The sequence below is a fragment of the Bos grunniens genome, chromosome 25 (genome assembly GCF_055505025.1).
Source record: "Bos grunniens cultivar Pamir isolate PY7600 chromosome 25, Bosgru_T2T1.0, whole genome shotgun sequence".
Taxonomy (NCBI): Eukaryota; Metazoa; Chordata; class Mammalia; order Artiodactyla; family Bovidae; genus Bos; species Bos grunniens.
The window spans coordinates 35,162,469-35,222,423 of record NC_141189.1 but is presented as its reverse complement, the minus strand read 5'-3'; the positions used below and the strand labels follow the sequence as shown (position 1 = coordinate 35,222,423).

Sequence of the window (59,955 nt, the reverse complement as noted above, 5' to 3'; positions counted from 1 at the left end):
CCTCCGCTACGGAGCCTGTGCTCTGAAGTCTGGGGGCCACAACTACTGAGCTGCAACTACTGAAGCTCGTCACCCTGGAGCCCATGCTCTGCAACAAGAGAAGCTGTCGCAACTAGAAGCCCACACATCCCAGCTGGAGAGTAGCCCTCTGCTCGCTGCAACTAGAGAAAAGCCCATGCAGCAATGAAGACGCAGTGCAGCCAAAAAAAAAAAAAAAAAGTGTGTGTGTGTGTGTATATATATAAAGATGAAGATGAAACATCTGACACAAACTAGGCATCTAGCCCTGAGAACCAACTCATTCATAATACATCAGGATGGGGGGCACCAAGTGGACCAGCTGTGTGTACTGACCACCAGGGAGGCCAGGCGGGCTCACGGGCCACCACGACCCCGAGGAAGGGGTGTGGAGCTAGGACGTGGTCAATCTGTGGTTTGGAGGCCCACAGCCCCACAGAGGCACCCAGGCCAGGCAGCCCAGAGTCACTGGGCCTGCCTGGCTCTGCCAGAACCGGGCCTGGACCCAGACCCATCTGCAGAGCTCCAGCCGGCGGTCTGATTCTGCACCCATCAGGCAACCTGCTGGGTTTTGCTCGGACCTCCAGAGAGGTCCATGGGCAGAAGCGTTCAGTCCCATGGCCATCACAGTGCCGGCTGTGGGTGGTGTCCCGGACCCTCCTTGATCGGCCTGCTTCAGTCCCCATGGTCCACCCACGAGGCCCTGCCTAGCTCCCCAGCAGTGTTCCATGAGCCCAGGGAGCCACTCCAGGCCTCTCTGACTCAGACTGCCCAGTGTCAACTTAAAAAAAAAAAATCCAGACTTTTCAGCTTCAAAATCTGTGCACAGGTGGGTTCAGTGGGTTTCAGGCTGTCCCCTTGGCCCAGCCCCTGAAGTCCCCATCATCCCAGAGCCTCCTCACTCACTGCGTTGAATGACTTGACCTAGACCACCCTTCCCACTTCTTAGTTTATTTATTTTGCTGCTTTTTAATATTTATTTGGCTGCATTGGGTCTTAGTTGTGGTGTGTGGGCTTAGCTGCTCCAAGGCATGCGGGATCTTAGTCCCCGAAACAGGGATCGAACCTGCATCCTCGGCACTGCCAGGTGGATTCCTAACCACTGGACCACCAGGGAAGTCCCACCCCTTGATGTCCCACGCCTTGGTTCTGGGTCCCCAGACCTCACTGTAGACCCAGGCTGGGGCGCATGGGACCCCATTCTCTCCCTGAGGCTTTCCCAAGCTCCTTCTTCATCTGAACCGACCTCCGGGGCCGGCCAGGAGGGGCCGGGGCTCAGGCTGGGGGAGGCAGAGGAGGTTGGCCCAGCCCCTTTCTCCCAAAGCTCTCATCTTAAAGTGGGGTTCCCCTCCTTCTAGCAGGGAGGCGGCACTCAGAAAGGGGTGGCAGAGAGTGTGGGTCTCAGGGCCGGCTCTGCACTCAGCAGGCCGAGTGCCCAGCCAGGGGGCTTCACTCACTCCCTGTCCTGGTCACTCGCCTCCTTGCTGGCATGTGGTGTGCTCAGTGGTGACAGCCGGTATCAGGACCCTTGCTCAGGTCTTCCCAACCACATGGCCCCCCAGAGACGAGACAAAGAACACCCCCACCCCAACACAGGGCCACAGTGTGGCGGGCACTGGGGATGCCTCCCACAGCTTCCTGCCAGAGGTACCGTAGGGTCAGGAGAGCCAAGCGCGGCCTCGCTGCCACCCCGTGTATCCACCGCCTGCCCAGCACGGGGTGGGGTAGAACGAACCAGCCCAACAGCAGCCCCAACCCTCGCAGCGCCGGGTCTGAACGGATGAAGGGCCGCCTCTCTGCTGTGGGGAAGGGACCGGGCGAGGCTCCACGGGGCTCTGAGTGCAGGTTCTCTCCCACAGCATCTCATGAACTCTGCATGCGAGCTGACTCACTTCAGTCGTGTCTGACTCTTCGCGATCCTATGGAGCCCGCTAGGCTCCTCTGTCCACAGGATTCTCCAGGCGAGGATACTGCAGTCGGCACATGTATCAAACTGGCTCTATCTTGCTGTGAATGGGACTTCCCAGGTGGCGCTAGTGCTGAAGAATCTCCCTGTCAATGCAGGAGACCTGAGACGCGGGTTCAATCCCTGGGTCGGAAAGATCTAGAGCAGGGCATGGCAACCCACTCCAGTATTTTGCCTGGAGAACCCCATGGACAGAGGAGCCTGGAGGGCTACAGTCCATAGCGTCAGACACGACTGAGAGACTTTGCACACACACCACCCGGGATCCCTCCACTGATGATGCCTGCCAGCCCCCCTCCAACGCTAGCAGGTCAGCGACCTCTCAGATCTCTGCTGAAAAGGGACCCTGCCTCTGAACGTGCAGACACCACTCTGATCACCCTGCTCCCCAAGGTGCCCGGGACCCTGCTTCCAGGTCTCATTAGAAGTTAACAGAGGGCACGAGGTGCTGAAGGAGGACCTTGGGGAACTGGGCCCTTATTTCATTTGGTTCCCACCCTGCCCCTGGACGCCCCCACGGCTTCCTCTAATGAGGAGGTCAAGAAAACTCTCACGCACTAATGACGGCTTTATATACTCACTCAAGACGGCTCCAAGGAGCTCATCTTACCGTCACCACACAAAGCGAGGAAAATGTGGTCAGGACGCCTCAGTCACATGTGGCGATTTACAACTAAACCAGGGACTTCCCTTGTGGTCCAGCGGTCAAGAAACCGCCTTGCAGTACCAGGGACTCTGGCCTGATTGTTCCCTGGTGGCTCAGTGGGTAACATATCTACCTGCAATGCAGAAGACCAAGGTTCAATCTCTGGGTTGGGAAGATCCCCTGGAGAAGGGAATGGCAACCCACTCCCGTATTCTTGCCTGGGAAATCCCATGGACAGAGGAGCCTGGCAGGCTACAGTCCATGGGGTAGGAAGAGTTGGACATGACTTACCGACTAAATCACCACCACCACCACCAGGAACATAAGCCCATGCCATGTTGGAAGATCCTACATGGCACAGGTAAGACCTGACTCAGCCAAATAAACTTAAAAAAATTAAATCAGTGATCAAAATTCACCTTCTGCTACTTCAGCCACATTTTAGATACTCAGTGGACACTGGGGGCATGTGGCTCTCTCCCTGGGCAGGGGCACAGAGCATCCCCCAACCCGCCATGACTTAGGTCATTCTACCGGGCAGTGAGTGGTCAGGACGCCAAGGCCTAGACTGGCAGAGATGCCAGCACACGCTCAGTCGCTCAAGTCCTGTCCAACTCTGAGACCCCATGGGCTGTAGCCTGCCAGGCTCCTCTGTCCACGGAATTTTGCAGGCAAGAATCCTAAAGTTGGTTGCCATTTCCTATTTGAGGAAATGCCAGTATCGCCCATCTCGCAAGAGGGATCTGTGGTTTGACCTTGACATTTGAAATGGATGTTTGCAAACAGTTTGCTCCTCTAATCAAGGAGACTGTCCCACTGTACTGCTTCTGGTAGTAACAGGAACCTCAAGCCCCTCGAGAACGATACACTGTGGTTCTGGGGTCCCCAAACGAGGAGTTATTTTCAGGTTCAGCCCCACCCTGCCCCCGCTACCCCCATCGGTTTTATGAACTTGGACTCAAGGCTATGGCTGGGAGGGAATGGAAAAGAATCGCATGCAATGTGTGCTGACCACCCACACTGTGAAATGGCCTTTGAGAAAAGCCTTCTAATAACTTGGGAGTAAGTTTCAGTGACCCAAGACCATCATCTACCATCGGCCAAAACCTAAAAACCAGAAAATCCCGAATACGTTAATAAATGTTCAAAGTTGCGCACCCAGAGAGTGACTTTCTGCAGAAGACAGCGCCATCTATGGTCACTGCGGGGCCCCGGGCAGGAAGGCCCTCCCCCAGGTGGAGAGCAGCCAGCGGACACCCTGTGTCAGGTGGGGGTCGCGAGGCCACCTCCCCCTGGACCACACCTTCGGCCATTCCCGTATTTACGGTCATCTTAGTGCACTAGACTCCTGCCTGGAAAACCTCAATCTCTTAAGCTTCCACAGGAGGAGGAAGAGGAGGCAAGAACGCCCAAAACCTTGCCATGAAGTGATTAAATGTTCCCCGGGCCTACCTGCAAGGAGAGCTGATGGCTCCCTCAACTTCCACGTCAACTCACTGAATTATCATTTTTATAGAAAATTTTATTCAACATACAACATTTTCCAGCAAAAAGGCAATATACAGGAAGAGTTGGTGTACACTGCTGCTACAGAAACAAACAAACAAAAAAGTACTGGAAAAGGATGAAAACTAAGTGTGATCTGCTGATTCTATTTTTACTGCACTCAAAACTAGACACGCGGCTGGCGTCAGCTCCAAAGGAAACGGCCGGACTGAAAGAAAGCCACACACGATGAATGTCAACATCAGTGGGGGCCACTCAGAGTCACCCGACAGAAGCCACCACCTCCTCCCCATGGTCAATTGTACATGTTCATTCATTAAATATACAATCTCATTTTTCCTTTTTTTTTTTGCCTTTTTTTATTTAACTTTTTTTTTTTTTTTAACTTTTTTTTATACAAAGTCAACAGCTTGCGAACACCAGTGGGCATACCCTCTTAGCTAAAAGGCCCTCCTTTCCTGGTTCCGTCTGTCCCATTTGAAGCAGACGAGTCTATTTATAATTTTTTCACCTGCTTGAATGAACTCTTGAGATCATTAGGTTTGCCCAGAGGCAGCATAGTACACCTTAATTGGATTTGAACAGTGTTTTTTTTTTCAGTTGAATAAAAAGACCCCAAAGTGTCTGGTCAAGCCTGTATTCAGTGCATCCGCTCTGCAAACGGGCTGTGGGACGCGGGGGCTGACGGAAGGGAGACGAGTTTATTAAAAAGACCCAGGCAGCCGGGGAGACCCAGGAAGGGGCGACAGGACACCAGTGAAGGAAAGAGCGCTATTTATTAGGTTGTGAGTTTCTCTGCTTCGCCTTTACAGATGCACAAAAGGTCATTGAAAGTATAACTGAGGGAAAGACGTCAGACGAGCCTAAACAGAAGACTTCCTAGCTGCGGGCTGGCGGCCGGGCCCCGGGGAGGGGGTCAGCCGCGCCCGCCCAGCGCCGCGCCCGCCGGCCGCTCCCCGACACGCTGACAGCGCCTGGCATCGTGGTCACCGTAAAATAACTCTCATTGGCATCCAAGCTTTATAAAAACACCTTCATTTTTCTCAAAAAGGGCAATCAATAGATACAGAGAAGCCAAACTGAACAGCCTCAACAAAATAAAATTAACACCAGCAGCAAATCCTCTTGCTGAAGACGTGGGGTGGTGCTCACGCACCAGAGTTCCCGGCTGTTGGTAAGGGGCACACCCACCGCGGTCCGCCTCGCCCGCCCCCGGGGAGGAAGTCAGTTATGGATTTTGATGGCCTTTTCAAGGTATGTGTAGCGACTCCTCTTCGGGGCTTTGTTGAAGTGGTCGAGCCCGAGCCACGGCCGAGGGTGAGACATGTTACCTGGTGGGGAGAGGAGACAGTCAGACCACTGAGCCAGCACTCGGGCCCTGGGGTCAGGAGAGGTCAAGGGGCCTCCTGGGCAGCATGGGTCCCACAGCCGGGACCCTGCACCCCACCAAGGTCACTGGCTCCCCGCGTGGCACTGTCAGGTGCTACCCCATTTGCCATCGTGTGACACCCACCAAAGTCACCGGAGGCAGGCTGCTGTCCCTCCCTGCTCCGCAGAGGACGAGAACGAGGCTCACTCCCCAGCCGGGAAAGGGAGGCCTGGCCCTCGAACCCAGGGCCACCTGCCCCCTGGGCCCCGATGGCCTGCGTCTCCGCGGGAGGGCTCTTACCAGGCTGAGGTTCAAAGTCTTTCAAGTTCACTTCATACTCATCTTCATTTATGTACTGATGTCGGCCCATCATCACAATTGCAAATTTAAACTGACAGACAAAACCAGAAAACTGCGTTAATTCCAAAGAGCAGCGAAACTCACACCGCGGGCAAAAAAAAAGTCAAGACTTTAGCATCCCACCCGACAAACGACTTGCCGGTTTCCAAGAAGCGTGTACCTTTTCAAACTCCTTTTCCTGGATGTCCAGCAGACTCTGAATCCGCTTCATCACTTCTCTGAAATGCTCGCCCTGCGGACCACAAAGGGCACGTATGCTCACACGGCTCACCAGGCGGGCGGACCCGGAGCGGCCAGCAGCCGGCAGAAGGGCACCTCACCTGGTGTATCCTCAGCAAGAACGGGATCCCGAACGTCCCGAACACCTCCTTGTGGAAATGAGCCACCGTGATGAGCATCTCGTTCTCCTTGTCGATGTCTACCTGGTCCAAAGGTATTTCCTGGGGACACACACAGTGGACAGACGTTCGGTTGAGGCCAACACAGCGCTGCACGTTTTAATCCCGAGCTCTTGACTCGTTCCTCCAGCAAGGAAGCGAGGGCAGATTTTTGCCACAAGGTCACGTTAGGGGCTCATGAGAATGATGAGGGTTTAAAGTCAGAAGAAAGATCTAAACCTCAAAGAAAACACCGAGTTTTAAGAAACTAAATGGTGAATCATTGCAGCTACTGGGGCAATCTCAGCCGCTTTACAATTAACAGGGCTCGATAATTTCTGACTAGACGTAGTGACCCACCACTAAAATAAATTTCTAAGCACGAACAAGCGAGGCATTGGGAGTGGGGGAGTGGGGCGGGGGCCTTGGGGGCAGATGGACAGCGGTGACAACTGTCCAACAATATGGACGTACTCATGTCACCAAATGAAGCGGACACTTGAAACAGCAGCTTTTAGGTCAGGTCTACTCTATCAACATTTAAATTTTCAAAACCTGGGAGAATTAACCCCAGGGATGGCAGCATGTTCTGGGAGTCGCTGGTTACCTGAACAAGCCATGGCCCCCACCTCCCACCAGGTCATAGCAACCCCCTCCCAACTCCCCAACCCCCGCCCTCCACTGCAGTCAGAGAACACGCACCTCTATTCGAAACGTTCGACTCGTCGCAGGAGATAAACATTCTAATAGTTCATCTTCTTGATGCACACCAATAATTTTGTAGCTTACAATTTCTAGCAGCCTGTGCAAAGCAAGGAAGAAAATACAAACTCATGGGGAAAAACCAACAAATGCTTTTCTACAAGGGTTTTATTACAAAGTTATGGAGATCTGCTTGTCCTTATGAAGATCTGAAGTGTCAAAAGCAGGTATCCGTGGGGAGCAGACAGAACACTGGCCACGGGTCCCCTAGGAAAGCATGGGAAGGCCAGTCTGAAGGGGACCCTCAGGCCAGGGCCCGGGGAGGGACCTGTGCAGGCCTTTCCCACAATGGTTCCAGAGTAAGCAGGGTTGGTGATATTCTTCTCACTCGTTAGATAATAAAGGCCTCATTCTTCTGTTAATTTTGCAAAGAAAACATTCCGGGGACCAACAGCCCGAAAGACTGTTTCATCCTCTGTGCTGCCCAAAAGACAAGTGGTAAGAACCGCACCCAACTCTCGGAAATAAAAACTGATCATCAAATCTGGTGCTTCTTCCCTCGGCCCGAACATGAGAGAAATGGAGGAGAAGCGACCCGATCTCCCCAACACAAGCGAGCCCCAAGTTTTCCAGTTTCAGCTGATCATTCTGCTTGAGTTCACTCTTCTCTGCTTGGCTTTTTCTGCCTGAATTTCCCTTTGCACTGCTGCTAATTAGTGTCAAGAATTAGGGAGGGAAAAACCATGAAATATTTAAATAAACTGCTGCCAAGGACAGAAAAGCTGAGTACAGTGATGATGCGTCGGGGGCAATGGTGGGGTCGGGCTGGGGCCACCCCAACCTCTCCACCTTAGGGAAATACTCGCCTAAGTTTCCCTGATGCCTTCTCGCCGAGCTCCACAGCCTTTTTACATTCCTCTAACAGGTCCCGGACGCACCCGTGCTTGTCTGGATATAGTGTTATTTCCTAAGAAATGACAAGATCAAGGCTTTAGGGGAACCACGACACATGCGGGGCCTGTGCACTCAGCTCCAACACCTCCCCACCGACCTTCACGCAGACCACCCGCCCAGCCTGGGACCCACCCCACAGCGCTGTGCATCTATCAAAGGCCATGTTGAGGCAAAAAGCTCACGGTTCCCAGGACAGCTCCTCAGAATTTCTCCCCCGAACAGTCACTAAGAGCCTGTCCAGTTGTCAACGCTGAGACAGAGGACAAGGCCCAGGGTGGACCTTGTGTCCTCACTGGGACAGGGCACGCAGCGGGCAACACTGATGCCGTGTGCTCCAGGTCCCTCTCTACCCAGTGGGGCCAGAGAGGCGAACGGCTAGGGGTCTGACTTGCCAGAAGAGCCACCTAACACGGGGCAGGGTGCCTGCAAGGTGCCAGGAGAGGCTGCCGGCCCCAGGGCCGAGCATCCAGGTCCCCGTCGGTGACAGCAGTCCCCGATACCGTCACACCGTCACTCCGCTGCAGCCTCGGGGGCCGGGGGAGGACAGAGCTCACCCCACCTCCCATCTAGTTCTCAGACTCTGGGGCAGGGTCTCTAACACACGCAGCGGCTTATGAGCTTTCTTTGGCTGTTTCAGTTATCAAGGTCTTGTTGTTTAGTCGCTTCAGTCGTGTCCAACTCTTTGTGACCCTATGGACTGTAGCCCACCAGGCGCCTCTGTCCACGGGGTTCTCCAGGCAAGAATACTGGAGTGGGGTTGCCATTCCCTTCTCCAGGGCATCTTTCCGACACAGGGATAAAACCCATGTCTCCTGCATTGCAGGCAGATTCTTTTCCTGCTGAGCCACCAGGGGAGCCCTTTGACCCTGTTACCAGGAGTTTTTCAAGGCCTAAGTAGAGAGAAACAATAAACAAGCCACAATAAGAATAAAATTTCATATCACGAAAATACTTACCTCTTCCCTAAATTGGCTGTTTAACCATATACACTTAAAACTTCGCCTGTTCTCAAAGTCTGTGATTTTCATCTTAAGCTGTTAAGAAAAGAGAAAGGCATTGTAGGCCCGCCCCAACAGAAACCCGGGGCTTCCGTGGCCACGGTCTGCTGCTCGGGCGCGTACCTGCTGGTAGTACAGTTTCTTGGGCTGCCTGGGCTTGAAGAACTGTAGCAGGTCTCTCAGAGTCCCTTCGTAATTATGTCTCAGAGGGTTGCCCGGGCCATCCCTGTAACTACACGAGAAAACAGTGCGTCAGTACAGGCTCGTTCATTTCCTGAAACACACACCTGGGAGTGAGCATCAACGCAAACTCCGCCCTGCCCCCTCGCCCTGCTCGTGGCCCCCATCCCTGGTCCCCAGTCCTGCGTCTGTCACACGTGAACGTTCTCTGAACGGTACACGGAGTCCCGGCTGGGACGGGCCCAGCCAGAACACGGGAGGGGAGGCGTGCGGTCTTTAGAGTAAGGCTGGCGTTAGACAAGGCTGCCAGCTATTCTGACGCCTTGGAACAGTGGGCTCAAGATGTGAGTGGTGACAATTCTATGCTGAAACTAGGCAAGGCGAGGTGGCCGGCTGTGAGCTGTGTCCATCGAGGGCTCTAACTAACGGATGGGCTACGGGAAGCATGCAGGCAGGACCCGACGGCGGGCATCTGCGCATGTGGCTCACCCTTGAGACTTGAAGAACTGGAGCAGCATCGGGTCGGTGTTGAGCCTCTGGGCGACCGTCTTTGCCACCTGGGGGGGAGCAGAGAGTGAGGCTTCCATCCGCAGAGCAGACTGAGCCAGGCCCATGCACTTAGCACTGACTGACTGCTTAATGTTCTTAAAAAATGGGGCATAAGCTGCCAGAATTTAAATGCCCCAGAAATTTACTATTTAACAGGAATAAACTATATTTCTTAGTATGTATCCACGGGAACAGCATATCTGAGGAAGAACTTTAGAAGCACTTTTCACTTTAAATGGGGACGTCTATATTTTCTTTAGACGATTTTAATAGCTCACACCGCATATTAAAACAGAAGCAAAGCTGCTGTTAAAATTATGATCTCTGAAACCACCTTATGCCAGGTGTAGGGAGGATCTTGAAGAGAACATGGCTGGGGGCGGGGGAGTCAGGGGACAACTGCTTCTGGTCCTCTGGCACCGACAACACCAACCAGCCTGGAGCAGGAACTTCCTCAGACAGTGGATAGTAACCCCTCCCCCAGAACCAAATCCACTGCACAGCCTCATGGGCAAGACAGTTTTAACGTAAGAAGGCAGTCTTCCTGGTGTGGAATCTGAAGGGAAGAGTGTTTGATCCAATACCTGGAAATAATTCATCCTGTTTGACAGCGTCACCACGAATCCGGGATCGTTGGGGATCGTTTTATCACAGAAAATCACATCGACACGGTGGTAGAGGTCTCGGAAGTATTCCTTTGCAGTGGGTAATTCACTGTTATCGTTTTCGGGGTCATCCCTGGGGAAGCGGGAGAAACACAGACGATCGAAGTCCAGGCCAAGGTTCACTGTTCGCTTGTTTTAAAAAGGCGCCGTCTCCCAAGCAACAGGGGCACGAGCGCTGCAGATGTGAACTCAGGCCAGCGCTTCCCGAAGCCGGGAGCCTGCCCGGCCACCAGGAAAAGGGCACCGCGGACAGAGGTGTGCCCTGAGCGGCATAGGGCAGCTGCTCTCCACGCCTGATCTCACTCCCGAAACACAACGGTGCCCTCTGGACAAGGGGGAGGCCTCAGGACGCACGGCGGGGCCCACCCTGCCAGCTGTGCAGGGTCCCCTCCCTGACCGGGGCTCGGTGGGCTGGCACTTTCCTTCAAAGGAAGCCCATCACCACTAAACCTACAGTCCTCACTGCCTGGCCCTTAAGGAGAAGTCTGCTGCCCCACTCTTGGCCCCGTGTGCGGTGGCCTCCCCGTGGCCAGGGTCCAGGACTGTCCTGCCCAGCCAGAAGGCCGCAGGAGCCCGGCTGTGTCACCAGGCTGCCTTCAGACCACACACCTGTTGGCTCTCAAGCAGACAGACTTAAGCGATTACCCGACTAGGTGCAGGCTAAGGAATTTCATGTTTTCAGGAAAACACAACACTTTCGCTATTCCATAAAGACCTCTGTCCCCCTGCAAATAGTTATCACGCTCACTGTCGCCATTTTTAGGAACTAAAACCATTCAGTGAAGAAAAAGCTCACCACCCCTAACTCCCAAACTCAAGAGGCTCAACACGCTGCCAACATCAAACAAAACGTGTCTCAGGGTCTAGAGGTGATCTGTTTTCTGGTTCCAGGACTTTGGATCTTCGTGCAAAGAGAGAAAAGCCCTTCAAAGGGTACGTACTTCTGAAACACTATAATGTCACCATCCATTAGCTCATCGAGGGCTTTGTCAAGAGACACATCGTAGTCCTGAATTCTCTCTGTTAAATTCGGTTTAACTTCCTGCAGTGAAAGAAACGGTATGGTTATAACGCAACACCTGTCCAGTGTTTAATACCACCACACACTGAATGTCCTTCCTCTACACCCAATTCCATCAGCTCTACGTTTTTAATAATAATCATGGACACCCAGAGGGGACAGTCAGAAGTGGACAGAGAGAATCCTGACACCACCCCACTTGGCTGTGGTCTTCACACTGCAAATTCAGGGGAGCCACACAGACAGGACCTGTCCTTCCCAAACCACCACCGACAAGAGGATTACAGAAAAATAAGGATCCAAACCTCATAGAGGATAAGGCTAGTATCCTGGATAAATCCTGCTCTGTCACACATAACCGGGAGCAAGTCACCTAGGTTCAAGAAAAATAAGGAATCCAAGGCTGCGACATGTGGCGACTTGAGCAAAACCCGCTCGGAAGGCGACTGCAGTCAGACTTACGTATTTTACAGGATATTGGTGTGTAGATATGCCCACAGTAATTCAAGCTCCGTGTTTTGGGATCGTACATCTTCAAAAATAACATCACATCATCTGCAGGGTTAACAGACAGGCTGTGTTGGGATCTTCCAGTCAGTGCAATGCTAATACATATCCACAGTAAGCTTCAGGAACAACTGAACCGACAGCATGGAGCACTGGTGGTTACTGCGTGCCACAAGGGTTCTTAGAGGCTGCGCCCAGGACTGGAGCGTCATTTCAAACATGAACCCCAAGGAGGCGCTGCATTTGAAGCAGCGAAGATGAGAGAAAGTGCAGAGAACGTAGGAAACCTAGTTTCGAGACCCTAAACTCACTAGCTACCAGGGGGTACCTGTTCAGGGTTGTGTCTGCGTTTTTGCCAGAGAAGTGACCACTTGAAGGAATACAAAAGAGCACACTCAGACCCACCTGTTTTGTAAATAAAGTTGTGCTGCAGCAGGGCCACTTGGTTGCTTCAATGGCAGGCAGAGGGTCATGGCCCACAAAGTGCCAAGTATTTATTGCCAGCCCTTGAGAGTGACCCTGCTCCGTCCCCTGTCACGTGCAGAGCAGCAGAGCAGGGGACATGACCAGTGGCCGCCACCTTCTCTTCACCCGCCAGATACTACAGCCCATAGTCGGTCTGACTTGACCTGACCATAGAGATGTTAACGAGTATTCTGGGGACTAGTGAGATTTCTTTGTGAGAAAATGCTTAGCCCTGTGTTTAGAACGATGGTCCAGGACTTAACTCTGCCCTCTGGGGGTGCCAGGCTGGGCGAGGGGGGCACTTACGATCTTTATCAAACTTGGGTAGCGTGGCTCCACTAGCAGCTAGCTCCGGATCAACTGTTTCCAGGAATATCGTCCAGGGGTTTTCATTATCACTGAGCTCAATCATCTATTTCCGAGAGAGGCCGGGTTTAGGAGACTTAAATGGCTGAGAGAGACTTGAGTAACTGACAAGTCCAATCCCGCGCCCCTGGGCCACAGGCCGCACAGCAGGGCCCGCAGCGTGCACCGCGCAAGCCCAGCCCAGCCGCTGGCCGCGCTCACCGTCTTGCTGCCGTCGGCCTCGTTGTCCAGCATGGCTGGCCGCTTGGTGCCGTTGCTCCTCGCCTGCATGGGCCACAACCGAATCTGATCTTGCGGGAATCCCTGGAAATATTCAGAGTTCAATTAATTGAAGCACAATCAGTTTGTAATCTCATTTGACATCAAGGTGATGGTTCTATGATTAGAAGGGGGATAAGTGATGCTGACACCTCTCCCCACGGGTGTGGGCGGCGGTGCGCTGGCAGCAGGGGGAGCCGATGAGGGCACAACTGGAAGGGAAGGAGCCCAGCAGGGCCGGCCCCGGGGGTGACTACCCACACGCGGGGGTGGAGGAGGGAGAGGACCACCCGCAGGGGGACACGCGCTCACCATGGTCTGAGAGAGGTTCTGGACAAACTCCGAAAGCGAGGAGTTTTTCAGCACTTTGAACACAGTGTATCTCACTTTTTCTTCATCGTACATATCGTTCCCTTGATGGCCACAAAACTGGTCCTCTGCGACAATCTGCCAAGAGGCGTGGAAACACAGGCCAGGGTTTACACCCAAAAGGCAGAACAGAACCAGGCCACACAGACGGAAGCCAAGGTTCTAACGCTAAGAGCAAGAGCGACTCGTCTTTTGCCTTCTTCAGAAGCCCCACGCAGAGAAACCCCAAATGACCAAGCATGAAGTCAGATATTCATTTATTTAGAAAAGACCAAACCGAACATTTCTATGCAGCCAGTCTAAACTTATCTGCAAGCTTTAACTGCAAGTTCACCTGGGTAAGAATCCCCAATTATAAAGCCAGGATGCACACGTACCTTTTACCCAGATGGTCAGTCAACTTGTTACAGTTGCCTGTTTTCTAACTGCAACTAAATCATGAACCAACAGGAGCCCTCGCCTACCCCGACAGCACTCTCCCGGGCCCTGCTCACCCGCTGTTCTCCAGGCCCCTGCCCGTTTCATGAACGCTCGCACACCGCTGCCTTCTCTGGCAGCTTGAGAACCTCTCCCATCCATCTAAGCCGCCCCCTGAATTGGTAAGAATACTCCAAACGGTCAGGGGACTAGCCTGAGCGTCCCCTAGGCTGTGTGCTCACGGGGCTCGCCTGCCCTGGCACCGTACTCGGGAGGAAGCCCAGGTCTGCGGAGCTGCCGTGCCAGCTGGAGGCTGACCTGCACTTGCATGTAGAGATGGGCCTCCTGCCGCTCCTTCCGCTTCTGCGCCTCGATCCTCTTCTCCTCCTGCAATCGTTCCACCAACTGCTGAGGGATGTCCTGGTCGGTGACAGCTTGTAAAACCTCACCTGGGGGACAAAGGCACCTGCCTTCACCTCTGTGCGTTACGCCAGCACAAACAAAGCCATTCTTTAGGGCAGCGCCGCTCTCCACCCTCAGTCCACATCCAAACCCACGGGCCCATGCCGGCTGCTCCCAGGCGGCCAGGAGGCAGGGCAAGCTGCACGCGTCCGCCCGCCGTCCGGAGGGGAGCTGGCCCGGCAAGGGCAGGCGCCCGGCGCACTCACTGAGCTTGGACTCGCGGATGTAGACCAGCATGTAGGCGTTGGTGCAGTGCCGCACGGACAGGTCGTCGTCGTGGCCCCCGTAGTTGTGCTCGATGGCTTCCTCCTTCGTGCACCTGGACACCACGTCGTCGTCAAACTTACACCACTGTGACGGGAACAACAGGGGTGAGGCACACAGAGGAGGAGGTGGCGTTTCCCTGAAACACATCCTCTGCCACGGGCGACCTGCAGAAACTCGCCAGCGCTCTCGCCTTCCTCGTCCCAAACTCCGGGGAAATTGCTGACATCCACCCACGGACAGTTTTTATAAGGTGCTCAGGTATCAGCCCAGCTTCAGCTCAGGCTCCATCTCAGTCCACCGGGCACTAACGCCTTCGGCTGCAGGCTCTGCACCTGGCCGTGGGGGTCCCCGCCTAAACTAGCAGGGCTCAGCCTGCTCTGTTCCTCGCTGGGCGTGGACACAGACCCCCAGACCCGCATCTGCTCCGCCTGGTGAAGGTTACGTGATGGGATCCACGTGAACCAGGCAAAGCCAGAGCATTCATTATACATGGCACACGCGGGAACAAGCATCAGTCGCTGCCCCACCCTCGAGGGCCACAGATGATAAGCATCAGACGTAAAGGGATCCTGTCAGATCCAATGTCTGATACTAAGATTGTATATATAAAGGACTATCACAACTTAAATCCACTTTGAAAGTATCAGCAGTTAACACAGATCAGAATGTGTAGGCACGTCAGAGGCCAAGAAGGAATCCTTCGCCGCTAACGCCAAATCTAAAGCCATCGTCACTGAATTCCCACACAGCCTCCTGACCACCCCACCCCCGGACCCAGACTTACTTTGCCATCCCCTTTGGGGTTGAGATAAACCACATAATGTCCACCATGATTATCTCCACTATGAACTAGGACCGCATGAAGAATGTAATTTGCAGGGTCTTTAGGATCAGTTTTTTGCAAAAATTCATCAAGTGGTAACTGTTCAGGGAATTCAAACCTATTTAAAAACAAAAAAAGCATTTAAAGAGAAATCCAGGTTTCACTTCCGGTAAGATACTTCACTGTAAGGTTTTATTTGCTACCAGGCTCTCTAATTCATTGGCTCCTTGTTATGTGGAGAGGGCAGGGAATTTGACATGCAAGGTCCCCAGAACTCCTTCAGAGGACTCGCACATTGACAAAAATCTGAGGCTTGATTTGAGAAAAATGCCTGCAGAGTACTGACCGGAATCCCCTAATTCCAGGATATTGCGACAAAACACACTGCCTTTTCTAGGGAGTGGGTATCTCCTGGAGGACTGTGGTGGGAGGCAGAGCCCACCTCACACCGCCCTCAGGGACTCGGGGCCGGCATCATGCAATGTACCAAGTACTCTGCAGGCACTTTTCTCCAATCAAGCCTCAGATGCCAGAAATCAGGACTTCCATGTGACAGCTCATGACGTGAAAAAATGTCGGCAACTGATTCTAACAGGAAGAAAACCAAGGTGAGGGCCCCACAAAGCTCCGCGGCAGGGTGGACCAGCCTGCGGGCCGCTGGTCTGGAGCTCCGCCATCTCAGGGCCCGCGGTGAGGGGCAAGGGCGGACTAGCAGGCCCGGCTGCTGCGGGCCACGTGGTCGAGCCTCGCCCTCCCCGACAGTGACCGGCCAACGTCCAGGAGGCCGGTTACTATCAGGCAGTACCCTCTGACCAAGGGGTACAGAGTCACCGGTCCGAGTTCTGTCTGCTGAACCAGATGAAGCTGTGTGGGGTACCAAACTTTTACAGGTGCTTTAAGGGCCTAGAAAACACATGGGGCGGCGGGGGGAGCACACCCACCAACACCAGCAGCCCTGATAATTCCAGCACATTCTGCAAGTCGATAGGAACCCAGAGACAACAAGCCATTGGAGAATCCTGGGTAAAGTAATACAGGGATATCGAGCCCCACTTCTAGGGCAAGCAGAGCCTGAGCAGCAGAAAGCACCCGCCCCGGGGCATCATCTGCCTAAGGATAGACAGAGGTGCTCCCTGCGCAGCAAACATGGGTTCACAGCCCCTGAAGCCATCCCTTCAAAAGTGAGATCAGACTTCCCCAGTGGCCCAGTGGTTGGGACTCCACGCTCCTCGTGCAGGGCGCACGGGTTCGCTCCTTAGTCGGGGAAGATGCCACGTGCCGTGAGGCTCGGCCTCCCAGTGCACTGCCCCCCTCCACCCCCAGAAAAGTTTGTCCTGAGGTGTCTGTCTCGGGACACCTAGGCAGAGGGGAAACCTAAACAAATGAGAGATGACAGCGAGAATACAAAGACTTTAACAAGCCACCGAGCCTACTCCCGAGCCAGGATGCTGGGCCAATCTTAAGTCTCACGAGCCCACTCCAGATTACCTGTCATTGATCTTGATGTTTTGGTCCGTCTGAGGATCGTACATGAACCGCATCAGTTGCAGATGTAACACTGGGGGCAACGTCAGGAATTTCACTCCTTTTTCTGCCTCCTGAACATTGAAAAAGAAACGCAGGTTTAGTTCGCCTCTGGTTACTTCTCCCAGCCACCAAAGCATTTCACAGCAGGATGGGAACACGCAGGGGACGTCTGCTGGGGAGACAGGTACGGGGGCCTGTAAATGCTCTACGTGTGAGATCTCCTCTCAGTCTGCATCACACTATCTTATTGCCCAGTGACAAGGACGGGGAAGGAAACCAAGTCGCAGTCTCGCTTGCTGCCCTAGAAACACAGTCATTAGACTCTGAAATTCTGGAGTGTGAGAAAACCAAAAGGAAGAGAGGAAAGCTGCCTGTGGGCACTATTGGTTCCCGGGGCCGTCAGTGCTGGCCGTCCACTCCCACTTCTGAACACACTCCCTCTTGCTAACAGCAAGGTCCCCTGCCCGCTGGCACGGCCCCTGCCCAGCCCCCATCTCACTCCCCCACCTCCGCTCCGCCTCGGCCAGCTCTTTCCTCACTAAAAGCAGCCTTGGCCGAATCCAGCCGCCACCAGGCCATCAGCCCTTCCTTCTGAGCTGTGAACCTTAGGTCCAACACCCGTGAGGAAACGCCCACCTGGAGGAACGGGTGTCCACAAGCAGCCACACCTATGTGGCAAGGTTCTCTGATGTACATTCTCGTATTTAGAGAACAGGGCAGTTCTGGGAAGAAAACCAAAAACCCAGGAACCCACTGCCACGCAAAGGAAGGGCATGGTTTGGGGCCACTCGGGAGAATAACAGAAGGCTCCTGTTTCTTGGCCACTGTCTCCAGAGACTCTGATTCTAATACACATACTGCTCACCCAGACTCTAAAACATTCAGTGTGGGTAAGGGCGCTTCTTGTGACTTGTGTTTCCTAAGTATACAGCAGCATGTTCCCTAAGAGACTTCCTGATCTACACCCTAGCACCCCGAGTGGCCTGACCCGGTAGGAGGACAGCAGGTCTGTGGCTCACTGCAACACGGGTTCACTCGCACACACACTGCTTTAGCAAGCTTGGTAAACACGGGGCAGTCTGAAACACTCATGAATTAGCTGAGCCAGTCGGTTGAGATTTACGGGGCCGGGTGGTTGGACCCATGTGGACGCTGCTGATCCACCAAGCAGCCTGACCGGCAGCCTGCACAGGCCGCAGGCCACACCCTGTGACCGCAGACTGTGGCTGGGTCACACCCTCAGGGCCCCTCGGAGTTCCTGCAAGGCCGAGTGGCAGAGAGGCGGGGACACCGAGCGCTTGTGCAACAACAGAAACGCGCTCCTCACGCTGGAAGTCAGGACTCTCAGAAAACTAGCAAGAAAGGCAGGCCAAGCACCATTGCCACCAGCCACCAAAAGTGGAGTCCAGTGACTGAGCAGCTCTCCCTGTGCCCCAGAGAGACAGGAGAGTGCCGAGGACGCGCTGAGTCAGGGGCAGCATAGGATGGAGTGGGAGGGGCAGGGGAGTCGGGTGACAGTCACGCCTCCAATCCACAGGAGGCTCAGCCACCTCCTGCCCACGGCCTCCCCAGCCGGGCACCAGCGACAAGACCAGCTCTCTGCTGTCACGTCCAGACTGAGAAACACGATTCTTCTGCGCGCTCCACACCAGCAGCGCGTGGACAGACTCTAGGAGGTCTCCAGCTCGTGGTTAAGCGCGGGGTCTGAACACAGAGCACCAGGACCGGAGGGGACAGCGGCCCACAGTCTCAGTTACCTGCAGGCCGTGCTCCCCGGCGTCGTATTTATTGTCCCCGTCCAGCTGTTCTACCGCCACGTAGTCCACAAACGATTCAAATACTTTCAGGAGAGAGAGGGAGGAAAGTCAGCCAAAGTTATCACTTAAGCTTCGATTATAACACAGCCAACCGCTCAATTCAGGTGCCAGAGAGGAACGAACATACCAACAACCGCAGCCGTGAACACGAACTCCCAGGTCTGCGCCTTCACTGACCCAGGGAAATGTGTACACTCTTAAGCAAACAGGGTGCTGCTGAGTTGGCCAGAAAATTTGTTTGGCTTTTTCGTAATATCTTACAACATTATCTTGTCTTATGATAACATGGAGTGGATGTTTTATTAATAACAACATCAGCAACATTAGAAACAGCCGAGAATGCGGCCACGTGTAACTCTGAACACTAGAACCTAAGTGTTCTCACCCCCTAAATTTAAAACATAAATGGTAGTGAAATAATGGATGGGTCCACTGACTAGACAGGGGAGTAACTCCCTCACAATATCCATGCACATCAAATCATGATGAATACTTGTTAACCCTTTATGATTGCATCAGTTATACCACCAGAAAGCTGAAAAGGAAGAACCCAGAATTCATCCAAGGATGGTAGCCAATGGACCAGCACAAGAGTCTAGAAACAGGCCTACACAGATACACAGGGCTCACTGCTGACAGGGGCAGGCAGAACACCTCAGGGCCACATTGGCCCCAAGTAGAAAGGAACTGCTCTGGGTGGATTGGAGATCAACAGAAAAGATAAAAGAATTGTCTGATGACTTCAGGGAAGGCATTCTTAGGCACAAAAAGCAGAGTGAAACACTGGATTTCACAATTATGAAATTCTGTTAAACAAATGGCTAGATGGCAAGAGCAAAAAAAGTGAGCCCCAGATGCGGGAAGAGCCCCAAAACCCAGCCCAGCGTCCAGAGGCCATGAGGAAGCAGCAGCACGGTGGTCGTGATGTGGAGCAAGCAGCGCGCCCCCCGCACTGGACCTTATTACAAGGGCAACAACCTCTTTCATACGCCGAGTGAAGGCAGTGCAGGACCCCCGTGAGCCTCCAAGGCCCCAGCTCACTTTCTGGACCTTCCAGGTGGCAGCGCTGAGGAGGGAAACCCCAGAATTGCAGAGAGTGTGGGGATTATAGAGGCCCCAGGCAGCTGGCCTCTGCAGGATAGAGGGCCCAGGAGAGCGCAGGCAATGTGCTGAGGCTTCTCCGAGAGCCTTGCTGAGCACTGACCAGGGAGGGTCAGTCCCCACAGCTCACCCCAGCCTGGAACAGCCCTGCCCTCTGCAGCCACAGTGAGAAAGCCCCACAGGGACGGGACCTCGGGCAGAAAACCTGCCAGATACTGCCTCAGTTGTGGGGACAACTGAACCCCACAGTTGCAGCAAGAGACCACGCTTAAATAGGCCTCGAAAGCATCAACTATCTCCATATAACTGAAATGTGCCCCAGAACAGAGGTGAAGAACAGCCAACACAAACAAGATAAAAATCACGACAGCTGGCATCTGATGAAAGACAACTGGACAGGCAACAGGGCTGGAACTCACAGCCCGTGATGAAAAACGAGTCGACGGAGATAGATCCAGAAATCATAGGATTAGCAGACACGGACATCAAGTTACCGTGAACGACATTCCACACGTTCCAGGAGATATCCAAATCACCAATGAGCTTTTGAAGAGGTGAACTCTCCCTGACTTCTAGGCAAATGCAAATCAAACCCAAGACAGCACCATCTTCCACCATCCTGATGACTAACTGGATGTGGAACAAGTGTTCACACCTTGCTAAGGGGTGGCAGGGATAAATGGCTGCTTCTGTTAAGCTCAAAAAGAATGGCTTGCAAAGTCCTGTGTTATATCCCCAAAGCGGAATACTACACAGCAAGGAAAACGATCAGGTAACTGCTGTCACAAGTGCACGGAGGCAACGCTGAGAGAAAGCAAACCGACAATTACAAGACTATGTCCTATGTGCTCTGTCCTTGTAAACTAACCCAGCAAAGGATGTTAGAAGACGAGTTCCCCGGGAGGAGAGGCAGGCAGTGGCAGCAAAGGGCCAACGTCTTCCTTAATTAGCAAACGTTTTAGTTTCTTGGCCTGAGTGGGGTTATCTGTCTGTGTTCATGAGATACATTCGTCATTTGGGCCATTCTCTATAGTGTATTTCAATAAAAACCACTAGCATCAATGAAGCATTACAATGAATTATGAAAAGGTTGTGCTATATGTACACAGAACTTACTATTTTTCTTCCCTTTTATACTTAGCTGGATATCATAATAATCTTCTCTTCTATCAGACCGGTAGTCTACTTCTTTACACTGGATATAAGACTACAAATAAGGAAAATAAGGTGGCTTAAGCATTAAGCGTCAAAATACGGACAATGAAACATTTTTACACAAATCATTGTTTAAAACTGGTCATCACATACCACCATCTTGCCTCTGAATAATTTAGGTATGGTGCCTTCTACACATGTGCCTTTCATCTTGTTTTCCACATTATCAAGCAACTGGAAGAGAAAGTTTTGGCTTTCAGAAAATGTTACGCTTAAGCATTATGCAGTAATTTGAAACGTGACTAGGAAATTTCAATGGTCAAAGAAATTCTAGACTATAAATATTATGACCTTTAGCATGCAATTATCAAAAACATACAAAATCTTCTTTCTTGGTTGGATATTTACAAAAATAACTACATGCAACAGTTGGGATTAACCCCCTATACAGCCTTCGGAATGAATTAGTAACTTGTAGCGCCTTCAGAAGCGTCTTTATATCATTTTACCTCTGGGGAAAGCATGTAAATTGAGCACTAAACTTAACTCGTATTGGTCCACACCAAGAGATTAATGAGGTTGAGCCTGTCAACAGGATTGACTGGTTTGTCCATGGATATTTAATGAACTGGATTCAATCCAGCTAGTGCTGCAAAAAAGAAAACACACCTTGCCCAGCCAATCACCTTGAATTGCCATTTCGCGTGTGTGTGCGTGTGCCTTGCATCACGACTGGAAGAGTGGGTGCCTGCTAGGGACCAGAGGCGGTTTGGGGGGGAATCACCCACACAAAGGTCTGCCTCCACCAGGACTCGTGTCTCGGGTTACTAACTGGTAGATTACGCCAATTTAACAAATTAACAGTCCACTACCTGTATGGTTTCCCCTCACACTTTCCTACCAAATCATTTTCTGTCTTTCTGGCCTTTAAATGAGATATGCGCCATCTTTTCTTTCTAGCCTAGTCCTGGTCCTGAACAAAGACGGGCATAACTGGAATAACAGTGACTAAAGTAGGTCTGAGGTTCTGTTTGGTAACAACTTCTGACAGTGCTTCGAAATATGAAATGTAAGAGGGAAAAAATTACGGCAGGAAACTCACCACTCGACAGAGCTCTTGAACATCGTGTTGCATGAAGCTATCTAACGTTTCCCACCTTAGAAAGATAAAATGAATGTACGTTGAAACTTCTAAATTTCACACAAGATTAAGTTAACAAACTACACCGTATCACCAGTCATCATTCTTAAACTAATTTAGAGGATTATTTGGGGGGTTATAATTCAAAGCCAAGTTGAATTGTATCCGGACACCAAAACGCTCCCAACTTTCTCTTGTTCTGAACGTCTTACTGCGCGAGGAGGTCGAGTTTGCAAGTACACGCACAGAAAGCTTGAAGACCATTACGTATCCTTTTCCTGACAGGCAAACCTAAGTGGTGCATTAGTTCTCAAGCAAAATTCTAAGAGCCCCCATTTACAAAGAGGTCAAACCAAGAACACTGGTAAAATGCCCCGACACCACTGCGCGCCTGTGCTCTGCTCTCAACCCCTCTGCGCCCACTAGCTGGAAAGGTCTCCCCACACGCACCCGAATGACTTGGTCAGCTTCTTTGTTCCTACGGGCTTATCGCTGTGCTGTAACTCGTAGAACACTCTTTGCAATGCTAAAGGGACACTTTTGGATGAATCGTCGCCCTCTGTTGGCATCATGTACACAGCCTAAAAGAAGCAATTCAGAAGTAAAAATGGAATCTTATGTGAAAGTATCATTTCTACCACAACAACTCAGGTAGATGGGCAGAGCTTCTCACTATCCCCCCAGAGCCAGAATAGTCTTCCAACAATCATGGACGTCTTTAGAGATAATCTAGAAGTTACAAGAAAATGCAAAAACAATTTTAAACATTAGTCATTGCGTACCATCCAACGAGAATCACTTCTATTTCATACTTCTTAGAGCAACATTTTAACATAACTTGACATGTGAACAAAAAGAACTGATGAAATCTTCAACGCTACTGAAATTACCCACACAGCCTCTGATCTAATCCTATCGAGGTAATTACTGCTCCCTGGAAGACCAGTGCGATGCAAATAGGAGTGCCAGCGGACCCGCCAATGTGTGTGTGCTTCTCATGGCCTTCCTAAAGTACAAGGAACTATCCTGCTAGACTTTACATTTTATCTATAAAAACTGAAAAATCAGACTACTGGTCAGCAGTCTTTCAACTCATCACCCTCCATATAAAACTTTTCATATCTTGCTACTACTGACTCATATTAAAAAAAAAAAGCTTGATTATTTCTAGCCTAATAAAGTTAGGTTTGCTGGCTGTACTAAGCTTTTCATAACACCACTTGGCTTCACAAGTGTCTGAACACGGAGGAATGAAGCTACGTGTAAGCATGAGGCAGGGCCCTCCCTGGAGACAAGCCTGGGGCTGGGCTGTTCTTGCCCCAGAATCCTGCACAGAGAAGGCAGGCTGGGGAAGGTTGAGCGAGAGAAACACCATCCATTTACCTTGCGTAGCTGGTTTGTGAAAAATAAAGTCTGCAGCAGGCTGTTCATGTAGCAAGTCGCTCCCTGATTCTTTAAGCCGACGTAGCCCGTGTGCTTCTTTGAGTCCCACCTACAAAACCAGTTTGAGGTTCAGGCAAGGCTGCGCCCCCACGCTTCTGCCACATGGCTGGGGCCGGCTGCTCTGTGCAACCACCTCCGCCCCTCTCCTGACACGGGGTGACGTCTGAGCACCCACCTCCAAGGGAGTTAACTGGTCGCAAAGCCAGGAGTCCTGCTCACCCGGCTCCCTCCAACGTCACCCATGTGGTCCACCCAAGTGCGGGGACTAGGGGGAACTCAGTCTGACTGGAGCAGCTGCGTGACCGTCATGTACCCAGGGCACTGCTCCCACATACAAGCTATACTGCGATCAGACTGGCTCCCTCGCACACGCATCACACACACGTTGGTCGTACAAGGCAGAAACCGCTGAAACCCTCTTTTCTGTAGTATCACATACACGAGCGAGGACAGGTATGGTGACAGGATCAGACCTCAACTCCTAGAGCCTTTTCTCGAGTCCGTTGTATCTCTGGCTGCTTAGGACAGCGAACCGTCTGCAGCACCCCCACAAGCCCCCGCAGTAACAGGAAGCAGAGGAGCCCTCGCTCTCTGCACAATGCGAACACGTGGCCGATGCTAGACGTTTCCTGTGAGGTCAGCGTCAGCAAAGACTCTAACACTGCGGGTATTAGGTTTTCTTAAGACAGTTTTGACTGCTAAGTCTGAAAAACCCAATCTGCTATTTTTGTTGGTTAAAAGACATATCGTAAGTATAGGGGAACACGTTTTTAAAACGAGGGCAAAAAACCCCCACAAAAAACTAGAAATACCACCTCGTTGCCCACCCTTGACCCCGGATATCTGAACAGGATTCAAGTGTACAATTCAAGTGTGTGTTTCAAAAAGGAGAGTCTGATTTCTCTGAAAGTAGCCCAATTAATATGAAAACCAACAAATCTCATTTGTTTTTTAAAATTCCCAGTGCCACCAAGCCACCCAGGTCAGTCTACGCACTCTTGCCAGAGGAGGGCCACGTGGGAAGAGAACACACGTGAGCAGGCAGGGCACCTGAGCTCGCCTCGTTCCTAGACGGCACTGTGCTGCTGTAGTGCTTGGCCTCGGACACCCGTTCAGCTCCAACCTGATCCCAACGCACCAGCTCAGCCTCCGGTGGCCCCTGCAGACTCCCCTGACACCCTGCCCATTCCTCTCCCTTCTTACCGATCAAGGACCCAAAGCTCCATATTCTTCAAGGCCAAAACCCTGCTGTTGTACACAGCCCTCCCAGACCTGGGAAAGGAGCGCATCCTCCCAGCCGCCCACCCTCTCCCCACCATCACATCATAGCGCTGCCCAACCCGCCAACAAAATAGCAAGCGCATATGCTGCCGTAGTTACTGTTATTAACTCCTCTGCCCGACGGGTCCCCGAGTTCTTTGAGGCTGTAAAACCGTAGCTGCCTTGTTCACCACAGTTACAGTCACCAGAGCCCAGCAGTGTGTTTGGCTCACGGAACTGTGTTACTTGCTCAGTCGTGTCCGACTCTGTGACCCCATGGACCGTAGGCCACCAGATTCTTCTGTCCGTGGGATTCTCCAGAAAAGAATACTGGAGTGGGTTGCCATGCCCTCCTCCAGGGGAGCTTCCTGACCCAGGGATGGAACCCAGATCTCCTGCATTACAGTTGGATTCTTTACCATCTGAGGCACTAGGGAAGCCCAGGCTCATACAAACTGCTTGATAAATGTGCCACACAAAGGCACCGACGTGAAGCTGGCACACACGTGTGTGTGCCACAGGGTAAGCACAGAAAGGGTGCGTCTCTCCTGACAGAGGCACCTCTGCTCACTCCTTTCACTACAGCACCCAATCAAAGGAAAACTTACGCAACTCCATGGGGGGCGTCCGCCTGTACAAAGACTTCAAAAGTAACTTTGTCATCATCAATAAATCCTTTCTCAGGATCAGTCACTTCCTATAAAAAAAAAAAGAATGTCCAACTTGCATGAGAACACGTGAATGCTCGCTTCATTTCAAACAATCACCCTGGTGCCTGGTACTTAACAGATTAAAATACTGCTTTTTCAAAACACTGAAGTTGTGCTTTCTAGTTCTGCAGTGCTCTGGCCTATTTTCAATAATGTTGTCCTCTGAATGAAATCAGCCAAAGTCTGGATGCCTCCTGGAGGAGTTGGGGGAGACCACATCTCAGACCCAAGGCCTCCATGTCTGCTTAGCAGGCAGGGTCCCGGGAGGCCACCAAGAACACTCTAGAGAGCTGAGCAGGGTGTTCCTACGTCCTACTGGCTTCTGCTCCTGCAAAAGCAGCCCCAAAGCGCTGACGTGAGAATTCACTGGTTACTGGAATCTCCCCGCACCGTGCCAGCCTCAGTATTATTTTTCTTAAAGGAAATCTAGCCTATCCAAAAAGCTCTAGACTACTTTATCTTACAATGTCTGATTAGAACACTGGCTGCTGAAAACCTCAGCAAGGAATTGGGAGGAAACCCGTTTTCAGTTACCTATCCAACTCGAAGAGCAAATGTTTCTGATTCCGAAACGAATGGACAGAGGAGCTGAAGAATCAAGGATCAGGGAGCGAGGATCAGGGCTCGGATGATTCAGTCTGAGTAACTGCTACTTACGCTCCAGGCCATGAAATTGGAAAATCCCCAGTCGTTCTCTTTATGGAAGAACAAGTGACTGATGCGCCGGCTGAACGACTTCTCGTCATCTCTGTAGTTGATGATCTTCAGCACCGCCTGCGCGTGACAGGACCAAGACCTGTGCGAGGAGGGCGACCTGAGCCTCAGTCCACAGGCTGACCCACACCGACCCCGTTTTTAAGAGCACACAAAATCGCCCGTATCATTTCCTTCTATTTTTTTTTAGATGGAATAAAGGGCACACATGTCGATCTTTAATGAAGAAAGAAGTGAAGAGGGTCCCGGGGTGCCCCTGTGTAGTCTGGAGGGATTTCAGTCTACGTTTTATGTCTTTTTGATTTCTAAAAGGTTTCAAGTTTTTTCTTGATATCTATAAAACACAAGCGTTTGAACTTCAAATAGCGTCCTGAGATTTGACAAGAGACGATAGCTTTTTGGTCAGATAGCAGTTCTAGTATCACATACGCTTGGGCTGCTTGAAAAGCACTGAAGAATGATGAACCTTTGGTTGTCAGATGGACAGACCTAAAGCCCCAGGTTCTAAAGTGTCACTCCTGCCCCTCCCCCGGGGCTGCGAGGCTCCCGGGTTGGGCTGTGCAGGGGGCCCCGAGAAGGACCCCGCCGCTGGGGAGCGACTGCAGGTGCAGACGTCCGGGGCAGACTGCACGTTAAATGCTTGAGACCCAACTCAGAGCTCACAGGATGGCTTCAACGACCTCTGACATGCCGCACACCTGAGAGCACAGGGGCAGCAACTGCTGTCCGCTCGGGCCCCCTGTGCGGGCTGCGCCTGAACCAGCTGTTGCTCAGGCTCAGGCTGTCTGCTGGACTAAACAAATCCAGCCCAAAGGCTTGTCCGATCAGGTCAGATTGTAATGTGAACTGAACACAGAAGTAAAAACACAGCCGAGGCCCTGACTGCTCCTTAAAACTGGCTTCTGAAATACTCAGGTAAAGAGGAAAAATGAAAGGAGCTGGGTCCCCCCAGGGCCGCAGCAGACTGCTGGAGCCAGTTCGGGAGGATCTGCATTGAGGTGCCAAGGGCCACGATCTGGGGGCGGCAGGCAGATGTGGGCCAGGGAGGCGGCCTTCTCCTGGGCTGGTCAATGGAGAATGAGGCAAGGAGACGAAGTGAGCTGGGATCCCCTCAAACAATCACTCAACTCCGCTGCTGAGAAGCACTGGGCAGCAAGAGCTTGGTCTTTAAGTTTCCAAATAACCCACAGAGTCAGTTAACATACAGTGCGGAGGTCTGCCTGGAGAGTTTTCCTTAACTATCGTCTTCCCCTCTGGCAGTTATTGGTAGGATAAGAATTACGGTAGTCCAGAGAGGCCCTAATTCCATGTTACATGGGCAGGTAGATTCTCACATACACAAAGTTTAGTGTTTTATTTGCAGGAAAAATATACACCTTTTCTAGTTTGGAGATAATACCTACCAGTGAGTTTTTAAAGAGGGAAATGTATTGAATCTAATTGAAAATCAAATTGCTATGTAGAGGCAGCAAGGAAATTCACAGAGAAATCCAAAATTCAAAGAGGCCAATCTGGCTTATAACTAATTGTGGATTTGTAATTGCATCATTTAAACTGTCTTACGTGGAATCAGATTCAGCATTGCACTGGAGAAAGAATCCTACGCTTTTTTGGTGTGGTCTGTCTGGATAAAAGCGTGGCATCACCATAATCTTCCATGGCAGATTTCGCACAAAACACGGAGGGCTAAGGACCGACTCACTCAGTCTGCTGAAGCGCTCGACAGTGAACTGAAAGGTTGCCTCGGAGCGCCAACTCGTGTCTGCAAGAGAACGCTTTGTCAATCACAGGGCCCGGGGACCGCCGGACAACACTGAAAGCAGGACAAACCTGGGATAAACAATTCTCTACGATGGCGATTCAACTGCTGAAGCCTACCCCTCTGGGGCAAGGAGAGCATCATCTCCAATTCAGTATCAGTCTAAACTGTGAGATGACATACAGTTTGTGTGAATAAAACCCCAGATTCAGAGGGCCAGCAACACACACCTGCCTTCCCACCAGACCGGCTCAGTGTGATTAAGAACGTCTACTCTACTCTGTCTTAATTCCCAAGTAATCCGCAGCGAGTGGAGAGACCGGAGGAAAGGAATAAACTTCTGTCACATCTGTTCAAGGACAGGGCTTCGGGAGGAAAAGAAAAGGGCTTGAGACCTGGGCTGAGTGTAGAGAAGAGACATGGATGTGCAGGCAAACAGGGCCTTCCGAGGAGTGGGGACACCCATTCCTGGGAAGTGCAGCACTGCTTAGAGATAAGACCATTCCTAAGAAGTTAGCTAAAAATAAACACTAACTTCACCAGTTCACCATTTCGGTGAAATAGCACACTAGATTCTCTAAGGGGAAATATTTGGGGGGAAAAAAAAGAATGAAGAAACTGGTATTCCTTTGGACATGAACAGAATGAACGGTTAAATTTACTCAGCAAGACCAAAGGCCAACTTAAGAAATCAAGGTTTCCTCCAATAAAAAGCAAAGCATTGTTAAGAATTAAACTAAAAAGTCACATTTTGAATTCTAGCCTTTTCTGCTGGTGACTACTCATTTCAAGTGACCCCAGGCAGTGATAATAAGCGCTGATAACCCATTAGCCTTCTGCAGCTGTCCAACCACCCCCCCGACCCCGCCAAAAAAAAAAAAAACCTGTTACTGGCCAGCACATTCAAAAACTGCAGCGGGGAGGACAAATTGCTACACAACTTTCCAAGCAGTTCCCTGCTCTTTATAAGCCTGTCTCATGGCAGGAGGGACAGTTCACAGGCGCAGGGGCCAAGGGCCACACGTGACCTACAGAGTAACAGGAGGGCCTTTTCTGGCTGAGCAGCAGGGGCTACTTTGTCACCTCCGAGCCCAGGCACAAGTGGGGTTCTCAGGCCTAGGGAAAGGGTGCCGAGAACACGCCCAGGCCCTTCACACTTCACTTCTCCGCACACAGAAACTGCCTCCACTGTGGCTGAGTTTGTTCTTAAGAAAACATGTCCATCAATCCTCATGAGAGGGTAATATTCTTCACCAAAGAAAGAAAACCCCACAGGATGTGCTAACAGCGCTTTTCCCTCCATTTAAAGGCTCTGTCCCCACTTGTTTTACTACCCATAACCCGGCTCTTTGCAGAGGCCCTCAAAGCAAGAGCAGCTGCATGGCGTGCGATGCATTCAGGCCTCTGCAGGGGTCACCCTCATCCGTTCCCGACATAAGAGTCCACGGAAAAGGCAAAACGCCTGTTGCAGAGAATGTGGTCCAGAACGCTGGGGAGAGAAGTGGGCCACTCCTCCACAGCCACACACATCGTATTTGAGCAGTGTCCAAACCCCGCAGCCAGGCAAGGCAGGTGCGACTCAGCTCCCACATTACAGGTGGGGACACCGAGGCTTGCTGAGGTTAAGCAGCTTGTCTTATCCAAGGTATCACAGGGGGTCTCAGGACCCAAGAGCTGTGGACACTAAACACAGTGACCAAAGCCATCTTAAGAGTTTAGGGGACCAAACCCAGAGCCCGATTAAACCAGCCACTATCTGGTGATGACAGGACATGTTCCGGGGACCCAAAGACATGACGTCACAAGCCCCCACCTACGTGACTTTCAGTTACCATTTAGGTTTTTGTAGGACGAGTTTTATACAAAAAAATGCCTTTTTGCTCTTCCTCCCCACACTTTAGTCAAACAGGACCACAGGAACCTGGCGTGGGTCCGGAAGCAGGCCAGCCCCCCAGGGCTCCTGGTGCCGCCCTAGCCTGCCTCCTCCCCTCTCCTCCCCTCCCCCACACAGTTCACACTCACTGAATCACACACCAGATGTGAGATGCTGCCTCACACCCAAGGCACAGGATTATCTTCCAAAATATGCTAATCAGGAGGTTTGATGTGAGATTTCATGTGAATAAAAATGTCACCACCCCGTCTTCAAGCCCTTTGTACCCATGGCATTGGTGGCCGAGACCAGAGCACAGCTGCCCTCCAAGCTCTTCCCGCTAATGGAGCAGCTGAGAACCTGTACTAAGTACCAGCAGGTCCAGACAGGCGGGGGTACAGCAGAGCGGCAGACAGGCAGACAGGAAGCCCCTCTCACTCTGGCGGACAGGGCTGGCCTGGTGACCGTCCTCTGAGGAGGTAGGAGAGAAAACGGGTGGAAGGTACCCAGGACTCCATGGACTATTTATGCAGCTTTCTCTATCTGCAATGGCTTCAAAGTGAAACCCTTGTGGGTAAAAGTGGTACACTTGGGATTATAAAGACTACCTCCTACCCTGCCGGATTAGTGCCTCATCCAAATAGACTCTGACCTGCCTGAGCACCACGGGGCACTGACTGGCCCTTGCCAGCGTCTGTCGGCGAGCTTGTGCCGCCTGTTGCCCTCACATATCCTGGCAGAAAACCTGGTCCCCCAAAAGGTGGGCCTGAGGTTCCCCCAAAGGGCACTCTGGCAGAAGCTGTATCAAACCTCAATTATTCGTTCTAATACCAATCTCTGCACATCCCAGTTAATCACCCCCCCCCATGAAAACAAAAACAAAAACAACTATCCTCCACGGGCACCAACCACCTGTATCTACAATCCCTCTACCTCAACTGGATATTTCTCCCACCACTGCTGTCAGCCACTCAACTGCCGTGTAAGAGCCTCCCTGCCACGAAGGCGTCTCTGTGCGGACTGAGGCTCCTACCCTGCGGTTTGCCACACCGTGTGCCCTCCCTACATTATGCCGCCAAAGGAGACTCGGGAAAAAAGGGTGCTAGCGTGTCAGAGGCTTGGGGAATCATCAACAACAAAAAGGGCTTTCAGAGAAACATGTTAGGAGGCTAACGGCTCACAAATACTCAGTAAAGACACGTGCTTAACCCAGCACTCCTCTCACTTTCTGCAGATTTCTGAACAATTTCACACACACATTTCTGCCATTAAATGGTTCAAAATAACTATCACCGCGGCCCCCCACCCCACAGATACCATCTTTTCACTCTCCTGCCCCTGGGCCTTTGAGAAGACCAGGAACAAAGGGTATTGAAGACCACTGCTACTTTGTCCTGTAAAGTGCTTTTTCCAGCTGATAATTCACAGTAGGAGCATTCTGCTTTTAGGTTCCGTAACGCCATCATTGACTACTAACAATTTAGTACAACTGGCCTAAAAGGAAGGGGTGTTGTGTACACTGTGCTCTCCTTACACTGGTTCTCAGGTGAGGCAATCTGGGGCCCCCGGGAAACTTCTAGCCACTATGAGAGACATATGGAGCTGTCACGACTCGGGGGGAGGAGGGGATAACACAGCAACCTAAAAAGTACAGGACGGCCCTTTCTGAGCAAGAAGGACCCACCAAAAGGCCATGGAGGCCTCGGAAGCCTGTGCCTGGATCCACACCTGCGCCTCCTCCCGAGCCCTCCCTCCCCAAGGACACCTGGGGCGACGCCAGGACGAGCCTGCACTGTGGAACCAGCTGAGGGCAGGGCTCTGGCTGGCTGGGGCGGCTCCCTGCTCTGGGAGAGGCTACCATCGACCCCTGCCTCGGGCCTTCCCCATGGCGCTCTCTGAACCACTGCTGGCCTCTCCAGGGTCTGCGATGGAACCAAAGGGCCCCCGCAGCCGGGGGGCCACCCCACACCGTCGCCCTCTCGTCTGCGGTGGAAAGCGCACTCCACAGGTAACAAAGCAGCGGGTCAGACCACGCCTCTTTACCTTCCTCAGATATGGCCTCAGCCCGCTGCCAGGGGTAAAGCGCACTGTGAGAGAACTCTCAACTACGGCTGCAGTTTCTCATGGAGGCTGAACTTTTGGCAGGAGGTCTGAACAGCAGTCCTTCTGGTGGTGCAGCCCGTGACTGACGGTTTCTTTCAACTGCCCCGTTACACCCCTGGGAAGGACACAACCCTCATGAGGATTGATGGACACGCTTTTGACAGAACACGGTTTCATATTACACTGCAAGACTCCGGGGGGCCGCATAAAGTGACTATTGGCTGCTACCTTCTCGTGGGGTTGACCTGGCAAACGCACAGGTCACACCCGTCTGATAAGGCATAACGAAGAAATAGCCTCGAGAGAAAGTGCTTCCCTAGGCCCAAAATGCCCATGCATGTACAAATGTGTATACTTTGCGCAGAGAAGATAAAAGACCAAAAGTCAGTCTGGGGGATGAAGCCCAAAGCTCGATTCTGGTTTTCGAACCTAACCGGAGGGGGGAGGGGTCATCAGCTACAACTGATACACTTGCTACAGTAGGAGTGCAATGGGAAGCCACGTTCCCGTGTCTAGAAGTAGCGTGCTGCAGACGGAAAGGAAAGGACAGTAAGGTACTTGTTCTGAGTACTAGGAGTGGCTGGAAAATTAACTGCAGGCCTGAGCAAATACCCGTCAATTACAGACTTCTGTATTTCCACCTTCTCGCCTAGGCTGGGGAGAATCAACTTACCTTGACATTTGCGGGCAATCGTGAAATTCAAAACCAAACCAGGCTCCTAAATTTTGCTCAGATACAACTTCCTGAAAACTAGCTACTCTTAAAGAGACTCAACAGTCCTCACGGAAGAGGTGTCTGCTTCCGACCGCTTTTTGCCCGACACGAGGAGACGAAGCCCGGGTACTCACCGTCCTCCATGTCCTCCTCCGTGTTGCTGTGCCCGTCACTCATGGCCACATTCCCGTTGATTACAGGGTTTTGGGTAATTCTCGGTGGGTCATCTGTATCTCCAGCTTTGAAAGAAACAAAGAAATTCCACGATTTTTACCTTCCTGGCTTGCATCAAGTAAACAGAAACATATGTGTACTCTGGACGACTTCCAGTCACTAGTAAGCTCCAACCACGCCAAATAATTGTGCTCTAACCCAAAAGATACTTACTGGTATGTTTGCGAAACAAACTTTTGTTCCGTTCAAAATGCTAAGTGGGTTCTGAACACACAATACTCTGCTGAATTTGCAATGAAATTTATTTTGAAAAAGGTTTCTACTCATTCAAACTCAATCCTAGAGAAAATATTGTTTGGGGGTGGGGGGTTTAAAACAGCATACGTTAGAATCTTCCATCATGGATACATGTGCCTTAAAATAGCAAGCTCATTCTAAACTGTTACTGGACACTTCAATCATATAAAGTATGTATCCATACCAGAGAACAGGAATGGCATTTTGGGGTGTGGGGAATTTGAAAAGGGGATCCCTGGGAGGATGGGAATGGACAAAGATCCTACAAAGGATCTTGAGACTAGCAGAATGCTTGCTGAAGGCTGGCCTGGAAAACATTTATATAAAATCAGAAGCGAGGATTTAAAACTTTTAACTAATAACTGGCAAATATGAAGTGTAAACTCCAACTGTAACACTCCCATCCCTCTTCATTCATTAAGTACAATCTTCTTTGAGACACAGGGCCATGGTTTAAAAGAAAAAAAATTTTTTTAAACTTCTGGCAGGAATTAGAATTTAAATAGCCTCTAAGAACCCACGGAGGATGAAAGGAGTGAGGAAAAGGGGGACACGGAGGTTCTGGAAGGTTGTAAAGGCTCTAGTAATAGAGCCCAGGACCACGAGGCTCCTGAGCCCTTCAGCAGCCCAGTGTCTGAAAAAGGGAACCATCTCCAAGGAGTGGCTGGACGTTACTTATTCAAGTGTCTGATAAACGTTAAGGAGGTGGTAGATGACACCTTAGTTGAAATGCACTGGGTTGAGGGCCACTTTCACTTTTCACTTTCATGCACTGGAGAAGGAAATGGCAACCCACTCCAGTATTCTTGCCTGGAAAATCTGATGGACAGAGGAATCTTGCAGGCTGCAGTCCATGGAGTCGGACACGACTGAGTGACTCTGACTACTTTGACTTGATTGACTGGTCAAAATGGCCATACTTTTAATTTAATCCTGTCCTTCTGGCATATAGAACAGTTTACTGCAACTAATGATGTTCTGTGTTTCCTTGTATGGTCAGCTTTCCCTGGCAATTCAAACACTCCAACAGAAATTAAGAATACCAGCTACAAACAGGAGATGTGGTTTTTTTAAAGTAGCTACATAGCTGTGTATTTGGACTTCAGTATTTCAGAGCCTTCCCACCACTCCAACAAGCAGTGGGTCTGATTCAGCACCATGGACAGCACCCTTCCCTTTCTCCTCTAGGCAAGTTCCAGACCTCAACTTCAGGTTACATTTCTCAAATAATTCCTGAATATAAACCGTCCTTTTTTTCCTTGAGTATCTCAAAACACACCTTAGAGTTCCTTGGAAGCCAAGAAACAGGTATTACCACCCAAATTTAGACCACTGCCAGTCTTGATGTTTTTGTTTTATTAAATATCAATAAACCAGTGAAGTTGCTCAGATGTGTCTGACTCTTTGCGACCCAATGGACTGGAGCCCACCAGGTTCCTTCATCCATGTAATTTTCCAGGCAACAACACTGGAGTGGGTTGCCAAGAAGGATCTCCAGGGGATCTTCCCGAACCAGAGATTGAACCTAGGTCTCTCACATTACAGGCAGAGCCACCAGGGAAGCCCAAAGTGAAAGTCAGTCATATCTGACTCTTTGCGATGCATGTATAGTCCATGGAATTCTCCAAGCCAGAATACTGGATTGGGTAGCCTTTCCCTTCCCCAGGGGATCTTCCCAACCCAGGGGTCAAACCCAGGTCTCCCACATTGCAGGCAGATTCTTTACCAGCTGAGCCACTAAATATCAATATATACATTTAATTAATTTTGTCAGGGTATCAATAAAAGCTGTTTATGAAAACACAATTTTTAAACTGGCCCCCCAATCATGACACCCTGACAAAAAAACTGGAAAGTAAGAAGGAAAGTAGAAATTCCTTTTCCCGTTGCTTATCTAGCTTGAGCCATATATGCTAAAAATGTACTTTGACTGAAATTTCTACATTTACCCTCCTAAATTACCTCAAACCATCAAAAAATATTTTGAGGAAAAATCCTACAAAGGCCTATGAAGTAAACAGCACATCCCACCAGTGGAGTCTTATACAGCGGGTTGTTAAGGTCCTTGGGGAATCCCCGGGCGGCCCAGTGGTTAGCACTCACACCTTTGCTGCCCAGGGCCCACGTTCAATCCCTGATCGGGGAACTAAAGGTTCTCAGTGTACCTATATGAGGTCCTGAGTTAATACTATTACACTTTTAAAAATGAAGATGCCATATCTATCATCACAGCTATCAAAGAGATAAAAGTTTTGTTGGAATAAGACTATATAAATTCTTATTGCCCTTTACACCAATAAACAAACACGGACTAGAACACAAACTAGCACGAGGTTCTGAAGCAGTAGAGTGACTCCCCCACAGACACACACACCCCCGTCACATGAATGCACTAGGAATCTTGAAGCCATTTGCTCGACATGTGCCTGGTACTTTGACTTTAGTTCCTCAGGTCTTTAGAAGAGCTTTAAAGCTGGTTTATAGTGCACACGTGAAGTTGGCTCCTAAAGGCAAGGCGGGTAGGGTTCCACAGTTAGAATGAGGTTCTCCTGAGCACCGTCCCATCTTGTACATAGTACACATTCCTGCTGGGCTGACCAATTTCCCACACTTCACAGGCATGGTGACAGTGCTCCAGGCCGGTGGCTGTCAAACTGCAGAAAAGGCCCCTGGCTGGCCCATGACGTACATGGGGAAACTGTCAGCAACAGGCCCTCCCAACCAACTGGCACGGGACCCTTGGAGAAAAGGTTGGCAACTCAAGTCTAGCTCCTAAGGGACTGTATCCAGTTAAAACAAGCTCCTCATAAACGAGTTAGTTCAACAAAAGGATTAAAAATTTAATTAAGACACAGTAAATCCCTGGACCAGAATTAAATGATGGAAGTGCCTGATATCACAATCTGAACTAGGCTTCCAGAAATATCCTAAATGATAAGGCTATCTATATCATCAAGGAAGAAGTGCAAGATTGGCATTTATGTTTATTTATCACCATATAAACTGATCCTGTTCTGAATTTCTTATCTTGCTCAGCTGGAATTTTCCCAGATATGTTAACTCTCATTCGGCCAAATATGAGCGACGACACAACGATTAGAAACACCACTGACAAAAGAGAATGCCTCAAATATACAGACCAAGTCTCCGGTACACTTAAGTGTCAGGGAGGGGAAGGGGGTGATTATCATTCTGAAATATACACATGATGCCCAGAAATACAACAGATCATTTCCATTACTCATGATTAGTAGGCCTTTTGACAACAGCACTGTGATAGTATCAGTGGCAAATTTTAATATACCCATATGGCACAAAATACCTTTTTAAAAGAGTGACTTTAGAAACACAAAAGGGTCCCCTGTTTAGTTACAAAGCCTGTATCTCCTCCTTTTTTACTGGGGCTCCCTGTGCCTATCTATATCCAGCTTTACTCTTCTCAGACCTCTGTGATGTCACAACCCAGAGCCGGCCAATTGCTATGGAAATGAGGTGGTCCCGATTTAGCGCCTGAATCTCACTCCAGGAGGAGAAAAACAGAAAATTCCACTTTGATGGCCTTGACATCTTTCATCACTTCACAAACTTCTCCCAAAAAGGTTGGGGAGAGGGAACCAAACAATCCCAATAACACCTCACGGCCTTCCAACCAAGTCCATGTGCTGCCCCCAGGAGCTAGTTGCGCCACAAGGGTCCAGCCATGCCTCAGTCGCTCTCCGCTCAGGAACGCCCCCATCCCTGCAAACTTCTCCTCAAAATCCCAACTAGTGATACAACCCCGTGAGCAAAACCCATGACTCGGTTTAAAAAGGGCAGACAGGGTAAGTGGAGGGCCACAGACACCACGGTGACCTTGACATGAACGGCTCCTTGAATGGGTCAAGCAGAGCCTTACCAGCCCAGCTTAAGCCCCACCCCACCAGTCCACCCTGACTTCCAGGTCAGAGCCCCCAGGCTTCTGCTTGGTCCCCCTCCTCTCCTCTCGGAGTCATGAGGCCCCCTCTGGGCTTTCGAGTCACCTTCTGGTCCAAGTGCGCAGTTCCCCGCCATGTCTGCATGGCTCTGCAGCAGAATCTGCTGGGGTGGGGGGAGGGGAGGGCAGGGTTCTCTCAGCCACATCAGAGTGACTGCATAGAACCTCCAGGAGCTCTCGCTCAGCATTCTCTTTTTAAAGCTGCCCACAGTTATCAGGCCCAGACACATAATCAAGCAACCATCAATTGAGATGATCACCTTCAAAAGGCAAAGTGGTCCAGAAGCAGAGTTTTGCACAGGTCCGAACAGAGGTGTGCATACACATCCTGTTTCAGCTCCATCGCTCTCTCTCAAGAATTCAGATACACTAGGTTTCCAAAGCTTCTGATCCACAAAACCCCTGGCTCTGAGCTCAAAGAAGCAACTAATAACTCAATGGTGAGAGACAGAAGATGAACCACTCCTGCTGAGCCCGGCTGAGAGGCTAGGCTGGTTAGAGGAAGGCGTGGTGGGGAGTGGGGGTGGGGGGCAGGCAACAGCTGGGGCCCCGCTGCCAGCAGAGGATGGGGAGGAGGGGGTCTGATAAGGCTTCCACAAAAGCAGAGACCCACAGGTGTCAGCTGTCACACTCCCCAAGAAGCCAGAACCTCCTGGGTGTTGGGAAACAATTCCGGACACTCCTACAAAACCTACAATTCTGTGGGAGAACTCTGCTCGGTGTCAACTCCGGTCCCCCTGGGGGAGTCTCGGGGCGAGCCAGGCCTCGCACAGACGGGGAAGAGGCAGAGGACGCATCCTTGGGCAGAACATGGAGGTCACCAAGGACACAGACATGGGGCGGGATGGCCAGTCTGAGCTGTCTGCTCTCACGACCCCGGCAACCGCTGGGTGGGAAAGAGCCAGTGCCAACCAGGCAGCAGAGCCCTCAGGCTCTGCCAACAAGCTCGCCCCATCCCAGCCCAGTCGGACAAGGACCACAGTTTCCGTGGGCTGTGAGGAAACGCCCTCCCTCCCTCTGTGAAACCTCCTAGAAATGGAAAACTTTGACTACACTTCAAAAAAGTCATTTCGAATCCACTATCACACCAGCAGGCTCTCCATCCCCTCAGGGGGTGGACTCCCTTCCTGACACTGGTCTGCACACACGACCCACCTGGGAGGCGAAGCAGGCTGCCCTCCTCTCACAGAGGTTAGTCCCTCTCCCAGCAAGCGTCGAGATGTGTCAAAAGCAGGCTGGGCCGGGCGGTGGGGAGAACTGATAAGCAGATCCTGGACACAAGGGCTAAGGTGACAGAAGGGCAGACAGACACACAGGCCGGGACCAGAGACGGGGCCGGCCGGGCAGAGGTCCCGAGAAGCACCTGCCAGGCTCCACAGTGAACAGGAGCCAGGCCGCGGGCGGGGACGGGAGGAGGTAGGCGGTGAGGCTTGGGCAGAGGGTGGGCAGGGCCTTGAAAACGCCCGAGTGCACACAAGCACCCGTCCCAAGAGGAACCACCTGTGGCCCGGAAGCACGTGACACTCGGAATAGGGGGGTCAGGACTGAGAGGTCCCGGGTCTGGACCTGGCTGCCAGCCCCAGGCAGCCATCTGACTGAGCCTGTCCAACCACCGCGGGCCCAGGCATCCGTCCGTAGCTGATCCTGGGAGGAAGTGGGGAGTGTGCGTGTGTGTGTGTGTGTGTGTGTGTGATAGAGAGAGAGCTTCTGTGCTCTCACGAGAGAGAGAGAGAGAGAGAGAGAGAGTGTGTGTGTGTGTGTGTGTGTGAGAGAGCGAGCTTCTGTGCTGTCATGTGTGCACGTGTGTGTGTGAGAGAACTTCTGTGCTCTAGTGTGTGCGTGTGTGTGAGAGAGAGCTTCTGTGCTCTCGTGTGTGCGCGCGCACACGTGTGTGTGTGAGCGCGTGCTTCTGTGCTCTCGTGTGGGTGTTTGTGAGAAAGAGCGTGCTTCTGTGCTCTCGTGTGTGTGCATGCGTGCATGAGAGCTTCTGTGCTCTCGTGCCCTGGTCCCTGGGCAGGGCAGCCTCCAGCGATTCTGGACTTCCTTTGGCCATGTTAACAGTGAGACCGTGACTTGATCAACACTAAGTTGTGTTAACACGTGCTCTGGGTTTAATTTTTATGCGCTCTGGCTCCGTGAAGGGAGCTGAAAGCCCACTCCCTGCTAAACCGGGGCTTCTCAGCTCCTGCCTTGCGGAGAGCCTGAAAGTTCCAAGCAGAAGCAGTGTGCTGAAGTCCAACAGCGGGCTCCACACTCTTAAATAATTCAGATTTACATCAGTGATAGGAAAATAAAGCCCCAAGGAAGGCCACGGATAAACTTGTGTTCCTTAAATGAGATTATTTGTTTGGGGCTCTCCGTTTGGCTTCATTATGCAAAAATCCTCTGTTCTCTGGAGGACCGTGCTAACCCGCCATCACGTCTGCCCCACAAACCACGACTGCAGACTGGCGTGGACACTGGCCAGGCTCAGAAAGGGGCGTGCACCCAGCCCAACCGAGGAACCTATAATTACGTCCCAGCTGCTTTCTTACATGTCCGGTCTCATCTGCTCTACTGCGTAGGGCTGTCCGGTTGCCGGAGAGGAAAACAAGCGCCAACAAGCCCAGCGGAGGGGGCACGATGTGGACGCTCCAGGACGGAGGAAGACTACGAGCAGCCCACAGCAGCCAGAGGGTTCACGAGATGCTGAAGCCAAGACAACACAAGCCAACTGCAGCCAAGGAGAGGTCCCGAAGAAATACAAGTAACAAGTATGCCCAACCCCCCCTAATTAACAGGACACCCCTTTCCAACTACCACATCAACAGTGAAAAATACTGGAGATGCCCACAGATGCGGAGGGTCTCATATCATAAAATGGGTGCCAAGTGGCTAGAGTCTAAACTTACAGTCAAATCATTCTCCCCAAAGGTGATATTTATGAAAGCCAAAGTCATAACTCAGAATGTCATTTCTAGACACCTATTCTCAGAAAACTAGCATACATGCCCCAAATTGTACACAAGCATGTTTCTTACACTTCAGCATACTTCACAGAGAAAACCTTATAAAACACAAGTGTTCATTAATTCTAAGGGCCATATGTGGTGTGGCTCCATTCGTTTATATCAGGTGTCCAGAAGAGTGATTTCCAGAGTTAGAAGGCAGAACAGTGGCTGCCCAGAGCTGGGAGGGAGACCGGAAGGGCGATGGCTGAGGGGCACAGGGTTCCTCTTAGGCAACATAAACCGACTGCAGTGATGGGTGAATACGTTTATTAAAAACTGATGAATTGCAGGGTATATGGAATATCTCAATAAACCTGCACTGTTTGGGGGAGGAGGGCACAAGAACTGAATAGAAACAGGCCATTCTGCATGGGGACAAACCAGTTTCAGAAAGCACAGCCGTCCCGAGGGCTCTGCCTGCAACTGCTGTGTGCACTGAACGCCTGAAAGTAAAAGTGGAGGTCGCGTCCATCTCTCTGCGACCCCACGGACTATACAGTCCATGGAATTCTCCAGGCCAGAACACGGGAGTGGGTAGCCGTTCCCTTCTCCAGGGGATCTTCTGACTGAGGGATCCAACCCAGGTCTCCCGCATTGCAGGCGGATTCTTTACCAGCTGAGCCACAGGGGAAGCCTAAGAATCCTGGAGTGGGTAGCCTATCCCTTCTCCAGCAGATCTTCCCAACCCAGGACTTGATCTGAGGTCTCTTGCACTGCAGGCGGATTCTTTCCCAACTGAAGCTAAACACCTGAGGCAGGTGTAAATGCTCTACTTCCTGCACTATTTCTCTAGAAATAAACATTCTGGGGCTTCCCTGGAGGTGCAGTGGTAAAGAATCTACCTGCCAATGCAGGAGTCACGGGTTCCATCTCTGGTCGGGGAAAACCCCACGTGCTGGGGAGCAACTAAGCCCGTGCGCCTCAACTACTGAGCCCACGAGCCTGGGAGCTCTGCAACGAGAGAGGCTGCCACAGTGAGAAGCCCGTGACTACAGCTAAAGAAAAGCCTGCGCAGCGACAAAGACCCAGTACAGCCAAAAATTAAAAAAAAAAAAAAATCCATTGTGGTGTTTGAAAAACCCATTTATCTATAAAATTTATTTGTGTGTATGAACTCACCCCACATTCGTGTAGTTTTAAAGAAAGCAAGACTATTAAGGGAGAATGTCCACCCAGAGAGGACTCTGGGCAGGAAGTCCTTAGGGGAGAAAGCAGTGCCTGTGGGCAGAGCAACACCCCTCGTGCATTAAGTACACAGTGTTCACCCCTTGGACGGAGCCTTGCTTGCCCTCCTGTCGCCTCAGCAAGTACACATGCCTTTACAGTTCAGTTGGGTTGCTCAGTCTTGTCCAGGACTCTCTGTAACCCCACAGTACAGAGAAAAGGCACGAGCAGAACACAGCCTGCAGCCTGAGCACACCAGCCAGGCTGCAGCAGGCAGGAAGGGGCGCGGAGCTGCCCTTCTGGGCAGAGGCGGAGGGGCTCCTCCAGCAGACCCACACAGAGGGACTGCCTCCCTTATCTGTGACCATGGGGGTCGGCCTTGCACACCTGGGCAGACAGCAACACCCGCCCTTAAACGCCTGCATTTTCTACTCACAGAGACAAGGAAATCCGGGGACTGAAGAATGGGGTCAGAAGCAGAGGAGAGATTTTAAAATACATACTCTGACTGTGCTAATTAAAACTTTAACAAGCCAGTCAAGCACAGCCCATGTCAGGGGAGTTCCTTTATTGGTATAAAACCACAAACAGAACAGTCTGGGACGGAGGACCAAGCTGTTTCTGGTTGATGTTTTTTTTCTCCCCACATTGATGCCATTGGACTCCCACTCAGGCCTGACCCTACTTTTTGGGGGGCCCACCCAGACTATCAAGGAACACTCACATCCAAGACCTTCTAAAAAAACTAGTGCCAAAAGAAAGTGGGAGGAAGACTAGTTTCCCACGTAAAGTCACCAGAGCAGAAGACGGACCACGTTCAGGGGCTGGAAGGCGGGGTGAAGACCTCAGTTCTCCCCAAATCAATTGGTATGTTGATACACGATTCCAGTCAAATTCCAGCACAGTAAGGGAAACAATTCTGAAAGGATAAGTTGAGTTGCTCCAGTAGCTCAGACGGAGCTGTGTTAGCAAAGGGGTAGACTCAGAACACAACAGGAGAGTCCACAAAAAGGCCCACTTCAACATTACTGCCTGATTCTTGACAAAGGTGCAAGTAATTCAGAGGAAAAAAGACAGTCTTTTCAACACACAGTAAAGAAACAGTTGGACGTTCATAGGCAAAAATAAATAAACTGCAACCTCACACATTCAAATACTAACTCATAATGGACCTTAGGTGAACAAACATTTAAACTTTAAAAAGTAATCATGTGATACCCAGCAAAGAATTGTTACACATAACACCAAAAGGCAAGATCAATAAGAGAATTTTGATAAAATGGACTTTTCTGTAAAGACACCATTAAGGGAAAAAACAGACAAGCTACAGGTTGGGAGAAAGTATTTGCAGACCACCTGACAAAGGACTTACACTGAATACGTAAAGAGCTCCCCAAACTTGACAGTAATAAGAATTTTAAAAAGCCCAATACTTAAGCAGACACGTGAAACAGGGTACAAGGATGGCAAATAAGCAAAAAGATGTATGCCTGAGCTATCAGATATCTGTGAATTAAAACGACTACCACCTGTAAGATGACTGAGATGAAACCTCTGGCGAGGCCGAGGCGGCGGTGCAGAGGACCCAGGCACACGGACAGCAAGCAGGTGGGCAGTTCCCCACGGAGCACGCCTCACCCAACAACTTGACACCTTCCTCTAGAGAAAGGAAGACTCATGTTCACACAAAAGCCTGAACATGGGTATTTATAGTGGCTTCATTTGTAACTGCCAAAAACTGGAGACAACCCAGATGTCCCTCTGTGGAATAGAGCCCAGCAATAAAAAGCAACGAACTACTGATCAGGTTACAAGCTGTACGATTCTGCAAGATGACAAGACTGCACAGAGACACAAGGGCAGCTAGGCGTGAGGGGCTGCTCCAGGCCCCGCCGGGCCAGGGGGCACACACAGACCTGCCCCCGAGCTGCAACACCCAGCCGCCAAGCTCACTATATGTAAAACCAAGGGAAAAACACCTGTAGGGCAAGGAGAAGAAAGTGACTTACCAACTCTCTAAATAAACACCACCTTGGGTTATGAGTTCAGAACTTGATCCACATGGGAAAAGAAAACAGAGCACAAAAGATGCAGGTCTGAGTCTTTCCACCCCAGGACCCGCGGGCGGTCGTGCACATAAATGACTGCAGCACAGCTCCTTTTCTGGGGGGGGGGGGGGGGGGGGGGGGGAGTCGGGTACGTCAAGAAGCCAGGAAAACGGGAGGTCAGATACACACTCTGCTCCAGTGAACTCGGGTACATAAATAAGGTGTGCTGTTTCAAAAGCTATGTTTAAATTCACAGTTCCTCCAAGTGTTCCACACAAGCCACTGGAAAACGGAGAAAGTGAGGGGAAAGACCCAAAGAGAATAGGAAGTAGAATGCTGGCCATGAGGAAGGAGCAGGAAGCAAAATAATCAAAATTACAAATTATTTCTACTTAATTGTCCTCTCCTTGAATTCTCACAGAATATCTGTTCATCTTAATGGAACCTATACATTTTTATGTATCCATAAAAATACATTCTACATATTTTTAAGTGTGTGTGTGGGACCACAGGACAATTTCCCATTGCGGGGGACCACCCAACACTGCCTGAACCTGGAATTAGCTGCTGTGGACAACTCGGCTGCCAGTCGCTAATTATCATCCAACCATCTTCACTGGGCGGGCTTCCCCGTAGCTCATCTGGGAAAGAAACCAACTGCAATGCAGGAAACCCCGGTTCAATTCCTGGGTCGGGAAGATCCCCTGGAGAAGGGATAGGCTACCCACTCCAGGATTCTTGGGTTTCCCTGGTGGCTGAGCTGGTAAAGACTCTGCCTGCAATGTGGGAGACCTGGGTTCGATCCCTGGGTCAGGAAGATCCCCTGGAGGAGGGAACAGCTACCAACTCCGGTGTTCTGGCCTGGAGAATTACATGGACTGTGTAGTCCATGGGGTCTCGAAGAGTTGGACATGACTGAGTGACTTTCATATTCACCTGCCAAGTAGTGGTGACTCTAACATATAGATAGAAAGTCACCACTCTTTGTGCCATGAGCTTTCTGGAGATTTAACTACAACCCTGCTCCCAATTAGGTAACAGTGATGGGCTGAATGAAAATGTGATGTTTTAAGGACTTTTTAATGTAACTGTACAGTGAAATACACCAACATTTAAAAGGTCTGTAAACTGTGAATCAGAATTTTCAAATGACCAATGAATGGTATTAGAAATGCAGCATTCAAAGTTCAAGACAAACCAATGAGTTTTAATGTAATAGAGCATGAAAAGTTAACTCAGAGTTTTCAAAGTGCATGTTGCAATGAACCTAAGCTGCTACCAAACTGTGGTGCAGTATGAACGAACTGCCACAATTACCTGACGAGGCTGTACCTCTGTAAGTATATACCTTTTTAAGACTGGGTTTCTTTATATCTCCAGTAAAATTTACATTGCAGCTGTCAGCAAAAGCAGATATGAAAATCCAGCTGACTCCTATCAAGCCTGACAATGAATCTGCAAAATGTATGAACAATGCCATTCCTCATTAAACTTCGTTTTGGAAAGCATCTCCTGCACGTGTGGGTGTCCCCTGGCAAGCTGGTGGCTAGGACTCTGTGCTCTCACTGCCAGAGGCTCTGGTCGGGGAACTGATATCCCACGGCTGTGCTGCATGGCCAAAAAAAAACCCACTGTATTAAATGTGCTACCACATACTGATTTATTCTAAATGAATAACTAATTTTTAATTTCTAACCTGGCAAATGATGATAGATATAACCCACCTACCCAGCAGCTCTCCGGGGTCCTCAGCAGTGACAGCCCCGAGACCAGGCCGCCTGGTGGATGTCTGCCACCCGAGCGACCCTGCACCCCAGGCCCCTCCCTGCGGAGCTCCAGCAGTGAGGAGGGTGCAGCAAGGGAGCCCTGTGTTGCCCGACGCCCGGTGCTGGTCTGCCTCCTGGCCCCTTCGCTTTGTGAGGACAGCACCAGCAGGCGGGGAGAAGCCCACAGGGGTGTGCTCCAGCCTCGCTCACCCACCTGCCACCATCTTCCTTCGCAGCCCACGGGCCAGGTGGCCTCCCGTGTCAGCGCCAGTGGACTGTCAGCAACTCACAGAGCTGTGCGCGGGAGAAACCTAGGAAGTGCCGCCATGCAGCTCTACTGCTGCTGACAGCCCTCCACTGACACTGATACACCCCCACCCCGCACCACCCGGCTGATTAGATTCGGCGGTGAATCACATCCTCAACAAAGTTCCAAGTCCCTTTTAAAAACACTGAATAAAACCTCTTACAGATGACAGAATCATGAGAGCCTGCACATCTTCTGATCCCACACAAATCACAGCGAGGCTCCACAGGACGGAATACTATTGAGCAATAAAAAGGGACAGCAGACAGCACGCTGATCCTTCCCTCTCGTGCTACAGAAAGGAGCCAGACGCCAGAGGCCACACGAAGTGTGAGGCGGCTACACAACGTCCACAACAGGCAGGGAGAGGGCAGACCGGGGGCTGCCTGGGGCTGAATACAGGACTTCTTTAGCGGGTAACAGAAATGTTCAAAATTTGTGCTGACTGTCACAATAAATTGGATGCTTTAAATGGGTGGTTTAAATTGTGACGGATGGGAATCATCAATATAACTCGTTATTTTAAATTTTGTGGTGACGACTGACATTTTTTCAGAGACTTGCAGACAGGCAGATGCAAATCTAACCTTTACAATAGTTCCCAAAGCAGGTAAAATGAAGGTTAAGTGGCACTGAGCACGGTGGCCCTTCCTGGCCTACTGAAACTAAAACATAAAAACGCAGTGCGTTCAGTTATCTGGTAGTAACGGCGGCTCACAGTGGAGAGAACAGAATGCCGCTGGCCTCAGAGACGAACGGGGGAGAGCAGAGAAACACGGCTCGATCCACGCGCCCGGGCAAGAAGCAAAGAGGGCTCTGCCTCCATCCACCCAAAGCCAGACCGCTGCCACTCTTGCCTCGAGTCGCCAGAGCTCACACCCTAGCCCCTCCCCGCTCAGAGCCCGGGCTCCTCACCTCTGTGGCGGCCATCCCTCTCTCTCCCCATTAACTGTGTGTTTCCGGGGCCATCTAGATTCCGCGGACTCCCCTCCGGCTGACACCTGATCCCCTCTTCCTCTGTGTCAAGCACCCGGGCTAGCGCCTGAAGTAGAGATCTGAGGCGAAGGGCGAACAGGCGCTCAGGGGAGTCAGTCTGCAGATCCCTCTGCCTGGGTTTTCTACAGAAGAAAATGCTTGGTTTTCTGTTACTCTGAGCAATCCTCTCCAAGGCAGTCTCCCAAAACCAGTTCACAGGCTGGATCTGGAGCAGCAACTGGCCACTAGAACTGTCTGTGACGATGGAGACCATCCACCGCTGTGAAGCAGCGGACCATGGGTGCTACGTGCCCCTGAACAGATCTGGTGAGACTGGAGAGCTGAGTCTTCAATCACTTCACCCTCCCAGAGACTTGGGTCTCTTGGCCTCTGGAGTGAGGGGTGTAATCATCAGTCTGCTCTAAAGCAAAATCACATAACCACGAACCCTCCAATAACACAGCCACAATGAAAGCAATATTTTAAGAACAGCAGCCCTTAAAAAGTATAGGACTGAACTTCATCAAAAGAGAAATTAAGATTTTAGATAATAACCTCTGATTCCCAAGAAAATACTGGCTATCACAGAAAACTCTCGGATCTGTGATTCTCACTCCTTCCCCGAGCCCTCGGGGTAAGCAGTGACCACCTAGAGGAGAATTCTGAGGACTGTTAACAGCTCCTGGGGACCCTGCCTGTAACATCACCACACCCATGACCTGGGCATCTGGCAGGAGCCCACGGCCACCACCAGTCCGGACCCCGAGGGGCAGTGTCTGGATCACTGCCCGCCACATGCCTTGAGGTGGAACAAGTCACCTCTACGGATCATTTGCGTTCTGGGTCTTAACGAGGATGCCCCTGAGTTACCTCGCTTATCTCCACCTTCTCCAGACACCCCCAAACCACGTGCTTCAAGGTCGCAATTTGGCCAACCCAGCGGTGAACGTACTAGCAGTATGTGTGTATCCATCTTGTGTTTAAAACCTTTAAAACTGTCAGGAAAAGAGGCCCAGCAGGAGGACCTGCAGGATACGCCCCCACGCTGCTAGCTGGATGTCAGGAGTGAGGGGTCTGGCTGGCCTCTCAGCCCCTGCCTGCTGAGGAACCCGGCTCTGGCCCCTCCGACCCTGTCTTCTTTCCACCTGGTGAAAGCTGCTGCCTTAAGAAACAGATGGTTCAGGCGGCACTGAGGAGACGAATTCAAGTGGCTACAGCTTGGAGACAGAGTCAGGGGACAGCCGGGATGGTGCCATCTGCGTGGCTGGAGGAGCCTCATCTGCTCACGAGCGGAGGCAGGGCTGTGTGGGTGAGCTGACCGGAGGACTGGGGTGGATGAGCGGCCTCGGGGGCTCCAACCTGTGGCTCCACAGAGCTGCGGTCTGTGCCCTGAGCCCTGGCAGACAAGGTTCCCCGCCTTCTCAAGTTTAAATCTCTCCAGACGCCCAGAGCCCTGAATGGTTTGTTTAGGGTGATTCACTTTGGCTCAGGCTCACGTTACTGAGGACCTGATTCAGTGAGGAAGGCAGGTATCTACCTTCAGAAACATCTCGAGTCTCCCTCTGCCACCCACCACACTCCACGTGCTCAAGCAGAAGGCGGCCCCAGCTGACTCTGCAGTGAGCTGCCTTCTACATTCAAAGCATGTGGTGAACCACACAAAAACCTTCCGACCTAAGGAGCCCACCTGCAGCCTGCAACTTTGGGCGGGGAGACAGGAACCGTTGGAGAGGGCAGCAGGGGGATGACCACGACGTCATGACCAAGTGTCTGCTGAATGTGACGAGATGCAAATTTCTGTGCCACCGGCTGGCTTGATTCAAAGCCTGCCACTGCCACCAAGCCCTGGTAGGCTGTGGAGTGTGCTCAGCACCTCTGTTTTGCTCAGGGGTGAAATGGGGATGCTGCTGCCTCTATGTCAGAGCTGTGGGAAGGAGCCAGTAAGCGGACGCGGGCACAGCCCCCACATCCAGTGGCCTGGCCCCCGGAGGGGCGGCCATGCTCTCCCAGCCTCTGTGCAGCTTCCAGGACACCTGCCTGCCGCATCTCATCCGCTCCCTGGACCCTGACCTGTTTCCCGGCAGCTCAACACATCGCCACAGTCTCACTGGCTTAAACAGCACACACTTATCCTTTCAGCTTTGGAGGTCAGAAGTCCACAATGGGCCTCCCTGGGCTCCAATCAATGTATCCGCAAGGCAAGGTTCCTTCTGGAGGCGGGACCTGCTTCCTGGTCTCCTCCTGCTTCTCCTGGGTTCCTTACCCATCCTCAAGACAGCAGCGGCCTCTCACATCACGTCACATCGAGCCTCTTTCTCAGGGGAAGGAGGGCCCTGTGATCACCCTGGGGCCACCTGGCTAACACTGGATCACCTCCCCACCCAGTCAACGCCAAAGGAAATCAACCTGAATATTCACTGGAAGGGCTGAAGCTGAAGCTCCAATACTTTGGCCATCTGATGCGAAGAATAGACTCACCGGAAAAAACCCTGATGCCAGGAAAGAAACACGGCAGGAGGAGAAGGGGGCGACAGAGGATGAAATGGTCGGATGGCCTCATGAACTCAATGGACATGAGTCTGCGCAAACTCGGGGAGATGGTGATGGACAGGCAGGCCTGGCGTGCTGCAGTCCATGGGTTCACAAAGAGTCAGACACAACTCCATGACTGAACAACATCTCCCCATGCAGGGATCCTGAACTTAACCACACCTGCGAAGCACCCTGTCAGGCAGTAGTGGTCACAGCTTCCAGGGGATCAGGACAGACTCTGTGGGCCACGATTCTGGGGCCACAGATCCTCTCCCGCTAGGTCCCAAGTCACGGTGCTGTTCGCCACCTCCCGCCTGAGCACAACGCCCTCATGCTTCTACTGACCCACCCCTTTAGGCCAGCCCTCCCTGCACATGTTCACCAGGAGCCCTCACTCAAGTGCAGGGGGCGGCCAGCAAGGCACCGCCAGTCGGGAGGGTCCTCTATCTGAGGACAGAAGCCCTGCAGCAGGCTCAGGGTGCGGCGGACTCAGGAGCAGGCCTGGTGCTCAGAGAGACCCAGCAAAAAGTGGGGTGGGGAGGACCAAGGGCGCCTTTGCAGGAGCCTGCAGGCTGGTGCCGTCTTCAGGCCTCACAGAAACGAGAAGCAAGGGAGGAGACTTTTCAGCGACCTGACTTTGCTGACACATCCGAGCACGGGCCAGTTACCCACCGTCAAACTGGAGAGTGCGCCGTGTGCCCACACGGCTCCCGACGCACACCTCCACAGCCCCGGACTCACGGGCACACCATTTACGGCTGGTAAAACAGGCATCGAGATGGCCTGAACCAACACGCTCCCCGAGGAGCAAGGGTGGCCCCCAAGGAGCAAGATTACTTGTTACTTTGAAAACTAGTCAGTGGGCTTCCCTGGTGGTTCAATGGTAAAGAATCCGCCTGCCAATGCAGGAGACACAGGTGCTATCCCTGGTCTGGGAAGATCCCATACGTGGAGGAGCAACTAAGCCCGGGCGCCCCAACTACTGAGCCTGTGCTCTAGAGCCTGCAAGTCCCAACTGAGCCCACGTGCTGCAACTACTGAAGGCCAAGCGCCCTAGACCTGTGCTCCCCAGGAGAAGCTAGCGCAGTGAGAACCCTGAAAACCCGCAACTGGAGAGCCGGCCCCACGCGCCACAACCAGAGAAAAGCCTGTACAGCAAGGCAAATGAAGACCCAGCACAGCCAAAATTATCAAAACAAAACAAACAAGACCAGTCGTATATGTGGCATTCCTTCCAAGTGCGCAAGTAAGCTTTTAATGTGGGGAACTGCTATTTCACACCAAACTGTTTAGTTACCACAGGGGCATGACAAAGTCACAGGGGCACAGCACAGCTCCGCATACGAATGGCCTCTACACACTTTCAGTGGACATATAGAACTTCTGCCAGTCTTTCTTCCTATGTGTTTGTTCTAAGTGATAACTGCTGAAATGTGACTTTTAGTAATGATGTGGGGTGTGCATTCTGTATATGCATTTTAATTTCATTTCTTAAATAATTTGTTTACCCTGTATTGCTTACCAAACACAGAAAGAAACTGTCCACAAGCGGACTGGAAATTTAAAAAAGACAAACAAACTGGATCTTCACCACAAATAACCAAAGAAAGCCTGCTCTGTAGCATTTGCCCAGGAACTATTTATTCACTCATTTTAATTTAGCTTTTCCAGGACACACTGTGTCTTTCCAACACCCAACGTGACACTAACGCTACCAGAAACACGGCTAGCTAAGGCTCCAACCAGACTGTTTAGGTGAACTCTGACCACGAACACTTTCTGCAGGACAGACACAGGCTGTATCTGCTCGTCCCGGGTGGTGGCATTGGCCACGGGCGGCAACCGAAGCCCTGCAGCATGGCTGGTCAGTGAAGGACTGCGATTGCCACCATGTGGCCAGTGGCCACCTTACTGCACAACGCAGGGGACACCCTGAGCATCCTCTCTCCTGCTCCCAAGACCCCGAGCGGCCTTCTCCAGCAGCATGGGGCTTGGGAGGAAAACAGGTTTAATCTGTCCTCATCAGTAGCAGCAGGAGACTTGGAGTGCTTCAGAAAGAGGAGGAGCCCTCTGGCTAGCACAGGCTGGACGTCACTCAGAGCTGTGTGAGGAGGGGGACTGCCCAAAGCATGGGGCTCAGCTCAGCAACTTCACCCACCAGCTTCTTAGGGGACATCCTGAGGGCCAGGCACACCAGCCCCATCTGCTCTGCCCGCACAAGCTTAAGACAGGAGGGAAAGGCTGAGATTCATGGGTAAAAACTCTTACTGGTCCATCTATGATGGTTATAGAAGAGGAACTGAGATTAGGGATTGAGGAATGTCTTTAACCAATTCACACCCAATTTGTTTGACTGAATAGTTTCTCCTCCAAGCTGACAAACTACCAACTCTAAGAAGCAAGCACTTCCAAATTACCTACTACCAACTCTACTTCAATCAGAAAAAGAAAACTACCTGCCCTTCACTATTTCAGAGGAGGAGCTGGAGATCTAACCATGTAACAGGCTAAAGACTATTACAGGTGCTTGTTTGAAAACCGCAATTGCACAGGGTCAATTAAGAGCCTTGAAACGTAATTTATTCCCCAAAGTCATATTGATGAAATGTACTTGCAATTCTAGGTGCATAAGCCTAGTTTGCTCAGCCTATATACCCTAAAGAAAAGCCCCCTCAAGTCCTTCTGAAAGCACCATAACGGGGGTGGTGGGAGGGAGCCACGAGGTCAGACTGCCACCCAGACACCTGGAGTCACGCCCTGGATGTGACGGTGCTCTGCATCACAGATCACCCCAACAATCTCACACAACCCCTCTCCCAAGCACAGGCCAGTTTAACAACTTACTGCACGAGTCAGACCTTCCCCTGGTCGATATTCTGGTGCTGGCACCTCGCACGGGATGCTGCCCTCCCAGTAGCAGGACCTCAGGGAAACCAGTCACTGGCATCCCTCGCCCAGGGAGGGCGGGCCGGCCTGGGTTTCGAATATCCTATGCCAGGCGGGAGAAGCACGTGGAACTGTTGTGGTTGCACAAGGAAGGAAACTTCCCTCTTTATCATTTAGGTTCCCAGTTCAGTCATGTGCGACTCTGCGACCCCATGAACTGCAGCACACCAGGCCTCCCTGTCCATCACCAACTCCCGGAGTCCACCCAAACCCCCCAAATGACACAAAAAGAAGGGCAAACCACCCACCGCCCTGAGACTCAGACACATGCTCACTCACATTGGGTAAGAGAAAGCCCCGGTCAATCGGGTGACCTGCCCTCCCTGGAAGGACACCCGGGCATCTCTGTGAACACTAACAGCTGTGCCCGTGCTAACAGGGGCCCCAGCCGAAGGGGCAGCAGGCAGCACCAGCCCCCGCCAGCGCACACAAACAGTGCGCCCTCCAGTTGGGGGTCTTCTCTGCCCAGCACCAATGACAGTGACACTCCTCCCCAAGCTGTGACCCCGGGACGCCCCTTCCCCTCATCCCCACACCCTGGCTCTTTCTAGTTCACACCAGCATCTTCGTTAAGTTCTGGAAGCACTCACTCTTATCCAGGTCGGTGTATTTCCCTACACGACAAACTTCCTAGTTACCTCCACTGCCAACTTCCAAGTCCACACCACCAACGCTCAGAAGTAGGCCTGCTTCTCTTCAAGAGGGTTTCAACACATGTGACTTCTCATTAGCCGAGTCGTGTGTTAACTTACTACCAGAATGGCATAACTGACTTTCTTGCCTACGCCTGACACTTAAAAATCCTGCTTCCTCCAACTTTCCTAAGTCCAAATTAGTTCAAAACAAGAAGTTTGTGAAGCAGGTGACATTTTAACATTTAACTCTCATAGTACATGTCAAGAAAAACCATGTTACAACGCCAGTCTCCGAAGTTCCTTTGCCTTGGAAATCAAGGAGAAGCAGCCAGGCTACAAACTACTCAGGCAAAAAAACAGAAACAATAACAAACTCAAAAATACTCAAAAGGAAACATCATTAAGGTTCATTGATGCCCTGTGTGTGGAAAAGGACTTTTTCCTGGCAAAAGGATCAAAAATGCCAATCGAAGCAACTGAACGTTAAAAGCAATAAAACTGAATTAGCAGCTATCAAAGCGAAATTGGTTTATGGCTTCGGCATTCTCTTTCACACCGACTTGGCCAGCCAGCCACCTCCGGTACTACTGTTTTGCCGTTTCCTGAATGAGTGTCTCCCACAGAAACACTTAACAGAAAAGGAACAGTCCTGGGGTGAGGAAGATGAGGATACAGTGGCAATCCCACAGGTCAAAGACATGGCTCTCATGCAAGGCTAGTGCCTGAGACCACCAGACAAGTTTGGGGAAATGAACGACGGGCTTCTGAGCCTCTTTCCTGGGGTCTCTGTGCCGTGTGCAGTCAGGGAGAGGCAGACACTACCCATGCAAGAGCAGGGCCTGAGAGCCACGGCTGAACCCTGTGCAGTGCAGGTGTGCGCGCGCGCTTGGAGCCTGAAGCACAAACCGGGTCAGGGATCCCATCGGTAGGCCTGGGCAACTAGCCATCACCTGCATGAGGAAGGCAGCCCACCTGAGTCCTTTAAGCAGGGCGGGGACCAGGCAGCCGTGGGGGGAAGAGAGGAAGCAGGGAACATTAAGAGGCCTATTGCAAAGTCCCGGCATGAGGCAACAGGGGCCTGGCGGGTGGAACACCAAAAGGGCTTGGTAACAGGATGTGGGATTTAGAGACAAGAATTCAGGGCCAACTCCCAGGTTGGGACACTCCTGTGACCTGGCCTCCCTGCGACAAACCTGATTGGCAACCATGTCAATTCTGGATACCGGATAATGGCTAAGTAATACCCTCAGCAGAAGGCCCCCAAGCTGCCCAGGTGTCACCAGCAGTGCCCCACCGCACCAAATCCACCATCCTCTCCTCCTGAGCCCATTGCACTTTTCTTAAAATATTCTATAATTAAGTTTAAATATCTACTTAGGAACATCAAGCCCATTCATAAACAATGCTGCTTGGGCCGAGGCTGGTCAGTTTGCTTCCTAATCCATGTTAGGATATAATTACTGCAGAACCACGAATGCCAACCAGCCCCGCCTGTGCGCCTGGTTAACCTGCGCCTGTCGCCGGCCCAGGTGCGACCCTGTCGCCATCACCATACCGTGACTGAACGCGACAGCGCCCCACTCCGTGCCCAGCACTGCACACGTGCTTTATGCCTCCACCCTCAGGACCACCCTGCAGGGTCCCACCGACCTCCTTTTCCAGGATGCAACAACTGAGAGCTTAAGCAACGTGCTGAGGTCACACAGTAATTAAATGGCAAAGTCCACGCTCAGACTCGGGCCTGGCACTAAGCCTGTACTCGCTCTCACTCCACTTGCCTTCCTTGAGTTAATAGCTTCTTTCTCCCTTTCCACAAAACTGACTACACTCCCACCCCCAAAAAAGCCAAGATGAAGGTATATACTTCTTCCCCAATACGTGTGATAAAACTTGATCAATCTTTTGTTTATCTTAAGTCAGCAGTCTGGCAGAATCAGGAGGGTAAATGCCTGTGGTGAGTAACTTCCAAACCCATCAAAACCTGACAGGCTCACATCACAGTCAGATGTTTCTAGGTCTGGCCTAAATTCTTCCATTTTTTCCCCCTGGTTTCTCCAAGTTGATGCTCACTTCGTAGGGTTCTTTTACAACTGAAGCTACTGTGAGGGGATAACCTATATTCTCATGTTATCTGACTTTTGCCTTGTCACGGAGCTATCTGAAAAGGAAACATGCTTTAGACTAAAATGCCCAGGTGTAGTCTGTTGGGATGCATGTACACAAGACAACTCACCTTCTATTCCTAAACCTGCTTCAGCAGAAAAGTAACTTGAAACTCTGTGAAATCTACCCACACAGGTTTGAAAGAAAAAGAAATCCACCACTGGGGCACCCCAAACAAAAAGACACAGCAGTCAGTGACGAATTCTTTTCAGAAACGGTAGACCACACTCATTCATTTGCTCCCACCTTGGTGTCCTGATAGCAATGGTCTGAGCGCGGTACAAAAGTTTTGTACAAAAGTACAAAATGAAACTGTCTGTCCCCATTAGTCTCAAAGATGACACTCAGAAACAGACTGCTCACACGGGCAGCAGAGTCTCACCAGGGAGCAGACATCGAGGTACCGACACTGGTGCCAGCCAGCCCAGAGCAGGAGGCAGGCCTTGGGGAAACTTCCTGTTGACTCCGAGGGGGCATGAACAGCCCTGATTATCACTTCTCAAGTACTCCAGAGGGCAGAGGCCAGTGCGGGTCCCTCCTGCAGCCCCCTGGCCTGCACTACCTCTGAGTTGGAGCGTAAATAAACTGCCGAGCAAATTCATTCCTGGCCAGGCCCCAACAGAGGCCACACCTCCACGATGCTGTTTGCCTCCCAACCTGAAAAACGTGCACAGGCCTCACAGGAAGGAAACATGTGGTCTCGACCCCAATGAACTGCCACCATACCCGCCCCATCTTTTCCCTCGCTGCCCTTCCGAACTTTCCCAACTGCTCAAAACAAGACATTTTAAAAATAACTTGGCCTAGGCAGTTTTTCTCCAGCAGACATACAAAGGCTGTGCAGAGTCAGTCAAGAAAAAAATAAATAAATGCGACCCCTTTACAGCAGAGCAGGAGGAGAGCCAATTAACCTGTTGATAGGGGAAATGCGCCAATCTTACCAGCCTCTCCGGCTCCCGGCTCCTTTGAAACCACCCTGCCTAGGAGCAGTGGGAAAGCAATGCTCCTCAAGGGCAGAGCTCCTCAAGCTGACCAGAGCCCTGACAGCTTTCAGCTGCTGAGTCTATGGGAACCAAGGTGAACACCAAACAGGTGCGAGTCATTCTCAGAGCCTGGCTTATGAAGCCAGGCACAGTGGATCACCACAAACCCACCCTTCTCCCTTTTTAATAGGAAGTATTCTTTTGCTCTTCCCGACCCTAAAGTACAATATATAAACTGAGCACACTTGAGGAGTGGGAAGGCTTAAGAAAGGCTGACAGAGATTGCCTGAGACAGGGGCGGCTATCTCACCTGTAGGTGCTCACAGGGTGTTGACAGCCATAAGCCTACCAGGACAAGGTGACGACCGTAAGCCCTACAAAGACAAGGTACCTTCTGGAAAATAAATCCAGGACAGAGACCCACTTGAAAGAAACAAGACTTGTAAGTTTATGGAATGAGTAGTAATAAACTACAACCTCTGCGATCCAGTTTGAAATGGCAGTAAATTTGCAGATTAGTGATTTTATGGGTGACTTTTCCAACGCAAACTTGGATATGAGAACCTAAAACTCCTTGAAAAAATAAAGTAGTCTTAAAAGCAGGCATGACTTCTGAAAATTCTTCCCCCACTCAACACTCTCTGGTCTTAGAGAAAAGCCCTTGAAACTTGTGGACATGACTACTTTCCCAGAGACACAGCTCTACACCAGAAATCCGCTCTGCAGTGGGGTCCATGCTGATCAGCTCTCCTTCCTGTTCAAAAGACTTAAAAAAGTGCTAAGACAACATAAATATTGGGTTTTTGTCTTGATTGGCTGATACTTAAAAAGGACACTAAAAAGCAACCCCTTTTTTTAATATTCAAAATCCTCCCGGGCAATGTACTCCTCTGGCTAGTTGGCTTAGTGACACATGACAAAAGCTCTATGAAGTTACTGCCTTGCTGGAGTCAGACACAGCCCCAGCCTGGCCGCGGATGCGCTGCCCTGTCCCGCATTAGTGGCCACTGAAATCCCAGTGGGAAGTGCCTTCTGCCGGCATCTCCACCACTTTGCTTTTTGCCATCCTGTAGACCAATTTTTTTCAGGGCACACTGAATTGCTGGCCGCCCCTTGTTATTCACAGGGGAGTATCAGTCACGGTGAGAGTTCCCACCAACCAGAGTGCAGCACCCCACGGTAGGAACGCTTCCTTAGCGCCCCTGTTCATTTCCGCAGCTCAAAATCTCTGGCTAAAAGCAACATAAGTACAGCTCATTCAATACCCCCTTCATTCAGAAGCCCTCTTTTTGACTCCTGCCTGTCTGTCCCCCTCTCGAAATAGCTAAGGACCCTCTCTGAATACTTCTTACACTTTGCCCTTTCAAGCACTTGGGCCACGAGCCTTCGAACCACCAGCACTGATTGCGCTATGTAAGCTTAAGCAAGACCCTTTCCTGTCCAGACCCTCTACATCAAACCTCTATTACCAAGCCCTTGTTATCATCTCAAAGCTGGGTACTCTGAAACAAACTGCCGGCACCTAGGCAAAAAATTAAGTTACCTTTAAAGTCAGGTTGAATTCAGAGGTAAGGAGTCGTAGGCTGGGGAGAGGGTGTGTGTGTGTTGTGGGCGGGGCGGGGAGGGGGGTCACGTAGTTTCAAACGCATACCTGGCCGGAGGCACCTCACACAGCCAGGTTACCTAACTCCCCGCAAAACGGCTTAACTCGGAAACGAAGAGCGCGCCCGGTTCCGAATTCTGGGCCAGTCCAGAGGCTGCGAGCCTCTGCGCCCCTTGCAGGTGTTTCCAAACCAAGCCCGAGGCCAGCAAGTGTTGCTACGGAGCGATCGAGGTGGGGGTGGGGGTGGGGGGTCGGGGGGGAGCCCCGCTTCGAAGTCCCCGGTGAGCTCTCCAAGGGGGAGAGAGCGTGCGCGAGCAGGTGCGGCCCGAGCCCCGGAGCCCACGGAGATCTCGTTTCCCGAGCGTAAGCGGGGAAACCACGCGACGCCCCACCGGGGCCGTGGGGGACACAGCTCCCTGGAGCCCGGCTTCCCCAGCCGGGGCGCACGGCAGAGCCCGCAAGCGCCCGCGTCCCCCCGCGGCCGGGTCCGGAGCGCCCTCCTTTACAACTCGGGGGGCTCCGGACGCTTTGTGCCGGCGAGGAAGGGCGCCGGGGGGCCCCGCGGGCCGGACAATGCAGCGGGCGGGGAGGCGCAGGGGAGGGGGGGGCGCACGCCGCCCGCCCCCCGCCCGCCGGGCCCCCGGCATGACGGTGCAGCCTCGCCCGGGCCGGGGCAGCCGGGCCGAGGCCCGCGGGCCGCCCGGGGCCTGCGTAAAGATGGCGAGCCCCTCGCGTGGCTCCCGCGGCTCTCCGCCCCTCCCGCCCCGGCCACAATGGAAGGCGCCCCCCGGCCCCCGCCGCGGCTGGCCCGCGGGGCCTCACCTTCCATCTCCATGTCCTCGGGCTCGCTGAGCTGCTGCTCGCCCGCTTTCTGCTGCTGCTGCTGCTGCTGCTGGTGGTTCATGTCGGCCGCGGCCTGGGCCTCGCCTGCGGCCGGGGGCCGGGGCTGCGGGCCCGGCGGGCGGGCGGCGGCGGCGAGCCGGGGCGGCGGCGGCGGCGGCGGCGGCGGCGGGGCGGCCTCCTCCTCCTCCTCGCGCGCGTCGTCGGCGGCGGCGGCCCCGGGGCGGCCCACGGCGGGCGGCGGCGGAGGCAGGGAGACGCGCACGTACTTGCTCGCGATTCGCCCAATCTCGGCGCCGAGGCGGGCGGGCGGGCGGCGGGTCGGGCCGGGCGGCCTCGTCGCTCGCTGCTGCGGCCGCCGCCGCCTCAGCCGCCGCTCCCGCCGCCGCCGCCGCCGCCGCGGGTCCCGCCTCCCGCCGCCGGGGCCGGGGCTGCGGGGCCGCGGGCCGGCCGGGGGCGGAGGGCGGCCGGGCGGGGGCCGCGGAGTCAGCCCCGCCTCGGGCCGGGCGCGGCGGGCGGGAGGCCTGGCCGGCCGCGGCGGGCCTGCGGAGCCGGGGGCCGGCGGGAGCGGCGGCGGCGGCGGCGGCGCGGGCGGGCGACGGGCCGGCCGCGCTCGGGGCGCTGTGGCCTCCGCCTTATCGGCGTCGTCGTCGGGGCTCCGGCAGCGGACGCGGCGCCCGGCGGCTCGGCTCGGCTCGCTCTCAAAATGGCGGCGGCGTGAAATGTCACATCCGCATGGGGGGCCCGAGAGCGAGCTTGCGAGCGACGAGAGCGGGCGGGCGGGCGGCGCAGCGAGCGGGCGGGAGGGCGCCGCGCTGGAGGGCGGAGCGGGAGCGGGAGGCGGAGCGGGGAGGCGGAGCGGGGCGCGGCCAGCCCACCGCCGCCGCCGCCGCCGCCTGGGTCCGCCCGCCCGCCCGCTCGCGGCCCTCAGCGCAGCGGCCTCGCGCCCCGCGCCGCCCGCTTCGGCCTCTCCCGACCCGAGGGGCCCGCCCCGGCGCCTCGCGGCCCAGCCCCGGCGTGCGCGCCCGGGGGCCCCAGCCCTAGCGGGGCGAGTGGCCCCGGCAGGTGCCCGGCCGGGCGTGTGGTCAATCCAGGAAGCCCAGGGCAGTCCGGGGAGGGGGGCGGGGGATGCAGGGGCCGAAACCCTGCCCGGGGCCCGGTGACCGCGGGAAGGTTGGCTGATGTCGCCCGGGGACTCGGCAGAAGACGGCCCGATCGGAGCGAGTGGCCGGTGCCGGTCAGCCCTTGCTGGTCCTGGTGATGATTATTTTACCTCTTTGAAAACAGATGTGTAATTCATTCAACCCAGTACCGCGCTGTGCGAGAACTTTTCTCACTGTAGCCCAAACCAGACACCAGGTTTTGGTCCCCTCAAAACCAGCCAAAGTATCTCTTGATCTGGCATCAATTGATTCCCTTCACATCAACCCAATCTGGCTTAGATCCTTTAGGGCCTGCCTCCTTCCCATTCCTTGGGAGACCGGCGATAGGGGTCTCAACTTTCTGATGAGATCCAAGGCAGTGTGGATGAAGAAGGGAGTGGAGGATACGTACATCTCTGCGTCTCTACTGTATGTCTTAGTGACCGTCTCCAGGGAGAATATAATTTTGCCCTCAAATGACCAGGAAGATTTTCTATCTGCTCATCTTCTGTCCCTGCATTTTTCTCTGGTTTTCTCTACTTGATTCACTGTCCGTCTCCCTTCCGGGAAAAGAATGTTTTGTTCTCTGTGGTATCCCAAGCACCCTGAGACAGAGCAAGTACTCAGATACATATTTGTTGAATGAATGTGTAATTAAAGTGTGATGAGATCCAGCCCCCCACCTCCCACCCCTCAAGCATTTCCCACCAGTAAATTTCTTGCTGGACCCAAGCAGTGACATTCAAGAGGGAAGGAACCACTTCACGACGAATCAGTCCAGCCCCAGCATCACCCCCCAGATTAGGAAGAGGTGTTGTTATTCCCACAAATGCTAATGAAAGGTTCTCAGATGC

At 52.2% G+C, this 59,955-nt stretch overlaps 1 protein-coding gene across 3 annotated transcripts; it reads right to left on the bottom strand.

The window, feature by feature from the left end:
* Window positions 1-4,893: 4,893 nt before the first annotated feature.
* USP7 (ubiquitin specific peptidase 7) lies at window positions 4,894-58,838 on the bottom strand. 3 transcript variants are annotated; one of them, XM_086375827.1, is made up of 31 exons: window positions 57,942-58,838; window positions 32,698-32,802; window positions 27,677-27,875; window positions 26,057-26,195; window positions 25,298-25,386; window positions 23,370-23,478; window positions 22,437-22,567; window positions 21,948-22,002; window positions 20,999-21,079; window positions 20,807-20,897; window positions 18,530-18,612; window positions 16,734-16,843; window positions 15,207-15,363; window positions 14,362-14,506; window positions 14,012-14,142; window positions 13,220-13,354; window positions 12,851-12,952; window positions 12,590-12,695; window positions 11,774-11,866; window positions 11,617-11,684; window positions 11,232-11,332; window positions 10,210-10,363; window positions 9,566-9,633; window positions 9,020-9,128; window positions 8,855-8,932; window positions 7,811-7,911; window positions 6,945-7,044; window positions 6,186-6,305; window positions 6,026-6,097; window positions 5,806-5,896; window positions 4,894-5,467 (listed from the first exon to the last, which is right to left on the bottom strand). In XM_086375827.1, exons 1-31 carry the CDS (start codon window positions 58,021-58,023, stop codon window positions 5,361-5,363), a joined length of 3,312 nt encoding a protein of 1,103 aa, XP_086231953.1. In that variant the 5' UTR covers window positions 58,024-58,838; the 3' UTR covers window positions 4,894-5,360. The 3 variants fall into 3 exon arrangements, with proteins under 3 accessions (XP_086231953.1, XP_086231954.1, XP_086231955.1); XM_086375828.1 differs by lacking the exon at window positions 57,942-58,838 and adding an exon at window positions 55,475-55,604; XM_086375829.1 differs by lacking the exons at window positions 32,698-32,802; window positions 57,942-58,838 and adding an exon at window positions 31,789-31,963.
* Between the last annotated feature and the right edge of the window lie 1,117 nt (window positions 58,839-59,955).

What these genes read in the sequence shown, in the direction of transcription:
- USP7 (XM_086375827.1), bottom strand. Translation starts at nt 58,023, where the DNA reads ATGAACCACCAGCAGCAGCAGCAGCAGCAGCAGAAAGCGGGCGAGCAG. An exon ending in ATCTCTACATGCAAGTGCAG is followed by an intron (nt 13,355 to 14,011) that starts GTCAGCCTCCAG and finishes GCCTCTTGGCAG; the next exon opens with ATTGTCGCAGAGGACCAGTT. An exon ending in GACATTATAGTGTTTCAGAA is followed by an intron (nt 10,364 to 11,231) that starts GTACGTACCCTT and finishes CCGCTTCCCCAG; the next exon opens with GGATGACCCCGAAAACGATA.